Raw genomic sequence first — 72,089 nt, forward strand, 5'->3', positions numbered from 1 at the left:
TGACAGAGCAGAGAGGAGACGACAGCCAGTGAACTCAGCTGGGTTTTTATCACCAGTGACACTTTTCTAAACAAACAGACGTCTCTATTGAAGAAGTTTGACACATTAAAGCGTCGTAAACTTAATGAATGAGGTGGCTTCGCTTTCTTGTGAGAAGTTTTGTTTGTCTGGGAAAGAAGTGAGATGACACTTTCCTTGATTGAGCACAGTTGACAAAAAAAACTGATGGATAATTCAGTTTTGTGATTTGTTTTTGCAGGAGAAGCACAATTTAAATATCAGTTAAAAGTTTTTTTATACCTCTGAAATAAATCTGGAACTTTTCCAATAAATAACTTGGACAAATTCTTCTGTGGATCTATGATCTAAGTTTTTAAGGAACAGGAAGGAATCTTCCTACATAAAGGATCTTTGTCAGCGAGGAGTACAGTACATGGAATTCACATCGTCGCCTCTCATCTGATTCAGTTTCTTTGACCTGTCCCATTTAACCCTCCACCTGATCTTAGCCTCAGACTCTGTCGTCTACACGAGGATTCATCACCACATCGCAGGGTCAGGGGCCAGGGGCTGATAGAGAGGCAGAGGAGCAAGAAATCAGACGGCGAGGACTGACCTGAGGACAGCCGACGGGGAGGTGAAAGGTCGGACAGGCGGGCTGGATTATTGATACGGCCTGTCAGCTGGTATCCTGAGGGACCTGCAGAGGCAGAGGAGAGAGAAAGAGGCGAGGACGCCGGCGGAGACGGGGATCAAGAGGACAAGTGTCAGACGCCATCATGGGCTGCAACATGTGTGTGGTCAAACGTCCAGAGGAGCAGTACAGGATCATGTTCCAGGTAAGAAATCTCAGGATGCTCTTCTGACGAACTGAATGTAGGAAAAGATAAACCATTAAAAGGGCTATAGTTCAACATCTTGGCAAATTGGCCCATTGCTATAATCCCTATAGTCATAGCAGTAGGTTCGTTACCTTTAAATGTTGGTGCAAGCTATTTTTAGAACGGAGGAGCAGAGCCGTGAGCTGCTCAGAGCTACGCTACAGAGGCTCATGGGATTTCTTAGTTTCCCTCATCAGCTATGAGACAGAGTTGTTTTCGAGGTAAATGTAGAGACTGCTTGCCGAAAAACTGTCACTGTCGGCATCGCGCATCTGTGGTTTTGCATGAATTTGCCTCGAAAACAACTCTGTCTCGCAACGTTCCGTTATTATCTCATAGCGTGGTGAATGTGCAGGTCACAACTTGTCCACCAGAGCCTTTTGGAGTTGTTGGATTGTGTATTTGATGAGTTTGATGAGGGAAACCAAGAAATCCCATTAGCCTCCGTAGCGTAGCTCTGAGCAGCTCACGGCTCTGCTCCGCCGTTCCAAAAACAGCTTGCACTGACAATTAAAGGTAATGAACCTACTGCTATGACTATAGCGATTATGGCAATGGGCCAATTTGCCAAAATGTTGAACTATCCCTTTAAGTAAAAAACACAGAGGACAAACGTAGTTAATATAGTTTTAACTGCTGTTGTTTTGGTGGGAGAAATGTAGGTTCAGCTGAGATTGTGTGTGTGTGTGTGTGTGTGTGTGTGTGTGTGTGTGTGTGTGTGTGTGTGTGTGTGTGTGTGTGTGTGTGTGTGTGTGTGTGTGTGTAGAGGAAACTCCAGTGCCATTCATCACTGCTGGTTGGTCTACTTACTCTCTGTAAAGGTCATGGTGTTACTCTGCTGGTTTTTTTTTTAATCCTATGGAGGCTGAAAGTCACAGAGGACTCCGGCTCACACCTCTATGCTTGTTCATGGAAATCAGTGGAATTCAGTGTCTGTGTGTGTGTGTGCATGGTAGATCAGGTTTCCATAAAACAGCTACATTATATTTGCTGTTGTAAGCCATGCCCCCCCCCCTTCTAAAACAACACCTGAAATAACAGATGAACTCAGATTTTTCAGAGGAACTGTCTGTGGTTCTGAATTCTGGTTTGTGCTTTGAGCTGTCCAGGGTGCTGAACTCTGGTCTGACTGCATTGTTACTCACTACACAGTGACTTTTGCACTAAACCACTTTGGTTTGTTCAGTCCTTTCTAATTTTGGGCCAAAAAAAAAAAAAAGATACATTATCTTAGAAAGCTGGGTAACAGAAAGTTGGGTTGGTAGCTCAGTGTTTTGTTTTTCTTATGGTGAAATTATTCATTAACAGGCAGTTTGTTGGTGTTGATATCATGATGATGTCATGAGTAAAGATAAAGTGATTCCCAGCCCCTGAGTAACTGTGCGGCTGCCTTTGAGGCAAAGATGTGACAGTGGCATGACTTGTTAGAAATCACTGTGTCTGTTTGGTAAGGCTCCAGTACAGTAATGAGTTAATGTATAGTGAAATATCCTGGTTTGTGTTAAAGTAACATCTTTGCTGAGTTCAGGAAACCTCTGTCCTCCGTGTCTGTGAAAGGCAGCGGAGCCACAAGGCTCCCATGAGTGTGACCGTGCGAATCTAAGCAGTGAATTCTGAGCAGGGTGTGGAGAAGCAGCGTAGATCCATGTTTATGGAGGAGCAGCAGGCCTGAGCTCCCCCTCCCCCTCTCACACACACACACACACACACACACACACACACACACACACACACTGCTGTCTTGAAAACAGAGGCTTTAGCTCTGCAAGCAGGTGGGACACGGATCTTGGCCCTTCATCGCATAAAAGTAACATTTTTTAAGATGCACATGTCGTATCAGAGTAAAACAGCTGCAGGTGTTTCCTGCTTCACTGATGCAGCCGAAGGTTTGTTACACTGTTGATTGTTCTTATTTAGTCTTTACCTGAGTTGTGCTGCTGATACACACGTCTGTTGTTCCTAGTGTTCTGGTGTTGTATTTCAGCAAATTCATTGTTTTATTTGGTAGCAGTGGCCCTTTAAGAAAGAAAGGAAGTGGGTCACAGGAAGTTACTTTGTCGTTTGTTGCATGTCCTTTCGTTCAATGATATGGCATTATTTGCTGTTTAAGAGTTGTTGTAAATTTGAAGATTTTTGTGGATATTTTGTGCGTAGCTAATTACCTAGCTAGCTATCTAGCTAATTCGCAGATTCGTAGGAGGAGGTGGAAACTATCGCTAGAGACCAAATGAATAAAATGTACCAGGCTGTAAATATGTTTTTTAAGCTGTAAAGTCGGCTATTTTAACATGGCGGTCAATGGAGAGTTGCTCCCTTCTGGAGCCAGCCCCCAGAGGCCGGACGGGAACTGCAGCTTTTTGAACGCGGAAATGGTCTTCACTTGTAGAACTCACAACTCCCCCCTTGATTTTACCTCATACTGGTCCTTTCTCTCAGACGCCATACACACAGATGGCTACCTCTCCCCTAGCAACAGTTATGCAGTTATCGCCTCATTATGCCAAACTGTCTCACTACCACACACACACGCACACACAATGCCCCCTGTTCACCTTGGCTCTGCATGAGAGGATGTCACTATCAGAGTGCGTGTGTGTGTGTGTGTGTGTGTGTGTGTGTGTGTGTGTGTGTGTGTGATTGCTTATCATCTTCTTCAAATCTCATGAGGTCATCAGAATCCATTACAGACCTCATTAATCACACACACACATACACACACACACACATACACCACACACTCACACACACATTGCTGGGCTAATTTTAGACCTGGTATTGTGTATTACTTACAAAATCAATGGAGAAATGTCATTGGATGCGGACGGATGTGGGTTTGTGTGTTTGATCATTTGAAATGAGTTGAAGGAGCATCTGTGTGTGTGTGTGTGTGTGTGTGTGTGTGTGTGTGTGTGTGTGTGTGTGTGTCACGATTCAGAAACTCACAGGTTTTGTGTTACATTTTATTAGGTGGACACAGTAGTGAGTGTGTTTATGTCAATGATCTGTTTTCAGCATTTGTGGTGCACCTAGATTGAGAGGGATGTAGACAGTCCATAATAAGACATCTGTAATGTTTGCTGTTTGTATCAAATCATCTGATGATGAATACAGACATTCACTTAACACACAGAAGGTCTCTTTCATGTACAGATGGATTAAAAAAAATGTTATTACACTGTAGAGATCATTCAGTAAGTTCTGTCAGCCAGTTGTCCCACGCTGGTTCGGCACGTTTGAACGCCTCTCCGGTGGCTTCAGGCTGAGTGAAGCTAAACGGCTGCGGGGAAGCAAAGAAAACCTCAGTGTGTGAAGAGAAAATCAAACGTCAGGAATCAAACCGAGCAAATCAAAGAGAGCTGTGTGTGTGTGTGTGTGTGTGTGTGTGTGTGTGTGTGTGTGTGTGTGTGTGTGTGTGTGTGTGTGTGTGTGTGTGTGTGTGTGTGTCCCGCAGGGTTTACTGGAGCCATACAAGTATAGGCGTGTGTGTGTGTATGTGTGTGTTGAAGCTGGCAGGTGTAGAGATTTATTTCATTTCATTCGATTTCCTCGCTGCTTGGGCCTGTCTGGACTCACACACACACAAACGTACACACACATACACACACATGGCCCCCACACAGGGACACACCTTGTCCTTCTGAACACAAATGTTACATGTCTTCTGTCCATCGATCCTCTTCTCTCTTTCTGTCTGTGATTTTCTCCTCCTTCCTCTCCACTCTCTTCCCTCTCTTCTTGCTGTTTCTTGTTGATTGGGAAACCCACCATTCTCTTATTCTGTCTCTAATCTCACTCTTGTTCCAGGGACATATCCATCTTTCCACCTCTTCATTGTTCTTTCTCCTCTTCCTCTTCCTCATCCCCTCCCCCCTCCAATCTTCATTCTTCCTCTCACCTGGTCTCTCTCTTATTAACGCCGCCTCTCTCTCTCTCCCTATCTCTTTTTAATCTCCCACCACCTCCACTGTCTCTTCTCTCTTTATTCTGCCAGTCTCTCCATCCTTTCACCTCCCCCTCTCTTTCTGTAGTCCATTTTACATTGAGATTTTCTGACACATTTTATATATTTTTTCATCAAAATTTTATTTTACTCTGCTGACTCGGAGCCTTTTTCCTTTGATGTAATGATGATGTAATGGAGGTAAACAAATCTACTTGTTGGAGAAAGTGATAAAAACACTTAACGGTGCGTTCACACCAAACGCGATGGACGCGATGTCATCGCCCGTAACGCGAGTATCGCGCCGCTTGACACATTTGTCACATTTTTCATCATCGCTTCATCGCACTATGATGCAACCCACCTCCCGCTATTTTCTTTCTCTCGTCAACCATGGCTGAGTATGGAAATATTAATAAATATAAATACTTAGGCATTATCCTTTTTATTACGATCGTGGTAAAAGTACGACGTTGTGTCGTAAAGCTCCGGGAAACGGCCATGGATGTATATTATTGATCTGAGGAAAACACACACAGCCCCGGGTTTTTTTTTTTTTTTTTTTTACACAGCCACAGTTCCTCTCTGGAGGAGGGTCTGGTGAGCGAGACCTCAGCCTACAATATAGAACGTCTCTGCTACAGCCACAGTAATCTTCTCCACCATGTTTTGAAATGTGTGTCTGGCGTAACTATGGTAGCTGTGTCGGTGACGTGGATGAATATCAACACTGATTGGATGTCACGGCACAGCGTCACGCAATGTCGCTTGAAAAGTTCAAATTTTTACAGTTATCACTCCTCTGTTGGAACTGTAAGGCTGTTACAAACCACAAGCTTTTGGTTAAAGGTCCAGTGTGTAAAATGGGGGTAAAACCGTGACAACGCTCAGATTCTAGATTACAGCGCTCACTCACCCCGTCAGCAAAGTGACGGTAGCCTCAGAGGCCAAAAAAACTTGTTTACCACGACTGGGACGACTGGGAGTATTTCAGGGGCATGGAGCGCTGAGGTGAAGATCTAAACCATTTTATGATATTTCTGCTGTTTCCTCCTTCTTGTTCTTCATTGGTTTATTTATGAACGCAAAATTGCAGAACACACTCTCTGACTGGCTGGATTTTCCGTTCGGGCTGCCGTACAAACATGGCGGCGCAAGATGGCGACACTCTCTAAAGAAAGACCCTCGCTATATGTATATATACAAGAATAATTATACTGTAAGGCTACGAAAACCAAACAACTTTCATTTTATAGCAATTATATACTTATATATTCATGGGTAGTATAGTCAGATTTTGCCAATAAACCTTGCCAATTATTACACACTGGACCTATAACAGAAAATGTTTTTATCTATTTATTTGTTCATTTTTGGGGTCATGACATTTGAACTGCCTTTGCATAAATGCAGTTCCAGTATGAATGATCAAATATATCTTAACCCGGTGAATCTGAGTTTACAGGTTCCACATTCAGAAAAAATGTAATAAAATCAAGGAAGGGAAAATTACATTGCAAGATATCATAGTATAAAGAGACAAACAATCAGGAGAGCCAGTATTGAAACCTGCTCTAAATAGTGTTTCAGGTTTTTCACATCACTCAGAGTGATAAAAGCAGCAGCAACAGTCAGCAGTCTTCAGTGTGATCTGGGTTTATTCAGAAATTGAATATACTGTAGGAATTCACACCTACAACAATAATTTGTGCAAAACTGGTTTAACAGCTAGATATGTACTGTAGTAATGGTTAGAAGTGGTTTCCTAGGTGGTTTGCTAGGATGACTGTGTGGTGATGACAGCTCATGGTTTGTTCAGCACTGACTGAAGCTTCATTTGAAACATTCCTCAATCCTCAAAAACCTCTGACATTAAATATGTTGAGATGTCTAAAGCTGGTTTATAAAGAAACTGGAGGTTTCTTTATAAACCAATATAAAGTATAATATTTATAAACCAGTATAAAGTATAATATGTGAGTGTATAAACAGACATGAATCAAAAGGAGCTTTTAGCCTCCTCCAGTCCTTCCTGCCTCTCCTCTGTTGTCCTCTCTTTCTTTCATTCTCTCCATTCTCTCGGTTTCTGTCCATTGTCCTCTCTGTTTCTCTTTCTCTCTTCCCTCCCCAGTCGCCCACAACACCCTCCAGTCCCACTCCGTCTCCATCTCCTCACTTTAACGTCAGATATGTGTCAATGGGATGCTGTTGCCGCGGTAACCAGGATCATTAGAGAAGCTGTATTTATGCTTTCTTGCACTGGAGCTGGCAGATCTGCCGTAATGAATGATCGCACGTACACACACACACACACACACACACACACACACACACACACACACACACACACACACACACACACACACACACACACACACACACACACACACACACACACACACACACACACACACACACTCGCACATACACACACACGGACATGAGCAGCTGCTTTAGTAAACGACTTAACTTTGTTGCTGGAATGGCTACAGAGAGGGAGAGAGACGCGACACGCATCATTAACTGAAGTATTTGTTCACTGCAGGGTGAAGCATCAAAACAATTTAGAAAACTAAAGCTCATGCATAAAACTAGAGCTGCTACTAATAACTAGGCAACACAGACACCAGACAGTTGTAAACCTCATCGTGTCTGTGTCATTAGCAAAGCTTAGCTAATGCAACATGAAGAGGAAAACTGCTGTATTGGCTCCAAACCCAGTCATTCAGAAGCTGCAACAGCAAGTATGTTTGTAAGAAACGTAACTGATTGGACAATATTTTATTAAAGGGATAGTTCAACATTTTGGCAAATTGGCCCATTGCCATAATCGCTATAGTCATAGCAGTAGGTTCGTTAACTTTAATTGTCGGTGTAAGCTATTTTTAGAACGGCGGAGCGAAGCAGCAGGCTGCTCAGAGCTACGCTACGGAGGCTAAGGGAATTTCTTGGTTTCCCTCATCAAACTCATCAAATACACAACCCAACAACTCCAAAAGGCTGTCGTGGACAAGTTGTGAGCTGCACAATCACCACGCTATGAGATAATAACGGAACGTTACGAGACGGAGTCGTTTAAGGTGAGGTAAATTCATGCAAAACCGCTGATGCGTGTTGCGTTCAGGGACAGTTTTTCAGCAAGCAGACTCTGTATTTACCCTGTATTTACCTCGAAAACGGCTCTGTTTTGTAACGTTCCATTATTATCTCATAGCGTGGTGATTGTGCAGGTCACAACTTGTCCACGAAAGCGTTTTGGAGTTTTGGGATTTTGTAGGCTATTTGATGAGTTTGATGAGGGAAACCAAGAAATTCCTTTAGCCTCCGTAGCGTAGCTCTGAGCAGCCTGCTGCTTCGCTCCGCCGTTCTAAAAATAGCTTACACCGACAAATAAAGGTAACGAACCTACTGCTATGACTGCAGCGATTATGGCAATGGGCCAATTTGCCAAAAATGTTGAACTATCCCTTCAACACTATGAGGAAATGTTAATGTACCTATTCATAATAACAACACATGCAAATATGTTGATTTTGAATCAGGAAAATGCTCAAAGACATCAAGAGAGTCCAGAGCAACACAGAGTGACCCTGCATTACACTGAAAAAAATGAATCTGAGGCAAAGTAAATTTAACAAAATTTGAAATTGTGATATTAACAATAACTTTGTATATTCACACAAATAAGTCTAGTTTTGAATCAGTTTGAGTAAACAAATTAGGAAAAGTTTTATGTTTTCACAACAAGAATAATACAGTAATGCAAGCCAATCTTCGTATTTTCATAGTTTTAACCAAAAAACCGTCAATTCAATGTCTTTCAATTCAATATCTTTATTGTCCACAATGTGGAAATTTGTCTTTGGCTTCACCACTTACAATACACATAAAACCACATAAAATACAATACAATAACACACAATAAATAGCATAGCAAAGGAGTAAAATAATCAAAGTTGTTATCTTTACTCTTTTCCATTCAACAAAATGCAAATGTAATTTTCAGCGAATCGCCTTGTTGTTTCCACATCCTTACGGGTAGAAAACCGGCATGAGAACAATAGTGACGGACGAGAGTTTTGCTATTTTTCACGTCACTATATCATAGTTTAGACTAATCTGATGTTTGTAAAGTCTATAAAACCTATGATTGGACACTCATTACTATTTCTGTTTGCACATTTTTGTAATTAGTCATGGTTATAGTAAATTGGCAGGGCTAACCGTTACCTGTTTAACTTTAATAATTCAGTGGGTTCCAATTTCATGGCGCAACGCAGGGTGGCACAGCGCGGCACGGCCGGCGCAGTCGTAATTTTGTCCGGCGCAGCACATTTGGTAATTTGGTAGACTGAGGCGTGCCGAGATGGGTGTGGCAGCGCAGCAGGGGGAGGTGTTGACAGATTCAGCTTAGCGCAGTGACAATTTCGTGCCAAAAAGCTCCAGCTCCAACCTGGTCTACTCTCGGCGCAAGGCGAAGTGCAGACGGCGCAGTGGTAGATTGGCTGACCGACGCACACGTCACCAAAACCTCGCAGGCAGGTTTTGTCTCATTTCTCATTCATTTTCAACACAGAAGAAAATAAAGTAATTCATATGAAAACTAACTTTGATAAATCTTAACAACAAAATGAACTTACTGAGATTTTTTTTTCATGTACAAAAACAAAAGAGTAGTTTCAACAATTATTAATCTCGCTTGATCTCAAATTGTGCAAAAAGTTGGGTCGATTTTTAAAAGCCCTTATTTTAATTTCATTATTACTTATTTTTCATTGTATTAAACTGTTTTCTGGTTCAGGTTCAGGATGGGTCCTGGTCTGGATTCATACAGAACCAAAGTCCACAGTGACTTCAGACACTACCTGTTTGTTAATATGTAACCTAATACATCAACACCACCGACATCCACTCCAAGTGATTGATGTTTAACATATGTTCCCTCTCAATATGATCCAGCCAGATGTTATGTCTTGCTTAATGGCACTCAACTGATGATAATGATGAAAATCAAGCCAAAGCACAAACATAGGGGGATATGAATAACATTAATCATTAGAAAACTGCTTTACTAAAAATGCAACAAAAAACAAATTAAATGTGGTCAGTTATGTTTTAATGATGATTAAGAGAATTTTGCATGCTGCATGTTGAACCACCTGCAGGGGAGAGATCTGATGTGCAACCGTTTGGCAGCCTGTGATCACACCATGCACTGAGCAGATGGACACTGTTGATTGTCAAGCAATGCTTCCAACACTCAAGTCCCCGTAACCTCAGCCATAAAATGGAAAGAGCCAGAGCAGCTGTTCTCCCCTCCGTTCTGTCCTTATGCTAAGATAAGCTAAGCTTTCCCCATACTGACCACAGGTCTGTACTGAACAAGCTCCTCCTCGAAAGAGCAAATAACACTGAATGATGATAATAATAATGGCTTACATTTATATAACGCTTTTCCCAACACCCAAAGTGCTTTACAGAAACCACGCCTTAATTTCTGAAGATGTTCAGCTAAATCCTTAAAGGGATAGTTCACCCTAAATTCAAATTTCACTCATTACCTATCTACTCCCCCTCATGTGGACTAAGGGCTGGGAGAAGTTTCAGAGTCCTCCGTGGCTTCTCTGAGTTACAGCGGGGCTCCGTGCAGCACTGCATGTCCATATGACGGTTGCGAACGGAGCTCACTTTTCTTCGTCCAAAAAGACACACCAAAAAACATCCAAATACCTCCATAGTGCTCGACTGTAATGTCCCTCTTGTATTGAAGCCCCAACATGAGGAATTGTTCCGAAAAAAATTAAAAAGGTCTATGTTTTAAGCTTGTTTGTAGTGGAAGCTCCCAGTGTTGCTCTGCCGGAATCTCGCATGAACTGGGTGTCAATGCAAATTGCGCGAGATTTGGACAGACCAGGAAGAGCAGTGCTGGGAGCTTCCCTACAAACAAGCTTATATACTTATTTAATTTTTTTCGGAACAATTTCTCATGTTGGGGCTTCAATACAAGAGGGACATTACAGACGAGCAGTATGGAGGTATTTGGATGTTTTTTGGTGTGTCTTTTTGGACGAAGAAAAGTGAGCTCCATTCGCTACCGTCATATGGACATGCAGTGCTGCACGGAGCCCCGCTGTAACTCAGAGAAACCACAGAGGACTCTGAAACTTCTCCCAGCCCTTAGTCGACATGAGGGTGAGTAGATAATGAGAATGAGAGATGAAATTAAAATTTTGAGTGAACTATCCCTTTAATTTCTGAAGATGTTCAGCTAAATCCTTACCTTGAGCTAACTGCCAGCAGCAAAACAAACAAAACAAAGAACTTGTGGGAAAATTGGGAAAATGTCATCGTTTTGTAATCATTGAAACTTTGAATGTATTCAAATGTAGCCTCAGGTCAGACAGAAAAACGACCCACTGAAATACACCAGAGAAAGATGTGTGCTGATGTTACTACTTGTGTGTTAAGCACCGTAGTCTCTTAAACCCATAACCGTGTTCCTGAAGAGCTCGACCCACAGACGAGGAAAGAACAAATATATTTCTTCCATTACGATAGTCAAACACGCGGTTGGCATGTTAGTCTTTAAGGACTCGTCTGATCTGAGAGTCGTCAGAACCGCTCCAGTCTTAATGAGCTGCCGGCTCATTAGGCCGTCAGCAGCAGAGAGACTCAGGAGAGACAATCAGCTCGTCTGTATTCAGCCGTGGAGCTCAGCTCAGCGCCGGGTGGTAACGCGCTGCACATGCTGCATCCACAGGAGGCCGGAGTGGAGCGCACTGAACTCTGAGTCCAGGGTCAAAGACACGAGGAAACTTGAGCAGATAGACGGCAAAATATAATTCCAGCCAGTTTTAATTAACTGATCACATGATCAAAAGAAAATCACTGAGCTGGGATTGAAAAAAAATTGGAAAACATCAGCCCTGGGCTGTGGGGTACTGTCATCTGCATTTTTATGATTTAATAAAGCAACATATTATTGGGGAAAAAATATTAACAAGTTTTATTGACGATTTTTTTTATTTATTAAAAAAAAAAAAAAACTCTCAAAGTGAAACACTAAAATCTTCTTCTTCTTCTTCTTCTTCTTCTTCTTCTTCTTCTTCTTCTTCTTCTTCTTCTTCTTCCTGTTTTTTTTTTTTTTTTTTTTTTTCCCAAATTGCAATGAATTCATCCTTGAGTCCAAACTTGATTCAGTTTCATCAAGTTGCTACCCAGAAATTGTGTCAGCAATTATTTCTTTTCTTCCATTCATTTATTGTGAATGGTGTGATGGTTTTGTGATGTTTTGTACATGATGGGATGAATTATTTACATCGAGTTCAATAGCCTCAGCTAGAATAACTGCGTAGAATAACTGTGTATATGTAAATACTTATTCAGTAAATGTATTTACAGTATATGTACTTGTATATGTATAGAGGGGGGGGAATGTGTCCACAGACATGATCTTCAACTAAACATTTGCATAAGAATGAGCAAATGCTGTCAGACTCCATTACCTCTGCTCGGCTCAGATCATCAGGCGGCCCCCAGGAGGGAGATGAAGACGTGTATCAGCGTCGCGTTTGTGGTGCAGTTATGAATTTTAAAAACACAAGACGGAGGTAATCTGTGTGTTAGTGTTCTGATCTGTTCATGCATTTAAACTTTAAAGCCAACGCAGCCACGTCTCCACGTCTGTGTGCTATGACATTTGGTTCAAACATGTGATGGGATTCAAGGGACAGAACTCCATTTGGTGATTTTGGAGGTCAAAGGTCAAGGTCATGGTGACCTAATATCTTTCTTCACATTTAGCACAAATGTTCACTGGGACTCAGGGATGAAAAGATTGGATTTTGGTGGTCAAATGTCAACACTGTGACATCAGAAAACAGTATTTAACCATAACTCAAGGTTTCACAGAGCAATTATGGCAAAATGTCCTGAAAGTAGAGGTGGCGGCAGGAGGAGCGCAACCTTTAGAACATCAAGCACCGGAATGAAATGCAATTGAACAAATAAAGCACACAAATAAGATGACAAAACTGAAGCTCTGGAAAGAAAACAAAATTCAAAGTGTGGGAAAATGGAAGCGTAGAAAACCAAACAAACAGGAGTTAAACAGAACCCAGAATTAACAGAACAGACAAAGGAAATTAGCAGGAGAGTCAGGTGTGATTAGACACAGGTGAAACATGTAAGGGCGTGTCAAACAATTATGATAGAGGGAAACTGGACATTTAAAGGGATACGCCAACATTTTTTTTTCTGTATCTTGCCTCACTCCCGAGTCCATGACAAGCAGATAGACACCATCCTTTCGACTGTGCGTGCAGTAACAAGTGAGATCGAGCCATATCGCCCGTAATTAGCTTAGCTCAAACGCTGGAAGTGCATAGGTAGTGTTAGCCTGCCTCCTACCCGAGCCGAAATCAGCAGTCAGAAGCTGATTTCATTTTAGCTCTAAACTCTGTAAATATATCACTTTATCGACATTTCAAACATTCTTAGGTGAGAAAGTAGCCGTTTAGATCAGCAGTGTGTCGTTAATTTGTCTAAATACCAGCTGTTTATAATTTTGTTAGGACGAATTCGGCGCTACTCAAGCTAGCCGTTGTGACCAACGCACTTCCGGTTACTTTCACAAAATGAAACACCTGTTGCCCTTTACATACAGAAAACCATGACGATAGAATTTGTGCTTTTACTTTGAAACAGGAAGCTAACCTACCCTCGATGTATCTAGCTTGAACCAAAAAAAATCGTCTTTGCTTGAACCCTCCATTTTGACCGATCTCGTCCCGTTACCGGCATTTGACCGCTCAAGATGCCTTACCGGAGAGTTTTGTCAACTCTGAGACAAAGATCGGCCCGCCGGTTTCCATTTAGAGTGGCTGAAGAGTTTCTATGATGACTTAGGTGGAGGCAGGCTAACACTACCCATACACTTCCAGTGTTTGAGCTAAGCTAATTACGGGCGATACGGCTCTATCCCTTGTTACTGCACGCACAGTCGAAAGGATGGTGTCTATCTGCTTGTCATGGACTCGGGAGTGAGGCAAGACACGAAAAAAAAAGGTTGGCATATCTCTTTAATGACAACAAGTAAAACACCCTGAGACAGATTTTTTAATTATTTCTGGTCTAATAGTACAGTCAAACTTGGTGACTAACGCAATTAATTTGAAGACAGAGAATTTCTGAAAAACAGGAATTAACAAGCACCATATTTTTCATTATTCCTCCCTTCAGGAGATAAATCTAATATTCTAAAATGAATTCATGGACAACAGTTAATATTCTGCGTTTAACTGCTCATTATAGCACAGACACAGACGTGATGCAGGGCAGTAAACACTGATCTGGAGCTGCCGGCTCCCTTGTGAGTGTATAAATGTAAAGTTAATGAAAATAATGATTTTTATGTTCTGAAGCTATAACAGCAGTGATACATGTTTATGCGCAGGCAGTTCAGGAACAAGCCGTGTGGATTTACATAATAAGCACATGATGGAGAAGAAACCATGGAATAAATGGGGCCTGTGATATGAGTCTGTGTGCAGCTCGTACAGCAGGGAGCTAATAACACAGTTTAAATGATTTACAGCTTTATATTTACACAGTTTGTTTGCTTCTTCTAAAAATGAAAAGGTAATCAGTTGTGTGTTGAAAAGGCCAGAAATAACTCGAGCTGAATGTGTGGAGTTGAATCTGAATGGTGCAGCTGCCTCATAGACAAACTGTTCAAAATACATGTCTTTAGAGTCATTGTGGATACCTGAACAAACCTTTTCTCCTCTTCCTGAATAAAACAGAAGTAAACAGAATTAAATGTATGTTGTTTCAACCTGGTTCCATGTCAGTTCATGTCCAAATTCACAAAATATATTATACTGTATTAATTATGCACGTGCAGAAGTGGTCATGAGTGGGACATGAACAAGGGTTTGACTGCTTTGTTGTGACATCACAAAGTTACCGATGGCTTGTTTCAATGCTCAGTTGTTGAATACACGATGTGTGTATTTCTTTTCTTTTTTTTTAAGTATATTTTTCGGCTTTTTGCCTTTATTTGAAAGTGATGACAGTAGAGATAGACAGGAAATGGGGAGGCAGAGAGGGGGAATGACACGCAGGAAAGGTCTGCCCGACGCAGGATTCGAACCGGGGACGCCTGCGGCGAGGACTGTAGCCTCGACATGGGGCGGCCGCTCTACCCACTGCGCCACGCACCGCCCCCGATGTGTGTATTTCTCTGTGGACTGAGGTTCTGATACTTTCAGAGTATTAATATAGAACAGGGATGGGCAAACTTTTTTAATGAATGAATGAATGAATTTTTTTAATGAATGAAAATAATCCGTCACCCTAATTGATTTAAATTGTCTTCTATTGTTGAATTCACAGCCTTGGTAAACTTGGTTATTAAAAAAAGTAGCATGTAACACTAGCGCACCGCTTTTCATTGAAATAATGTTACAAAAAAAAACAACTGATTTACAGCTTGTTGTTTATAAAGCTGCTGTTCTGTACTAATTTATGTGCGTGAGCTGTCTGTCAGTGAATACAGATTGTTGCAAAGCATTTCCCTCCTCCTGTGATTTTAGCTATGATTGGAAAAATATGAATGACGTCATCAGCGAATAGTTGACGTCAACTCGACTTTCATAACATTAGAGTTGACTTTAAAAAATCTGAAGTCATGCAACCCCTACTTTGTACCAATATTTGACGGGTCGGATTAAAAGAACCTAGCTGCTTTATAATCACAGTACACATGGACATCTACCTTTATACTGTATCAAGCTTTAATACAAATATCTACTTTTATACCGTATGTAGCTTTAACACAAACTTCTACCTTCTACCTTCATACCATACGGAGCTTTAATACAAATATCTACTTTTATACCGTATATAGCTTTAACACAAACATCTAACTTCTACCTTTATACCATACGGAGCTATACAAATATCTACCTTTATACTATTTGGAGCTTTAATACATCTACCTTTATACTGTATGGAGCTTTAAAGCAGAAAACAAAGCAGATGAGATCATTTGTAAGAACTTACAGTTTGAGCCACAGCCAGTTATAGATTCATGTGAGAAACAGAGAGATATTACAGATATTTTTGTGGCGTAAACAAGTAACAACTCACATCTCATGAACAACCTGAACACCATCAAAACATAACCAAGTGGTTTTAGGTGACTAAACATACCATTTGTAGTTTTAGGAGCAGATCTCTGTCTGAAGATGAGTTGTTTGACTGTTGGTTTAGAGCTGCATCAGGAAACCAGGAAGGTTTACTGTGGATTAAATGTTGGTTTGACTGATTGTTGGCTGGGGGAGGGGTGATGGGATACGGGGGCTACAATCAGGCATTGTGGTGGTGGTGGTGGGATTCATCATGTTTGACTTTAATGTCCATGTTCAATAAAAACACTGTACATAAGTCATTATGTGAATATCTATTTATATATTCAAGAAACTGTTAAGAAGAGTTCAGATTTAATGTCCTGACACATTTGTCCTCTCACTGTTTCCTCCAGGTTTGGGTTTAGTGGGTTTTTTCTTATGCAAACTATGGACATTTACAATGAAATATCTATATATGTACTTGTTGCAGTCATAATTATGATTATTCGTGTTACATTAAATTGCATCTTTTTTTGTCCCATTATCAACACCGCTCAATAGCATAATGTTCTCAAAGAGGCCTTTATATGTTGGTGAGGAAATTACTGCAAATACACTGGGAATCTGTGTCAGAGTGAGACCTCTTTAATCTCAGTAGCATTTTTTATTCTTAAAGGGACAATGAGGAGTCTCATATTAATGTGGATGAATCTATGTTACCCACACTTGGTCCATTTTCAATAAATATATAGTTTTGTCTTTATCGTTATTTTGTTATTATTATTTAAAGGGACAACGAGGAGTTTTGGAAAAGCGAAGCGTTTTCACACTACATTTATGAGCCTCCGCGCGCACCGTAAAATTCTTTTGACCGGCGCAAGACAGACTCATGTTTTCATTCATCAAGAATTAAAGTCAGAGGTTCAAAGTGGTTCACATACCGTCGTAGTTCTGACCATAAACGGCGATTCAGCTGCGTTATTCTCATGACTCGTTGCGAAACCGAAAGTAAAAAACGCTGGTCGGCTCGACCAGCATCTCCGCCACCACTAATAATAACAAAATAACGATAGAGACAGAACGATATATTTATCGAAAATGGGCCCATTAACAAGTGTGGGTAGCGGAGATTCATCCACATTAACGTGAGACTTTTTTATAACCGAATAGAAACTCCTCGTTGTCCCTTTAATGGTCGACTCGCTGCCCTGCGGGTCATGAGAATAACGTTGCAGAATCGCCGTTTATGGTCGGAACTACGACGGTATCTGATCGTCTTCGAACCTCCGACTTTCATTCTTGATCAATGAAAACATTCTTGGCAAATGTTTTTGCTTTTGTCCGTCTTGCGTCTGTCCAAGAATTTCACCGTGCGCTCGGAGGCTCATGGGAAATGTAGTGTGAAAACACTTTGCTTTCCAAAACTCCTCGTTGTCCCTTTAATATATAAAATTTTCCTTTTTTTTTCTCAATATTTCAGACAGACAGTAGACAAGCCCATACTGTCTATCCCCTGACACTGAATACGCAGCATGAGGCAGGGGTTAGACGGTACCCTCTCTCCTCCACAGTGAGCCGCCTCCTGTCTCTCTGTAGTCTTCAGTAATCATCAGGTCTGTTCCCTGCTTCAATCCTCAGCTTGACTTCCATTAAACTGAGAGTCCAGAGGATTGATGGAGGTGAGAGGTGAGAGGAGAGAGAGAGACACACACAGACTCAAAGTAGAAATCTCTTTGGAATGGCCGAGACTGTCCTCTTCTCTGCTTTCCACTTTCATCCGCATCTGATGCTTTACATTTTCACCTCTATCTCCTCCTAGCTTTTATCCATTGTTTTCAACCTCATCTCTTCTTTCTTCTTGTGACCGCTCCCTGTCTCCTCCTTCAGCTCTCCCCCTCCCTCCCTTGGGCATGATTATAGCATCGCTGCTCTCCCCTCAGCATGCTGGGAATGAAAAATGGATCCTTCGTTCCATCTCTTTCTCCTTAATGTGTGTGTGTGTGTGTGTGTTCAGGGACCGGAGGGAGTGGGTGGGTGAAAGAGATGAATGTCAGGGAAAAGTGTGTTGATATAGAACTGTGCGTTGATGTAGAACTTCTTCTCTGTGTGTGTGTGTACGTGTGTGTGTATGTGTGTGTTGATAGATGTGGTGGAAGTGCGTGTTGATGGAATCGGTAAATAGTTAATGAGCAGGGAGGAGAAGCGTGTTGGGGCCCCAGGAGGTGGAGATATCGATGGAGGCTCCGATGCTCTGAACACATGGCAACAACGAAACAGTACAATAAAACTAATCACCATCAGCTCCATATGTTCACGTTCACGTGTGTCAGTGATGGGAGCGGTTAAAAGCTGCAGCTTCAATGAAAAACCCCCGGTGGAGCTGAGAGCTGGAGGCACCACCTTCTGTTTCTGTCCATCAGTCTCACCCTGAGCTGGAGATGGCAACATCCTCCTGTTGGTCCACACTGAACCATCTCAACAACAAGTGGATGTGTTGCCGTTCATTTTGTGGCAGACGTTGATGATCCTCAGAGGATGAACCTGAACAACTAAAGTGACGTTACAGGTTACATCAAGAGCCAGCGTTATTGGACTAGTGTCTCCATTAGTATGTGTGGAGTCACGAGTCAGAGCATCCAACCTTCATGAATGACGGAAGAAAGAAAGAAAGAAACAAAAGAAACAAAGAAGGAAACAAACAAAAGAAAGAATGAAAGAAAGAAAGATAAGAAAGAAAGAAAAAAAGACTGTTACAATTGAGTCAGAGCATCTAACCTACATAAATTACGAAAGAAAGAAAGAAAAAAACAAACAAAAGAAAGGAAGAAAGAACGAGAAAAAGAAAGAAACAAAAGAAAGAACGAGAAAAGGAAAGAAACAAAAGGAAGAAAGAAAGAAAGAAGGCCGTTACAACTGAGTCAGAGCATCCAACCTACATGAATGACGAAAGAAATAAAGAAAGATAAGAAAAGAAAGAAAAAAAGACCGTTACAATTGAGTCAGAGCATCCAACCTACATAAATGACGAAAGAAAGAAAGAAATAAATAAAAGAAAGGAAGAAAGAACGAGAAAAAGAAAGAAACAAAAGAAAGAACGAGAAAAAGAAAGAAACAGAAGGAAGAAAGAAAGAAGACCATTACAACTGAGTCAGAGCATCCAACCTACATGAATGACGAAAGAAAGAAAGAAAGAAAGAAAGAAAGAAAGAAAGAAAGAGAGATAAGAAAAGAAAGTAAGAAGACCGTTACAATTGAGTCAGAGCATCCAACCTACATGAATGACGAAAGAAAGAAAGAAACAAAAGAAAGGAAGAAAGAACGAGAAAATGAAAGAAAACAAACAAACAAACAAAAGAAAGAAAGAAACAAACAAAAGAAAGAAAGAAAGAAAAAAAGAAAAAAAGAAAAAAAGAAAGAAAGAAAGAAAGAAAAAAAGAAAGAAAGAAAGAAAGAAAGAAAGACTGTTACAACTGGTTACGACTGCCCCCATCAGGGCATTATTTTAGGCTCAGGTTGGGTAATGGTGATGGTCATAAAAGAAAATGTTTCCTGGTTCATTGACTGATTTAATTTCATCCTGTTCTCTCTGTGGATCAGAGCTCAGGTTGTTCCTCCTCCGAGTCCAGGAGCATAATGAGGGCGGGGTGTGATGACTCTGGTTGAACAATCAATACTCCTCCAGTAATGAGGGGTAATGAAGTCTCAGCTCAAACGCCCATAATTTTAAACCCAAGGCAAACTGTTACCTAACCTGCATCATCACATATAAACAGCTGGCTGTGCTATGTAGGAGCTGTTGAGGCCTTCCAGTTAAAACATACAATAATCCGCTCATACTGGAATAAAACACAGAAGGCCCTTGACTCCCATTATTTCAAATATTTGTTTTATCTCTTTATCTCAAGGGGATAATGCTTAAGATAATAACAAGGGAAAGCAATTTTTGTTATCCTGAGATAACAAGATAATTATCCTGTTACTTCAAGCCTGTTTTCTCTTTATATTTACTCTAGTAATTAAATCACATGTGCCAAGCCAGGATGCAAATGTCAGGTTCTTGTGCTGTGAACAGAAAATGTCACAGCTGCACATTGATCAGCGCATTGGAAAATATTTTAATTAAATGTTATCTCAGGAAAACAAGCTTTCTTATCCAGAGATAACAGGATAAAAAAAACATTTTAGCGAGCATGGCCTTTATCAGCTTCCGTACGATTCGCCCCGTACCGTCAAACACAAAGCTCCAAGAGGTGAGAGCCTGACACCAGCTCCGTAGTGTGAGCGATATCAGCATTACGTCCAACAAAAGAGGACAGTCAGCTCTTCTCTGCTGCTCGGTTATTAATTTCACACTTCACTTAGCTGTGATTTCTGTCGGGCTAATGTGACGGAGCTCTGTTGGGACGCTTATTGTTACCGTCCCCACGTATACACGCCAGTATAATGAGCCAGAGCGCAGCGGGGAGCTGGGAATGCTGTAATTATCACGCACTGGAAAAAACACACACACACACACATGCACAGACAATCCACACAAACACAATGATACTGGTATAGTGAATATTAAAACCAGTGCCAACCATTACTCCATCTATCTGCCATCCCATTATCTGCTCACAGATGCGCACAGTTAAATCCACAGCCGCTAACAGAGTGAGCATCAAGGTTATTAGCATCAATTAAACCTGAGTCAGAGATGGCTGTAAAACACCACATCAAGTGTGATTAAAAACAGAATAAAAGAGATCAAATGGAACCAATTCAGTTTTTTTTATGTTGTGTAACGTGTGTTGTTTCCTGTATTTACTGAAGTGTTACTTATTTACATGCAGAAAATGCGTCATGTCAAGGGTTATCGAAAGTGTCTGTGTTTTTCCTCTGTTCTTTGTGGAGTTACATTTCTACAGCAAAGACTCATGTAGCGTATACATAATATTCACATGTACATTTAGAAAAAAATATACATGAAACCAATTATAAATTTGAATGATTCCATGTATTGATACATATCCAGTCCCTATTTCCAGTGAGCTCTGTAGACACATTTAATAAAATTAAGTGGAGAAAGAAAAAACTATATATCAATCCCCAATCCTATCAGTATGTCTTGGTATAATATACAGTCTATCTATCTTATTATCTTATCTTATCTTATCTATCTTTCAGATTTTAATAAATGAATACATAACCTTAACATATATGGTGACAACAGGTTAAACCATCTTTAACCATCTTAATCTATTTATTTATATATTTTTTGGGCTTTTTTGGCCTTTAATGGATAGGACAGTTGAGAGTGAGACAGGAAATGGGAGGCAGAGAGGAATGGAATGACACGCAGGATAAGGCCATGCGACGAGGGATTCGAACCGGGGTCGCCTGCAGTGAGGACTATAGCCTCAACACATGGGGCGGGTGCTACCAACTGAGCTAAACACCGCCCCTTCAAGGATTCATGTTGATGACAATGCATTTGCACAGTAACACCGTGCTGTGGTTTAAAGGTGTGCTAAACTTGAAGTTAATTTGAAGTCTGGCCCAGAAAAACATCTGATTGGCTCAGCTGTTTCTCAACCAGGGAGAAGAGATGAACCAAACCAGAGCAGCCGAGGAACGAGAGCATGTGGGCAGAAGTTCAGAACAACCAAGTGAAGCAGTTCTCCATAAACTCAACAATACACCCTGCCAGTCGCCCTGCACAGGCCATGTAATGCATAACAATCACCTCTGAAACAAAGGCAGGGAGGGGAGGGGGTGTTGTTCAACAGAGTGTGTGTTTGTGTGCATCTATTCAAGTATTCATGAGGATGTGTGAGCGTGTGTGTATATGTGTGTGTGTGTGTGTGTGTGTGTGTGTGTGTGTGTGTGTGTGTCTTACCTTGAAATGGCAGGTTCAGAGGCCACCTGTCTTCAGGCATTTGACGAGTGTGTGTCTGCAGACGTTAACCTGTTTGAAAAGCTAGTAACAAAGGCACACACACACACACACACACACACACACACACACACACACACACACACACACACACACACACACACACACACACACACACACACACACACACACACACACACACAGTAGTTTTATCATGGCAGTACAGACGCATGTTCAGTAGAAACACTCTCACAAGTAATTACCTCCATGTTCATTTCTGAGCAGGTGTTTCCTTCACACCGGCCCCAGAGTGATGCCTGCACTCACTCTGTTCTGCTTACAGCTATATTACTTATGCTAATGTGTGCCGCCGGTGGCTCGTTGCATGTGAGCTCGTTACGAGCTGTTGATTGAGGTGGGAGTGAACCAGGGGGGCAGAGACTTCCCTGTGAATTGGCATCTGTTCTTCCCTACACTGTGTGCCCTTGAGCAAACCTCTCAGACATGCCCGTAACAGTAAGGAGAACTACAAGGAAGCGCTAATTATGTTTCTGACCACAGTTTGGACTTGGGCAACTACTTCTGACATGTTGGCCCTGTTTCCATCTAGCAGAAACAGTCACAGAGCAAGCGAGCGAGTGAGCTCTGAAATCTAGAATCAGAACGCTAGATGACAGTTTTACCCCCATTTTACACACTGGACCTTTAAGCTGCTAAATGCTCCACTATGTTCACCCTCTGGGAAACAGGGACGGACTGGCCATAGGGCAATATGGGTAAATGCCACTAAGGCCACGTAATGACGTGTAAAGATGCAGCCGTGCTGATGTGGCTACATTAAAAAAAAAAAAAAGGTTGGTCGCAGCCAACTCTAAAAGACAGAACACACAGTAAGAAATGGTGGTAAGGGCAGCGTGCCCTATGATAAAGATCTCTAGTCCATTCTGGGTTTGAATCCTGCTATTGGAGATCTATAGCCTGGCTAACACCAGACCTCATCTCAATGTAGATTGAGATTCGGTCTGGAAACCACCCGTTCATTTTTTCGTATTTGAGGCGTGGTTTATAAAAGCCCAGAGCTGTTTATATTGGGCGCTACGAATCTCTATCAAATGCGTCTGTATAGGTATCAATCATACCCGATGACATATGTAGAGCGACAGACATCCAATGAGGAAAAAATGTTGCTCTTTTTTCAAAATAAACTTGCAGTCTAAACTACTTAAAACACTTTCTAACGCTGCATCAAAAGGTAAAGCGTCTGCCACCATGTTGGATCGACAAGCTATCAGCAAAGTAGCCTCGGTGTGTTGTCATCGTCTTGCTGCCTCACTCTGCAGTACGACGAGATATAGAAGATCTTTGTACCTTCAGCCATGAGGCTTTTTAATTCTTCTGCAATGAGCTGGCAGACAAATTAATTTCCCTTTGGGGATTATAAATTCGTATTCGTATTCTACTGCTTTTCCCAACACTACTCAGGACCTTGAGGGGTACAGTCCAAAAAACACACTCACTAGTCCCACGAGTCTTTTGCTTCGATGTCAACAAGCTGTTAGGAAAGGAAAGGAAGCGGTTCAATGATTTGGTTGTACCAGACTGTTGTGGTGAAGAAGGAGCTGAGCTGGAAGGCAAAGCTCTTCATTTACCAGTCGTTCTAACACTCATATGGCCATGAGCTTTGGGCAGTGACCAGAAGAATTAGATCTCAGACACAAACTGCTGAAATGACTTCCCTTTGCATTGTGGCTGCTGCAATGCTGCAGCCTTGGAGGTGAATTGAGGAGCGGCTGCTCCTCTGTCTGGTTAGAGCATCTGGTTAGGACGCCATGTGTCTTTCTAGGATTGTATATCCCATGAGGCATGGTGGCTCGACTCGAGAATATTGCTGGAGAGAGGTACGTCTGGAAAAAACGGCTTAACCTGCTGCCAATGTGACCACGCATCAAATTAGCAGAAGTGGGTGGATGGTCCAGACATGAGGCTCCATGAAATCTGGCTGCCTGCTTCAGCTGGACACACTGAAATGTGTGTTTTTTATTTATTTATTTTTTTGGCATTGTGCCTTCAAATATTTTTTCGTCGTGTTTTTCTTTCAATCTAATGTCAATTTTACTTTTTAAAATTGGGTTCAGTATGTTGCCAATAAATAGAAGTGGAAAGTGAAAACCTCTGTGGGGTGTCCATCTTCTGGGCTTTTAAAAATGCCATCTCTGCTGAGACAAACTGCAAAGGGCAAACTAGGCACCGTACACCGGGATTGTGAACGGAACGTGCTGTATTAAAGGGATAGTAGCATTTTTTTAAAGTGGGGTTGTATGATCTACAAATAGCCCCTTGTGAACAGACCCAAAGAAACGGCCTATTTTCACGGCCTAAAAGAGGTTTTACCTGAAAAAAAAATACACGGTTTCATTGTTCGCTATAATATAATTTTTTCCAGCCCTTCAAAGTGCAGGAAAAACGCTGTTTTTATTTGGACAATGGAACTGTGTATTTTTTTTCAGGTAAAACCTCTTTTAGGCCGCGAAAATAGGCCGTTTCTTTGGGTCTGTTCACAACACTGTATGTTGTAAATCTCTGGGCAGGGCTATGGGCTGGCGTTGCTAACGGGAGGAGTGCAGAGAGTCTTCTACTGCAATTAAAGTACTTAGGGGCTATTTGTAGATCATACAACCCCACTTTTAAAAAAAATGCTACTATCCCTTTAACCATGCTTTTTGTCAAACAGATATTCTCCTCTGTGATTTCACTCCAACCTCAGTAACACCATCCGTCTCTGTCTCTCTCTGTCTCTCATTAGCAGAAAGGCTGGAGTAACTCCCTGCGGCCGATGGACAGACATGGCAATGTAAAGGTAAGACACATGTGGAAGTCATTCAGCGATGACTGACTTCTCTCCTCCTCCTCCTCCTTCTCCTCCTCACTCTCCTGACTCTCCTGTCCTACATCCCTCCCCCCCCCCCCCCCCCCCCCCCCCCCATCAGTCATCTCTAACAAGGTCCCACTCTCGTACAGTTAATGATCGATGGAGAACATTTCCTCCCACACCGTCTCCTTCTCGCACTTTAAGCTCTGATTTATGTGAGGACGGTTTGATAAGTGTTGGCAGAAACATTCAGATTCTTTTTCATTTATTCACATTCACATCACTTTGATCACTTTGATCAAAGCCGATCACACTTTATCATATGAGCAAAAATAAAACACTCCAGCGTTTTCAGCCTGAACACAAACTTTTTTTTTTTAAAGTGCTGTGGTGAAACTGCCTCAGAAATTTGATCTATGTGTATTCACAGAAATCTAGTCTAATTTATCATAATCAATAATCCTGCATTTCAACCAAAACACATCTCCTTTGGGATGTTAATGAAGCAGGAGCTGATTTTTATGTGACAGCAGTTTCTTTCCAGCAAGCTTGCTTAAAAAAATGATAAGTGTTTCTATGGCAACGGTATTTTTCCTTGGCTCCTCTCCTGGCAGCACATAACTTTTTCTTTTTTTTTGAGGTAGTCTTATTAACAAATTTCCATATGAGCGTATAAAACATATAGAAAACAAAACAAAAAACCAATAACCCAAACCCCAGCCTGACAAACACACACCTGCACACACACACACACACACTCAGATTTATGAATGATGGTTCATATGATAAAAATATACAATTTCCAGGTTTTTTCTGTGTTATCTGTTTTGAGTACACGCTTGTCTGCCTTACCCTGTGTATTGTGGGGGACTTGTACTTTTTCCTACGTGCTATATAATGTTTCCTCTGGCATTTTGAATTTATGTTGGGTGAATGGTTGTATGTGGTCGGTGGACTGTAAAAACTGAAGTGACTTTTGACAAATTAAGTCATCTTTATCTGTATCTGTAACCCAATTAGAAATGGGTGTGCAAAAAACAAGAACAAAAAAAAAGTCCAAATGGTGACAAGGACCTGTAAAGTAAATGCAGACTGGAAAATGTGTTTCCCTGCATTCTCCATCTGTGCAGAGAGCTGTGTGTCGGACAAGACAAAAGAATTAGTTTCTTGTGACAGGTGAATCCCTGGTAAACAAACACACCTCAGCACTGAGGATTGTGGATAGAAAGATACACATGTATAGTTTAGAAAGACTGCCAGTGTAACTCTGTGTTTGTGTTTTCTAGTCCTCACTCTCAGGTTTGTTCTGTCGTTTCAGTTTGTTTTTGTTATTTCGGGGTAGACCTGGCAGATCTGGAAATAGAGGATTCCTTCTGTTCGTATCTCTGTTATTTGTCTTATTTAGCAGCTTCCCAGACCTAATTAACAAACCTGTGTTGAACCTCAAAGCGTGACAGAAACAAGCTGGGAGAAGTTGATTTATTACCTGAAACCAGAGGCACCACAGGTGTTCTGAATTATGCAGCCACCTCAATTCATTATGAGTCGACCTTGGACCTTTTTTTTTTTTTTTTCCATCAGTTTTCACCTTTAGTTTTTAAATCGTATTCCTCAGATGCTCGATTTTTAAATTCTGGTTTGATTTATTAATCATCACTTTTATCATTCACATGAATTATTTCTGATGCTTTCAGTCCTCATTCGTCAGTGCTTTGGGCTGCAGCTGCAATATTGGGCCTCATATTCATTGTTAAAACACCTTGCAATGTCATTCTCCAGCGATGAAGATGTTGGATATACTTTGCACTGTTGAGCAGATTGTTCATGCTCATGTTCCCCAGAGATAAAATCCAAATGTGCACAAGAAATAGCCAAATCCTGTTGAAGAGGCACCTGTTCTCTCAGGCCTTCGCTTGCTAATTTGTTGTCCTGTCCTTTCTTGTGTTATTGTCCTGTCTTGTGTTATTGTTAAGCGTCCTTGGGTGTCTTGAAAGGCGCTATATATATCGAAATAATAATAATTATTATTATTTGATGAACAATTCACTGAATCTTCATAACCCAGATAATGAATTTTGACATTTTCTGCACCAGAGATCTTATAATGTCAATGTCAATTTTATTTATATAGCACATTTCACATGGCGAGCATGAACTCAATGTCCTCTATGCAAAAACTCAAAATCTTACCAAGAATATTTGTCTTATTTCTAGTCAAAATGTAATTTCTAGTCAAAACAAATCTCATTAAAATAAGTAAATTTCATATACATAAATAGTTATACATAAAAAAGTAGCTTGTTTTCAGACACTTTTTACTTCTTTCAAGCATATTTTCACTTGAAATAAGTAGAAAAATCTGACAGTGGAGCAAGTTTTTCTTTCTTATTACAAGCACAAAAAACTTCCTTTCACTGGCAGATTTTTCTACTTATTTCAAGTGAAAATTATCTAAAAATAAGTTAATTTTTTAAGGTGCTGGGTTTTTGGGGCTGGGCTTATTTAATGTGGAAAGAGATTAGTTTTGACTAGAAATGAGACATTTTGGCAAGAAATAAGACAAATATTCTTGGAAAGATTTTGAGTTTTTGAAGTATAGGATAAAATCAAGATACAGTACATGTAAAGTGCATATCAAAAAGCCAATATGTAAAAATAACAAACAAAAAACTGATTAAAAGCCTGTGAGAACAGATATGTTTTTAGACTAGATTTAAAGGAGGATATTGTTGGAGACAAGCGGAGATGCTAATGTAAGAAGCATGTCATACACTGACAGCTATAAACCCTGAGGGGATAAAAGCTGTCAGATACAGCAGGTGTGTTGTTGATACACACCTGAGGAGTTGAGGAACAGCCAAGTCACTGCACACAACAGGTTCCTATTATGAGAACACAGTGAACAGCCAACCAGCTTGTGCCCCAGTGCAATTTCATCAAAATTACAACACGTCGCACAAACGCTGCCGGCGGTCACTAAAAGCATCTGGTGGATAAAGATGGTGCACTGAGGGAGGGACAAGTCACTGCACACACTCCGACCCATTTCAATCCATCCATTATCGATCTTATCTTATCTTATCTTATCTTATCTTATCTTATCTTATCTTATCTTATTTTATCTCCTTTTCAGGTCAAAGGACGGAGACACTCTCAGCTCCCACTAGACAGACCGCAAAACTCCCAGGAGCCTTTGCACCAACCTGGTCCAGTCCGCAAGAGTCACAGGAGGAAAGGTAAACCACATCCCACCACCCGACAGATACAGTACATGAGTAGATGTTTTATTTTTCAGGCGCTGCTTTCACTTTACACTGGCGTCTCTGAAGTTCTGAGATGGGAATCCTGTTTTTGATTGTCATCTTTTAGTCTCCTTATCTCTTTCTTCATTACATCTCCTCTAATCGTTTCATGTGTTTTCTCCCCAGCCGAGTGTGCGCCCTTTTCCTTGTCACAGTTTCCCATCTTTCATGTTTTTCCCTCTTCCCACCTCCCCACTCTTCTTCTCATCTTTTTCCCATCACCCTCTGAGTACAAAATCTTTTTAGATCATCACTTGACTTTTGCCGTCTTTTCTGATGTTACTGGAGCGTTTTATCACTTTGCTTTATCTGTTAGGCATCACCTGTCTCCTTTCCTAACTCAAATATTTCATCCTTCGTTTATTCAAGGAAATGGTTGCTGTGATAAAAATACACACATGCGCCATCTTCATCTTTACATATTCCATAATCTACAGTAGGTTATAGCCATTTTCTACAGCGTTGATTTAATCAAGCTCAACTGTTCATAATGGTCTGAATGTGATGTCATACACAGAAAGATTAAGGCACTTAAAACTGCCAACTCTCGTCTATAGGAGGTAGAGGTGACATGATTGAGGTGTACAAACTCGTCCAAAATATCTACGATTCCACAGTGGAGCCTGTTGCCAGCTTCAGTATGAACTAAGAGGGAACTCCTTGAAACTCAAACAAAAATGTGTCGTTCTGACAAAAGAAGAACATTTTTTACACTTAGGGCTGTAGGAGTATGGAATGAACTTCCACAGGATGTAGTGCAGGCCCCGTCAGTGAACTCTTTTAAAAGACTAGATCATTTCTGGTCAAATAAGGACTTTTTAGATATTTACAGTATAAAGCAGGGTCATGATTTTTGCAGACTTGAATTTTTTTATTGTTTGTTTTTTATTTTGAGGTGATGTGGGAGATTATTTTTGGATTATTTTGTTATATGTATTTAAAGGGATACGCCAACATTTTTTTTCGTGTCTTGCCTCCCTCCCGAGTCCATGACCAGCAGATAGACACCATCCTTTCGACTGTGCGTGCAGTAACAAGGGAGATAGAGCCGTATCGCCTGTAATTAACTTAGCTCAAACACTGGAAGTGTATAGGTAGTGTTAGCCTGCCTCCTACCCAAGCTGAAATCAGTAGTCAGAAGCTGGTTTCATTTTAGCTCTAAATTCTGTAAATATACTATCACTTTATCAACATTTCAAACATTTTTAGGCGAGAAAGTAACCGTTCGGATGAATTCGGCGCTACTCAAGCTGGCTGTTATGACCAACGCACTTCCGGTTACTTTCACAAAATAAAACACCCGTTGCCCTTTACATAGGCTACAGAAAACCATGACTATAGAATTTGTGCTTTTACTTTGAAATAGGAAGCTAACCTACCCTCGATGTCGGCCCGCCAGTTTCCGTTTAGAGTTGCTGAAGAGTTTCTCTGATGACTTTAGGTGGAGGCAGGCTAATACTTCCTATACACTTCCAGCGTTTGAGCTAAGCTAATTACGGGCGATACGGGCTCTCCCTTGTTACTGCACGCACAGTCAAAAGGATGGTGGCTATCTGCTTGTCATGGACTCGGGAGTGAGGCAAGACACGAAAAAAAAAAAAATGTTGGCGTATCCCTTTAAGTGATATTATGTATGTATTATTGAAGTTGTGTGTATTTGTGTTTGTTTTTTGTATGTTGTCATTATTTTGAGTCTGATGTAGAGGATATCCTGTATTAGATGTATATTTTCATAAAATTTCATAAAGATCTGAAAACTATGTCAGCATCATCCTAGAACCTGCAGGCCAACAGGAGCTTTTCTAATTTAGTAGTGTGAAATTCTATTGTGCTTTTTCTTAATGCAAAATTGGAAAAAGCTGAAGTCCATCAGAGCAGGGTGGAGACTGCAGTCAAACAATCGGAGTCTGATCGCAAAAGACTCTGACTTCTTTAACTTTCTGATCTTAACAGACTGCTGCAGACATGACATGATTTTTGTCGGGTTTTTTAAACCAACTAAGCCACTGGGATTTACCCTTAAACACCTGGATGAAGCCCCTTGACTCATTTCTGCCTTTCGTTCATCTCCTCCCCTTAGGTACATTAGTGTGCAGCAGCAACGGGACCTGCAGCACCTCCATCTCTTCTGTTGCCATGGTGGCCATCCCTGACTGCGTCGACAATGCCACGCAGACAGACATCAGCTTTCAGAGCATCATGACGCTGGGGAGGAACAGAGGGCACCACCACCACCACGGCCGGGGAGGCTGCTCCTCCCCTCCACCTCCTCCCGCTTCTCCTCCCCTTCCTCACCTCATGGGACCGTATGGGATCAATGAATTGTAAGTCTGCTTTTAAATCGACCAATCGATCAATTGATCAATCAACCAACCAACCAACCAATTAATCGAGGATTATTTATAGTGTATAGTCCTTTATAGCCCAAAAGGTGACTTAAGTGCTTTACAATAAAATCGGCTCGGCTTGGCCGTTCCAAAAATAGCTTGCACCGACAAATAAAGGTAACAAACCTACTGCTATGACTATAGGGATTAGGGTTAGGGTTCCCTTTAAAGCATCTACAAAGGACTTTCATTTTGGTTTGATTTTGACCCCTGTGGACAAAAGATAGTGTTTTGCCGGAATGAAGACTACACTTGCCATGAGCTCTTGCGCGTATTGTCATAAAGAAACTTACCGTATCTGGCTTGCGCGTGCCGTCTCCAGTCTAGTGCCGTAAATCATCCAGTGGACCGACCTGACCACTGCCCCCCAAAGAGTTGTTTTCGAGGTACATTCATGGAAAACCACTGATGAGCGTTCCCGTCGGGAGCAGTTTTTTGGCAAGCAGTCTCTGCATTTGCCTCGAAAACAACTCTGTCTCGTAACGTTCCGTTATTATCTCATAGCGTGGTGAATGTGCAGGTCACAACTTGTCCACCAGAGCGTTTTGGAGTTGTTGGATTGTGAATTTTTTGAGTTTGACAAGGGAAACCAAGAAATTCCATTAGCCTCCATAGTGTAGCTCTGAGCAGCTCACGGCTCTGCTCCGCCGCTCTAAAAACAGCTTGCAACGACAATTAAAGGTAAGAAACCTACTGTACTGCTATGATTATGGGATTATGGCAATGGGCCAATTTGCAAAAATGTTCAACTATCCCTTTAAAATGTAAGAAGTTGAATGACAACCACCACTTAATGTCAGCAATAGCATTAATTACACCTCTTTGTGCCTCAGTTCCCCCGAAGCAAAACATTATTGATGTGTGGGGTGATGGATTTGTTTGTCTCCTCCCTTCAGCTGTGTGTTTGAGTACAATGACCCCAACGACTACTTTGACGTCTCCAATCATGAGGTGGACAGGCAGGATGACCTGGAGTACGAGGTGAGCACTTCCTGACATATTTCCATAAATAAATGCCTCGGTGCCCGTCTCGGCAGTTCACACATATGCTCACCCACCTGTCACTGTCAAGTGGTCACGCCCTCCATTATGCAGAACTTTAACAGATGAGTTATATAAAGATTCAGCCCATGTACAGTTGTCAGGAAGGAAGATGTACAGAGAGCAGGATGAGCGTTGAAGGAAAACAGGTTTATAAAGACACGGTATATCTGGAAAATGCACAGAAAATGTTACTGAAACAAACAGAGCTCTACAAGGTGTCATGTAAGGTGGAGATCAGAATGAGTGATGTCACGCTGCGTTTAACTTCAGTTTATAAGTGTCTAATAGACGACTGTTTTTTAGCTGAATGGCCCGATTTCTTTCCCCGCTCCGTCGGTTCACTGCTGTTTCTGGAGCCAAGCAGCAGTTTGGTCATTAAAGAAGTCAGTAAAGTGGAAATGCTCTTGCTCTTTCTGACTTCCTGTTCCTCCCCCCACTTCATGATTATTTCCTCTCTACTCCTGTCTCTCCCTCTTCCCCTTTCCTCAGCCTCCACCATCATTATATTCCCATAAATTACTTCCTCTTTCTCTCTCTGGAGTTACTGTACATCCTTCAACTCATTCCTCTTCTCTCTACTCCTTCCCTCTGTTGACACCACCATCCAAAAACCAGATGTATATCACAGTATGTTGTTCAATGGTTTGTGGCATTGGATAGTCTCAGTTGTTTTTTTTCAATGGTCCAAACTGATAGATCTTTGATGTATTGGTCCGATAGTGTCATCTAATAAGATCATAACAGACATAATGAGAATTCTCTGAGACTAACTGTAAGTCTGCAGTGCTTTTGCGTCATTTTCTGGTATTGCTGCAGGCAGCCACAGCAGAAAAAAGAACCTGGTACCAGGATTTATCCACAACTTCTACCCAATGGAAAACCAATAAAGGCAAGAGGAGTCAAGCTGACCTGGTACCATCCAAAGGAACAGTCATGTTTCAGTCTAAGATGGTCTTTAGTGATCTATCAGTTGGTCCATCAGCTTTCAGAAGGTGGTTAAAAATCAAACTGCCTCAGACTGCTTCTATCCACATTAACGGCTCGGCCACAGCAACATTTAAATGTTTGCTACAAAATAATCCACTGCAGTGGGATTACTGTTGTCAGTGGATTTGCTTGGGGGCACAATTTTCATCCGTGTAAATCTTCTGCGTCAGCTCCGACTTTCATGAGATCTGACAATGGCTACATCCCCCCCGGCAACCAAGAGCAAAACAGTCTTGGCAGGGCTGACCTTTGAGAGCGAGAGAAAGACAAACTAAAGACCAGGGCCCGTATTCCTAAAGATTCTAAGAATCCTCTCAGAGAGCTCCTAACTTAACCTGAAAATTCCTAGCAAGGAGTTTTAGCTTAGGAGTGATTCCAGAACACTCTCAGAGAACTCTGAGCAAGGAGTGGACAGAAACTCCTATCTTAGTGAGGAGGTGTGGTTGACCCCAGTTGCTAGGTATGAGTCATCATTTCAAACACTGTGATTGGTTGATCCTAAAAGTTAGATAAAGAGCACCCGCCCCATTTGTTGAGGCTATAGTCCTCACTGCAGGCGACCCGGTTCGAATCCCTTGTGGAGCAGTCCTATCCTGCATGTCTTTCTGCCTCCCATTTCCTGTCTCTCTCTCAACTGTTCTGTCAATTAAAGGCCAAAATGCCCCAAAAATATACTTTAAAAAAAAGCTAGATAAAAAAATATACTTTTGGTGATAATGGGCAAAGGATGGACCCTCAAATCGATAAATTTAACCATAAAATCCAATCTTATGAAGACTGTGTAATTGTAAAAATTATTTCACATAAAAGAAAATATCTGTTAAATGAATAGTAAGCTATACTTTAAAATTATCCTACAAAATGTGTGAAAACTTGCACAGTATTCACATAGTGAAACTTAGATTTATTTGCTTATATTAATTACCATGCTGGTAATTTTTGCACTTTCAACTTTCCAACTCAATTTGGTATTAACAAGGGTAAAATGGCTCAGCTTTCATCAGTGTCTGTGATTGCTGACCGGCCTATAAGAAGCAGTGTTGGTTGGCTTTGAACTCTACCACAAACCAGTGAACAGCTATGGAGAAGAAAAGAACAAGGAAACCCAACTGGACAGAGGAACAGGAACAATCTGTAGCGTTTCATTAATTCACTGTCATCCAGTGTTTGGAGAATATCTCTCCTGCCTCTTCTGTCCACCATTTTGTCCTCTGCTTAGGGAACTCCTAAGCCACTTAAAAGTCCTCTTCCCTACTCTTAACAGATCCCACCTTAGGAGCTCTCTTAAGAGCTAGGATTCTTTAGGAATAGCTTTTATCTTTACTAGGATCTACTCTTAACTTTTAGGAGAAATTCTAAGAAAACATCATGATTCTAAGAATTTTCTTAGAATTTGGCCACTAGGAGCAACTCTTTGCACTAAGAATCTTTAGGAATACGGCCCCAGCTCTGCCCATTATCATCCAACCAATCACTCTCCCTTCTCCCCTTCCTCCAGGAAGTGGAGCTGTACAAGTCCAGTCAGCAGGAGAAGTTGGGTCTCACAGTTTGCTACAGGACGGACGATGAAGAGGATCTGGGGATCTATGTTGGAGAGGTAACTTGTTACTCTTTCATTATTTCTCTTTCGTTTCATTTCTTTTCATTTATTTAGTGCATCCATCAATTAATCACTTTGTTTATACGATGAGGGAACCATGAGTCCTGTCCTGTTGTCTGATGTTCTGGAGGACAAGACGAACTAGATGAACTGACCAACTAACAAACTCATTAACTAACCATTCATCACCTCATCTTTAAATCAATCAATCAAACTTTGTATGTAGATCATTATTCATACAGGAAGCAGCTCAAAGTTCTTTACATGATAAAGAATAATAAAAACAGACAGGGGATTTACACACACAGACATACCAACATGCATCCCCAAAATGAAAACACTGAGATACTAAAGAGTGGATAAAAACTTAAAATAGGTTAATAGAATAACATGAAATAAAATAAAATAAACAAAGAGATAAAATAAAATATATGAATATTAGATTGCCTTTATTGTCATTGAAAGAATTAAACGAAATTTGCATTGCTGTCCCGCTGTGGTACCATACAACATATCATATAAGACAAGATAAATATAAAACATGAAACACATAAAAACATATCACATGAGACAAGATAAGTGTAAAAACATATAAAAACATAAAGCACATGAAAGGATATTGCACATTGACGGCGAGGGGATTGCACAACCCATTGTTGCCTATCTGTCCTTTAGGCTGCTGTTCAGCTCTTATATGTAGCCTATTTATATGTGTAATTAAAAATGGAGAAACTGCATAAAATCAACGTTTAGATCTAATAAAACAATAAATAGTGCTATAAATAAAAAAATACAGGTCTTAATTTTGCTTTTAAAAATATCCACGTTCTCTGCTGTCCTCAGGTCTTCAGGCAGGTTGTCCCATAGACATGTGCAGTAATGATAAAAAGAGGCCTTGCCATACGTTTTAGTTAAAACCTTTGGAATGATTAAAAGGCTGCTCTCTGAGACCCGAGAGTTCTAGAAGGTTTGTATGTTAAAAGCAGATAAATAATTCGGACCACGTCTGTAAAGAGCTTTAAAAACCATTAAAAGTATCTTAAAAATCAATTATGAAGCAGACAGGTAGCCAGTGCAGAGACTTCAAAATTGGTATAATGTGTGCTCTCTCTCTGGTCCTCGTTAGAACACATTAATCTCAATACTATTTATTCAGTGTCATGGTTTGTGTCTCTTGTTATAATTTGAAGTTCAGTGTCCTGTCTTCCTGTGCTCTCCCTCTTGTGATTGGCTCATGTGTCTCCCTTGTGTATTTTATCTTTATCCTTTAATTCCACTTTCCCTCTCTCTCCATCTCACTTCAGGTCAATCCAAACAGCATCGCAGCCAAGAATGGACGAATCAGAGAGGGAGACCGAATATTACAGGTACACATTGACAGGTTTAGCCTCCGCTCTGGTCATTCAAAAGACATTTAAACTATTCCCAGAGAAATTGGTACCGAAATTGTTAGAGAAAAAGTTCTTATTCTACAGTTCAATTAGCTGAGGTGAAGTTAATTACAGCTACTGTAGATACAGTTAATTAGTTTAGTTTTTCACAATCTAGGGGACAGGTTCTTCCAAAGGGTTACCAGATAAATCTGTGAGGTCATGATGATAAATGGTAAATGAAAGACAAAAAAAAGCACATTCACAAATTTGTATTTTCGGGTCAAAATGTTGGGGAAAAAAGTTTCTTAAATGATTTTTTTTTTTAAATATATAATCTTTGTATATAACCTGGAAAGTAACACTTCGTAACTGAAGTTGTGAAATAAAGGCAAAGTCATGTAAAGTTAACTAAAAATTGAGTAAAAAGTATAAGCCAAGCCAACAGACATTTGCCTCCAACTTTCCCACTTTCTCGCTGACAGATTGTCTTAACTTTCTTATTTCTCCCCATAGCCTCACCTTCAGGACAAACACAGTTTTTCTATTTGACGACAATTGATTCATTAACTCAGAGAGTCTAATGAAAAACCTCTGTGTTCATTAATAATGAATGTTGACCTCCAGGTAACTGAAAATACAAACTTGTCCTCTGACGGATGGACTGGTGACATGAGGGTTGGAAATAGATTCAAATCAAACTATGTAAATTTATACCTGAAACCCCAGGGACAGTCCTCTCCAATCAGAGAGAGTTGTCAGCAGCCCAGTTACTGCCGTCCTAAAAATAGACGGAGCGAGTGAGGGATAGAGGGAGGGAGGGAGGGAGGGAGGGAAGGCATGTCACCCAGTGCTCCCACCACACTGTTCAGCTTGTTGACTGTAGAGACTGTTGATAGAATTCAGTCACTGTCATATGTTGGTGTAAGTCAAGATGTTTCCTCTCACATGAGGTAAGCATGTCTGTCTTTAAAGGTTAATGAGGTACCAAACAGCACTACTGTGCCCAATCACATGTCATCACTCTCTGGCAAAACATAAATCAACCTCATCATTTTAAACCATCTCTTCTGGTACCCCTGCAGTGTTAGTGTTGAAGTGGAGACCAACCAAGCAACAGCCCCCAGGGCAGATAAGTGATCGGTCATGTGCTGGAAGTTGCAGCTCCTCTGTTGACCACTTGAGGTCGACTCTCATGTTAAAGGTGTACAGAAATGGCCGTTTGTCCTGTTTGTCGCGCCGAGTTGTCACGAGCTGCAACACGAGTTTACCCGAGTAAGGAAAACGAATTTGATTGGTCGTTATCGAGCGGGCGGGATATTCAAAGCTTGGGGCGAGCCCGAGCTCCGTGTGTGTGTGCGTGTCTCAGACGTTTGAATGACGGATTACGGATCCAATATCAGTGGCTGGTGAATCGTGTACAGGCTGACGTATAATCCGTGCACCTGCGTTATCCAATGCGAAAAAAAAACTACACTAAAATACACACTTTCATCCCGGATTTACTCAAAAATAGAATTTTGCACAAAGTTTGGCCTACATCGTCTGATAGATGAGTTATTACACTAATTTTATGACCCAGAGTGGGCTTAAATTCAATTTTCTTTTCTGTACACCTTTAAAATGACCAACTTTGATAGAAAATAGAAGCGTCTGCCCATGTTCTCAAACTAGCTAGCAGGTCCTGAACCGAAGTTGCCATGGTGACTGGCAGAATTTGAAGTTTGAGGAGGTACGTAAAAACAATCGAGAAATTGATTTTAATTGGATGCAAAGTTAGTTTTTATTACTTACAGCTCCCCGGCTCAGCAATTGGATGTAAAATCATTCTGCATAAAGAAGCTGCAGATACTTATATTCTCTAGAAAATGGTTTAGTTAAAGACATGTAGTCACCTCCTTCTTTGTTTCTTTATTAGATATAACTACATATATATAACTATTTGATTTGGTCAGGACAAGTAGTTTTTTCAATAAATAAAGCAAAAGCATCAAAAAAGTATCAAGCATAGCAGGATTTGGCATCAGTGGGTGTTTTTTTTTCTTTTTTTCTATACTTTATTGCGAAATACAAGACAAACAACACAGTGGACATACATCAATGTATACAGAAAGTGTGAACAAGGTGTGTGTGATGGAGGTCCGCGGGTATAGTCATGGTCACAAGGTACCAGTAAGGAGAAGGGACAGCGTGTGGCGGTTAGCAGTACTCAAGTTAAACTCATTCACCTATAAAAGACATGCTAACCCACTTGCCAAGTGGTCATTGACCTCTTGGCGAAACGGTTAGCATCATTCGAAACCCACTCAGGGCAGGCCAGAACCACATCGGTCACGTGTGTGCGTGTGTGTGTATGTGTGTATGTGTGTATGTGTGTAATTCAAATATGGTGGATAGCAGTAATAAAGAAAGAAATTAATGAAGAATAATAATAGTATTATCAGTCATAATGATAACAATATAAATGGTATTAAAGATAACAGTTGTGATGCCATTTGCTAGACAGCAATAATAACATAACTCACAATAGTGATAATAACAGTAATAATTCTGAAGATAAGAAAGAAAAATAAGAACAAAGGATGAAAGAAGGATGTGGGAGCAGAGGATGGGTGCTTAAATGAAATTGAAGCAAAAAAAATGAAATAAATAAATCAATAAAATGAATGAATGAAGCTGTGAGAACAGAAAAAATGAAGAAAGAAAGAGAGAAAGAAAGAAAAATATATATAATAAAAAATAATAAATAACAAAATGGGGCCATTTTGTGAGATGTCACGCTGACGAGATGCATCAGGTGGGAGTTTTTTCTACATCTGCTTGAATCGGTGTGATTATTTCCAGGACCCTGACACATGTTGCGCTGACAGTGAAAAATTCTCATGAATAAATTTATCTCCCTGACATTTCCTCACTCGTTATCCTTCTGTCCCTGCAACTGACAACCTCGTGAAAACACTGTCAGGGGAAAAAGGGAAAAGTTGCAATGTGATATGAAAAGACCAGTAAGCACCTGGCATCACCATGGTTACACAGCAGCGGACCAGTGATGTCAGCAGCGGTTCCCATGACAGCGCCACAGACCTGAAAAGCCTTCTGGCCCGATGTGGAGTCTCCCTGCAAGTTTGGGGGAATTACCTGTCAAAACAGCCACAATATACCAGTGACATGCCCCATATATGTCATATACAGTAGTTCAAAATGTTTTATTCTGCCTATAGAAAAACTTCAAAACCATGCTCTATATTTGTATTTTACCAGAAAATACAAATGAATGGAGCCCATTGTCTTCCTGGAAGGAAGGAAAATACTAAATCCCATTTCTATTCTGTTAAATTAAAGGGGAATTGCCGTTTTTTTACAATCTGGACCTTATTTTTAGCATAAAATACGATCATTTACTCACCCAGATAACTCTGGTGTCATTACAAGTCGTTCCGACGAAATTAGATCCAACCGAGAGCCGCGTATATCCATATAATGTGAGTCTACAGGGCAGCGGAATGCAGCCTCTAAATAACACATTATCCGCCACGAAACTCGTTCATTTCACCAATATTTTGTTATGATACGCTAGTGCTATTCCCCTCTGAGTCCGGAGTTAGCTGTTATCAACATCCGGGGTCTGTAGGTTGACCTACTGACCTCTGACCTGGATGATGTCATCTCCGAGCGCGGTGCGGCTCATTCTGTTAATAATGATTACGCTTCGGCATTCGGGTCCATTTTTAGCTCAACTAGCCAGAGCTTTAGTGAGTCCAGGTTGTGGAGAGGAAGCCTGTGGAAGCTGAACTTCATCCAGCTGCTCATTTTGTTCTGACAAGTCAGAAACACACAGAAAGAAACCATAGTATTAGCGGTAGCAACAAGTGGCGCTGCACAGCGCTCAGAGATGATATCATCCAGGTCAGAGGTCAGTAGGTCAACCTACAGACAGCTAACCCCGGATTTAGAGGAGAATAGCACTAGCGTATCATAACAAAATATTGGTGAAATGAACGAGTTTTGCAGCAGATAATGTGTTATTTAGAGGCTGCATTCCTCGCATTATACGGATACGCGACTCTTGGCTGGATCTAATTTTGTCGAAACGACTTGTAATGACATCAAAGTTATCTGGGTGAGTAAATGATCGTATTTTATGCTAGAAATAAGGTCCAGATGGTAAAAAATGGAAATATCCTTTAATGAACAATGTGACTTTTGCTAAGAAATGGTCAGAAACAAATCTTGTTCTCCTTCTCATCCCATCTAGATTAATGGAGTGGATATTCAGAACAGAGAGGAAGCGGTGGCGATTCTGACCAGAGAGGACAGCATCAACTTCTCCCTTCTGCTCGCCAGGCCAGACATAGAGGTGACACAACATGACACCACACAATCACTGACTTAATTCAATGCAGAGGATTTATGAAGCACAGGAATTTCAACAAAAGTTTTACTGGGTGGGACTTTCTGCTACCGTGCTAAACTAGTCATTGGTCATTATGTAAATGAGTGTTAAAATAAGGCGCGGAGTTCCCCAAGGCTCTATTGTAAGTCCTCTTTTTTTTCAACATCTACACATTCCCATGAGCTCAGATTATGAAAAAAAACAACAACAACAACCTTTTATGATTGACCTGAAATATCTCAGCCTCTCTGATCCTGCTTTTCAGGTCTTCTTCATTTTCCTTCAATCCATAATTGGAGGTCTCTCAGTTTCTCTCCTGTTTCATCACTCAGCCCACTGCAGCCTAGTTTACTAACCCACTTTCTCGTCACATCACTGCGGCTGCTGCAGGTGGCCGACAAGAGAGCAGAGATTCATAAAAGCTACAGTTTATTTCTCTGTGTGGTCACAGTCGTTTCTTCCAGCAGAGACATCACGTGTTCGCACTCTCCTCTGTCTGTCTGTCACAGACGTGTGTGGAAAACTAACAGCTGAATTGGAGGGAAATTTCATGTCTTGCTTCAAATACTGACAGATTTTTGAGAACTGATAATCTTTCCACAAACACCTAAGCCCAAAGTTAATTCCACTAATCTTATGCCCTGCCCTTCACTCAATGTATTTGACTTAGAAACAAAACTAAAGGAGAATGGTGGTTCACTTATTTGTTATACAGTATATTGGATAAAGAAAGATAGATAGATAGATAGATAGATAGATAGATAGATAGATAGATAGATAGATAGATAGATAGATAGATAGATAGATAGATAGATAGATAGATAGATAGATAGATAGATAGATAGATAGATAGATAGATATTCCCTTCTTCGGACTAAATATCTGACTAACATATAACCATGCAGCATTAAATCCTCTGCCCTCACTCACAATCAGCCTTTTTCCTTCACATCATAAACGCTTTTTTACTGGACTCCACTGTGCATAATATTAATGGTTGTGAGTTGTATCACACACACACACACACACCCACACAGCCATGATGAATGTTTGTCGAATGAAAGCAGCTCCCAGAGTGTGTCCACATGTGCTGACAGAGGAGGAACTGCAGCATAGCATATTCATACATGTCAGTTAAAACACACTCCTTCATACATGTGCATGAGGGAGTGTGTTTGTATGTGTGCGTACGCGCATGAATGAGCTGTCAGTCAGCCAGTCAGCCAGTGTGTTTAGACAGCTCTGACACCTCAGACTGTCAGATCTAGTTGTAATGAGAGAACAGGAGATGATGGATGTTTTATCGAGTAAGCAAATAACAAATGAGGGACGTGACAGAACACACACACACACCCACAGAAAAAGGGACTGGTACCATCCACACCCACAACGATCAAAATATTGTCAAAAATAAAGACAGAGTTTTGTTGACTAAGAGCTGTGAGAATTTTCAGAGTTAGCCGTGCCTTCTCTGAGTTACGGGGGGGTCCGCCCAGCAGTATTTGTCCATATATGGTTGTCAATGGATACCAACTTTCTTCGTCCAAAAAGACACACCAAACAAATACCTCCATACTGCTCGTCTGTAATGTCCGTCTTGTATTGATGCCTCGACATGAGAAATTGTTCCGCCGGTCAAATCACGCGAGATTTGCACTGACACAGGAAGAGCAGTGAACTGAGACACTGGGAGCTTCCGCTACAAACAAGCTTAAAATATAGACTTATTTAATTTTTTTCAGAACAATTTCTCATGTCGGGGCTTCAATACAAGAGGGACATTACACACGAGCTGTGTGGAGGTATTTGGATGTTTTTTGGTGTGTCTTTTTGGACGAAGAAAGTTGGTATCCATTGACAACCATTATATGGACAAATACTGCTGCACAGACCCCCCCGTAACTCAGAGAAGGCATGGAGGACTCATGGAGAATTCTCACAGCTCTTTGTTGACATGAGGGTGAGTAGATAATGAGTGAAATTTTAATTTTGGGTGAACTATGCCTTTAATATGGAAAGTTTCATTCTTTGTGGGACAAATACGACTGTATAAAACATGCAGGAACAGTGTATAGGACTATATTTTAGTGATTTTTTTTTTAGTAAGAGGGCGGACTAAGGTCACATATAGATCAGCATCTGTCAACTACTGCCCAGACAGTCATGAACAGAGGTGCATGTTAGGCAATACAGGTAACTGCTCAGGGCCCCAGGTGGCTATAGGGGGCCCCCTGAGGGCTGACAAACTGTTCCTCAAAATGCAGCTCCCTCTCCCTTAAACAAGTGATGGACAGTTTGCAATGACTTATCAGCAGGGGGTGTCTAGGGGGGGTGGGAGGATGTAGGGATGAATGGGTGGAGGAGAAGAGAATCTATCTTGTGTGCTCCATTTTTTTCTGCCAAGGTCAACCACACAGACGAGACATAAATCTTTAAAAACAGGTCACTTTTCTATAATTTGATTCTCAAACAGTGGCTGATTTATCAAACAAGCTAGTGCATTAGTTGGGAACCATTTCATTTTCTGCAGTGGATTAATCCATATGTGTTGCTCTGGGGAGAATCTGGGGCAGCAGGACCATGTGTGGTGACAACACAGTTTATTTACAGGTTGTGGCGCAAATATCACCAAACGTATTGATTGACTCTAAAATCAATCTTTTTTTGAAGCTGTGAGGTCGACAACACGCCGTCATTTCAAGAGAAGAGTACGAGAGTGCAAGCACACACACACACACACAGACATGGACAATGGGACATCTGCATCCTGTGTTGTCCAATACAATGTTAACAGCATTATTCCAGTGTCCTGAAGGAATTGCGAAAGAAGGTTTAAACAAGAAATCATTCTGCAGTGTCAATAAAACATTAAACAACAAGGCTGCTGGAGCTGCTCACAGTACACAATCCCATTAAAACACAAAGCAGCTGTTCTACTTCACTGCACTGATAGCACTGGAGAATTTTAACTTTTAAATCTCTACACTCACTGATGTGTGCAGCTCCCATTACTGTAGCTCCTCAGCTCTTATCTGCTCCACCTCAGTGTAGACACAGATAAGATGTTCTGTAGAGCAGTCACTGCCACTATGTTGCACCACATAATTAAAGGAGCATTATCGCAAATCCAAATTCTTAATTCGGCCACTAGATGGAGCCAGGCGGAGCATATCAGATATAAACAAGCGGGCAGCTATCAGAGAGAGAGAGGAGCCTCGTTTAGTCCTCCCCTTCTCCCCCTCCTCCTCCCCCCCCCCCCTCCTCCTCCTCCTCCTCCTCCCTCACCAGGCTGAATGAACGTGCAATCGCGGGAAAGGAAAAAGAAAACTCGCTAGTGGAAGCGGCAGCTCTACTCGCGCACAACCACAACAACGGCAACAACAGCAATTGCAACTTCCTCCTACAAATGTATGATCGTTGGTGTGACGTGCAGACCGCAGTGGGACGATTCAGTGACTGTAAGCAGCCTGACACTGCTACATTACAATTTACTGTTGCATTTTTCCGGTTCGGAGGTCGGATTTGCGAGTTCCGGGTGCAATTGAACGCAGCAAGCGCCGGGCCAGCTTGGATCATAACAAAGACAAATGCTGCATTTGCCCCACGGACACTATACTGTTGGCGATTTTTTTTTGTAAATTTAGTTATGGCTCCCCCCGACCCATCTTTTGCATATTTCAGTTTGTTTTATGCTATTACTGCTGTATTTGCGATAATGCTCCTTTAAGATTCATGATGTTTATTGTCAGATGTTGGAAAACCATGGGATGAAATTCTTACTTGCAGCAAATACAAGTACATGGTGCACCTTCAGTGATTCACTTAAAGAAAGGCAGTATCTATATACAGGCTACACACAACAATACAACAATATAATACAAACAGGTCATATATGAATAGGCAATCTCATCCATCATAACATTAAATACATGTCGAGGATGAACACAGGTGTTAATAAAGCAACAATAGGCAGATTGTCATTGTGGCACAACAAAAACACAAACAACAACTCATGTTAAAGCCCCAGTGTGTAACTTATTTGGCTTTTTATTAGCAAAAATCAAATATGTCTTTCATAAATACGTATTTCACTGAAGTCGAATCACACCTGCATACAAATGAAAGCTTTCTCGTACCTTAGAATGAGTTGTTACAAGTCGTTACAAATACATAAGTGGGCGACGCACCGAACCGAGGCGGCCATGTTGCATCGCCATTTTTTACGTTGAGTGGCAGCGTGACCGTAGGTAACCACGGAAACTCAGCGGAGCTGTCGGCTCGGGGAGAAAGTTTTCCAGGTAGCGTCTGTTAAAACTGTCACCACTGTGTAGTGTGAGGAAGGACGGAGGCACTGATGTTGCATTCAGGTGCAGTCAGGCACCTGAATGACGCCGTCGGCAAACCAACCGGATGTCATTTTACTCGACGAGAGAAAGACGGTAAAACGTGGGTCAGGTAAACAATACGACATCACCATGACAACATATTGTCACACCTGTATTGTTTTGCCTTAAAGATCCAGAAGGACTCTCTCTGAAGCAGTTTTTTAACAATATCACCCCCTGTTGACATGAGAGACCAACAAGAAAAATAAGAGTAAACTCAACCACTGGTCACTAGCATTGCCGTGACCATGACTATGCTGACAGTGCAGCTAGCAATAGCAACATTTGCATCACATGTATAAAATGCAGTTAACTGTAAGTTAGCTAATGTTAGCAAGCTGCTTAGTTGTTTCCAATGAAAAGAGATGTGTCATTTTGATATTAGCCGCATTTTCACTGCGAGAGTTCCGGGTAAAGAGAGAGAGAGGAGGGAGGCTCTTGTCATTGTTGTTTGTCCGCCAGTATAAACGCTTTCTAATAAGACTGGGTTGTAAAAATGTTGTTTCGATCGTCACGTAATCTCGCAATCGCGTGTCCACTTATCATACATCTTTTACTCTCTTATTCTCTTTTTTCGGGGCCATGTAGATTGTAGACGCTTTTTTAATAATGCTTGGTTTTAAAAATGCCACTTCTTTCAAGGCTTTTTCTTGGCGCCACATCCCGTTCTGAGTACGACCAGGGACTCGCTTGGCTTCCGTTCAAGTTCCGGGAGATGGTCCTTCTTGGGGGGGGGGGGGGGGGGGGGGGCTGACTGAATTCTGAGTCAGGCTGCAGTCTTCAGTGGCTTCCAGGGTTTTCTGAGCCTGCCGGGAAAGAATTTCAGCCCACACAAAAGACACTGACAGAGCCTGTCAGGACCATAGAAAATTTAAACATTATGAATGTTTTGACAGTCCACTGGTTAACCACTTTATAGCTAGTGTGTCTGTGCTCTGCTTTCATCCATTTCTTTGTTTGAGGCCTTTTTGGACAAAAATGTGATTTGAGTCTATTCTAGAAGGTCACCCGACCTCTGCAAAATGTACAATCCCTGGGATGTGGAGGGGTCCAACAGTTTGAGAGAAAGACTTACACATGTAGCCTACATGCACTAACACACATGCATGCAGCACCCAACCAGCTACCAAACCAAAGAACAACATCTTAGTAAAACTGTCACTTACACAACCTTCACATTCGTGTAAATGTTTTGCACTTTGTAGAATGACAACCCTGCTGATCCAGAGGAGGAAATGGAGTTGACTCTTGAGGGAGGAGGCTTCCACTCAAACCCTCGAGCCTCAACCTGCTCCCTCAACTCGCCTCACATCTCAGGCTACTACCACCTCCATCGGGGAGGGGGAGGAGGAGGAGGAGGTGGGGGAAGCCTGCCCTGCCCGAGAGGAGGAGGAGGAGGAGGAGAAGGAGGAGAAGGTGCAGGGGGTGATGTGGAAGTAGAAGAGGAGGAAGATGAAGAGGGAGAAGAAGAAGGAGGAGAAAGAGGACAGAAAGAGGACAGAGACCCACCCGTCCCCCTCCCTCCTTTGCTCAGCCTGGCTCCATTACTGTCCAACAGTCAGGAGCTGGACAGCGGCGTGGGCCGGACCGACGACAGCACCCGCTATGAGGAGCTCTCGGAACAAGACCTGCTGGGGGACCAGACCAGCGCCTGTAACACCAACACCACCAACACACCGGGCAGCACCAGGAAGTTCAGACCAGGACCCAGCCCCAGGTAGGACCAGAGATCACATATCAAAGCCAAGAATGTCAGGGCTGTGGAGAAACTTACTGTTAAATTGTCTTTAGTTGATTTCATTCAGATTAATATCTACTGCTCTCAGTTCAAAGGGATACGCCAACATTTTTTTTCGTGTCTTGCCTCACTCCAGAGTCCATGACAAGCAGATAGACACCATCCTTTCAACTGTGCGTGCAGTAACAAGGGAGATAGAGCCGTATCGCCCGTAATTAGCTTAATTCAAACGCTGGAAGTGTATAGGTAGTGTTAGCCTGCCTCCTACCCGAGCCGAAATCAGCAGTCAGAAGCTGATTTAATTTTAGCTCTGAACTCCGTAAATACATCACTTTATCGACATTTCAAACATTTTTAGGCGAGAAAGTAGCCGTTTAGATCAGCAGTGTGTCGTTAATTTGTCTAAATACCAGCTGTTTACAATTTTGTTCGGACGAATTCGGCGCTACTCAAGCTAGCCGTTGTGACCAACGCACTTCCGGTTACTTTCACAAAATAAAACCCCTGTTGCCCTTTACATACAGAAAACCATGACGATAGAATTTGTGCTATTATTTGAAATAGGAAGCTAACCTACCCTCGATGTAGCTAGCTTGAACCAAAATAAACTGTCTTTGCTTGAACCCTCCGTTTTGACCGATATGGTCCCGTTTTTTTGATCCCTTTAAGTGCACCACATAAAACCTCTTCTCGTCTCCCCAGGCCCAGTCCCAGACCCAGCCCCGGACTCGGCCCAAGCACCAGACCAATCCCCAGCCCTGGGAATGGACGAGGAGACACCACCCCTCCTTTCCTCCACCTGCGAGACCTCCAGCTCAGCTCAGACTCTCTGCCCGGCCTTGACTGGACACCTGGAGGGGGGGCAGGAGGACCAACATACAGCCCCCACCACCATCATCACCACATGGTAGATCGCAGGCCTGTCACTATCAGCATTTCCCACAATATACTGTATATGAGATGTTTTAAAGACCCCCAACTAGGAAATAATGAGCTCCAACCTGGACAGAAGAGGGAACTCTGTACTGTAGTACTTAAGATCTTTGGTAATGTTGACAGGAATAAAAATGTAGAGTAGAACCTACCTTACTCTTTTAACAGCTGAGGAACCCTCAGCTTTTGCTTCTCCCGCTTTCCCTTTCGGCCATGTGTAAATTGACATGCCCGAAATAAACAAAAAAACAAAAAAATTGACCCTCAGCTCCCATATTTTACTATTTATTTGAAGTTGATCCATAAGAAGATATAAACCATCTGATGTTTATTATCTGCTCTCTCCAGTCAGTGAGCCAATCAGCACAGAGGAGACTCTCTGGGACTCTCTTTTGTCTGTGTGATCCAAAAAAATATAGGCGATCTCAGATAAACACTCAAAGAGGCTATGGTTGGATGGTGGGTCCAGGTGGGCGGGGCTTGGGGCATAGTTGAGAGTGATGAGTGTTTCTTTTTACAGAAGTCCTTACAGCTGCTCTTAAGTGTCAGTCTCTGAGTCCAGGCTGTGATTTCATTTTGGACTGCAGCTTTAATACTCTCACACTATTTAAGATACAACATTGTGGTACATGATATACAACTGTATACTGTGCTGTAACTTTTATGACTCAGATGGACTTCCAGGTGGGTGTATGTGTGCACTTCTGTGCTTCAGCTCATGAGATAAACCTTTGAGCTACTATGAAGTGATGCACTTCAGACAAACTGTCAGTCGTCTCATAGCAACAAGAGCTGTTATCAATGTTTCCATTGTGTTGGCGGCTGCTGGGCAAAAAGAGAACAGCTGCATCTGCTGTCAGGGCCAGAGATCTGGATTTAAAATGATCAGTTCTCAAACATGCCAATGCATTAATATAGTCTGAAGGCACCAACAAGCAAGTGGCCTCAGGCTCCCAGAGGCCATGAGTAACTCTTCTCTTTTACTTGCAAGTGTAAATGTGTAGTTTTAATGTCTTAAAGGGATAGTTCAACATTTTGGCAAATTGGCCCATTGCCATAATCCCTATAGTCTTAGAAGTAGGTTTGTTACCTTTATTTGTCAGTGCAAGCTATTTTAAGAACGGCGGAGTAGAGCCGTGAGCTACTCAGAGCTACGCTACCGAGGCTAATGGAATTTCTTGGTTTCCCTCATCAAACTCATCAAATACACAATCCAACAACTCCAAAACACTCTGGTGGACAAGTTGTCCGCTCTGAGCAGCTCGCGACTCTGCTTGGCTGTTCTAAAAATAGCTTGCAACGACAATTAAAGGTAACGAACCTACTGCTATGACCTATTTGCCAAAATGTTGAACTATCCCTCCCGTTTGACTTTATATCAAGATTAAGTTATTATGACCCATGGAAGCTTTGCTGTAGCCTCATGTTAGTTTCTGGTTGCTAACTGAGCGTTATCCTACAGCACTACCACCACCATCATCACCAACCACCTCTGACGATGATGATGATGATGCCGGGCCTGACGGAGGAGGAGTGCCAGCGATACCAGGAGCTGCTGGAGATAAAATGCCAGTATGAGAGGCGCATGGAGAAGGAGCAGAGAGAGGCGGCGGCGGCAAACAATGATGAAGCAGACGACAAAGAGCGAGAGGAGAGAAGGGAAACGGAGAAGGAGGGAGAAGAGGAAGCATCTTCCTCTTCGGCGTTGGACGTGAACTGCAACGAGACTTTCAGCGAGCACGAGATGGCGCTCATTGACGAGGAGCTACGCCACCTGGAGTTCAAGTGTCGCAACATCCTCCGCGCCCAGAAGATGCAGCAGCTCAGAGAGAGATGCCTCAAAGCCTGGATGATGGAGGAGGAGACGGTGACAGCCGGAGCCGGGCGACCCGCCACTTCTGATGCAGGTAACCATGACAACAGCTGACAAAGGAACATGTTACAGACAGAAAGCCTGACATCTAGTCCGTCTAGTATCAATGAAATGTGAATTACAACCTGATGGTACAATTTTAAGTAAAGAAACATTCCACTTTAAAGGGATAGTTCAACATTTTGGCAAATTGGCCCATTGCCATAATCCCTATAGTTTTAGGAGTAGGTTCGTTACCTTTAATTGGCAGTGCAAGCTATTTTAAGAACGGCGGAGCAGAGCGGCGAGCTGCTCAGAGCTACGCGACTGAGGCTAATGGGATTTCTTGGTTTCCCTCATCAAATTCATCAAATACATTCATAGCGTAGTGAATGTGCAGGTCACAACTTGTCCACCAGAGCGTTTTGGAGTTGTTGGATTGTGTATTTGATGAGTTTGATGAGGGAAACCAAGAAATTCCATGAGCCTCTGTACCGTAGCTCTGAGCAGCTCGCGTTAAAGGTAACGAACCTACTCCTAAAACTATAGGGATTATGGCAATGAGCCAATTTGCCAAAATGTTGAACTATCCCTTTAAGTCATGACTGAGATGAAGAGTTTTCAAGATGAGATTGACCGGTAACCACGGGGAACAATCGTATAGTATTATCACATTTATCAACTTAATTCACTGTATTTATGTATCATTTAGGTTCATTTCAACCTCGCTAAAATTAAGCTGGTACAATGTTAAAACAAAGGTAAAGCCAGCAGGGACATGAGGATTCTAGTTACTGTGTTGGTGTTTAACATTTCTAAGCTTAAAAATGAAAAATATTATTAGAAACGATAAGAATCTTTCTTATAGGTATGGATAATGACAATGACGACAACGACGACCCTCACCATCACGAGTTGTCGGCCATCAATGAGCTCCCAGAGCGGGAACGATCAGACGACAAAGACAGCACCAGCGCTTACAACACTGGTGGGGAGAGCTGTCGGAGCACGCCATTGGTCAGCACCGAGCAGATCCCGCCTCTCCATGAAGAAGAAGATGATGGAGGCAGGCCGATGATGTCTCCGCCTCCTCTCCTCCCCCTCGGGCTCCTCCCCCCTTTGAACTCCCCCCTCACCCCGCGGCGTCACAGGCGGGACAGAGAGAGGCGGCACTCCAACCTCAGCTACTCTTTCTCCCCCAGCACTTACAGGAAATATGAAGCAGCCAATGGCATGGCAGCAAATGGCTCAAGCTCCACCCCCTCTACACCTTCCAAGTTCAGGTCTCTCTTATGTTTTTTTTTTTTTTAACTACAATTAAAGGGATAGTTCACCCAAAATTCAAATTGCACTCATTATCTACTCACCCTCATGTGGACTAAGGGCTGGGAGAAGTTTCAGAGTCCTCCGTGGCTTCTCTGAGTTACAGGTGGTCTCGGCGTAGCAGTGCATGTCCATTATAATGGTTGCAAATGGATACCAACTGTCTTCGTAACAAAAAGACACACCAAAAAACATCCAAATACCTCCATGCTGCTCGTATGTAATGTCCGTCTTGTATTGAAGCCCCGAAATGCGAAATTGTCCAGAAAAAAATTATATAAGTCTGTATTTCAAGCTTGTTTGTAGCGGAAGCTCCTCTTCCCAGTTCGTCCAAATTTGACGAACCGGAAAGAGGAGCTTCGAGAAGCTTCCGCTACAAAACAAACTTGAAATATAGACTTATTTAATTTTTTTGGGACAATTTTGCATTTCAGGGCTTCAATACAAGACGGACATTACATACGAGCAGCATGGAGGTTTTTGGATGTTTTTTGGTGTGTCTTTTTGTTACGAAGACAGTTGGTATCCATTTGCAACCGTTATATTGACATGCACTGCTACGCCGAGACCCCCTGTAACTCAGAGAAGCCACGGAGGACTCTGAAACTTCTCCCAGCCCTTAGTCGACATGAGGGTTAGTAGATAATGTGTGAAATTTGAGTGACACAATGTTTTAACTTTATATATGTTTTTGTGTTACATTGAAATCATACTGGATTTTGTTGCCATCATCAGATCTCTGACCAGAGAGGCGGGGTCATCTTCTGGAAGGGGTGTGGCTGATGGAGGGCGGGGCTCAAGAGCAGGTACATGAAACTTTTGATCAGAAGTCACCAGTTACCTGTAAAACTATCTTCAAAAACGTGAGATGTGGTACTTGTTCTCATCAGGCATTCAGTGATACCACCATAATCCTTTAGGACCATATGCTACAAGTTTACAGGTGGCTCCCTAAATTGAAATCAATAATCTCTCACCAAAGGAAAATGTACAATATTTACACTTCTTTTTTCTTAATCCTTTGTATTTCATTGTAAGAATTTTAAAAATCAAAATACATGAATGAACAAAAAAAAACCTTGTGATAAATTAAAAAACGGACCCATAAAAACCTAGACAAATGACCAACCTCAATGTTGACACATTGTAGCCTACATAAACCAATATTATAAGGCCAGTGCTACACATAAAATTCCTCTAAGCTGATTTCCTACTGACCTACTTTTTTGGAAGTTATAGTTGGAAAACTGCAGACAACCACACAACAACTCCCAACATCCTACCTTTCACAGGCCAATATTGATACCCAGCATAAACAGCTTCGCTCTCTTGAGACTTCTGTGATTATCACTAAAGCTGGAATTGGCAGTCAACTCAAACACAATCTGCCAAAGGTCCCATTATTCCAGTAAATGCTTGACAATGACTGGCTCTCATCCTAGAACACGGGGTGGAGCAGATTCACCTCTGTCCTGCTCATCCTGATCTGTTGTTAACATTTCTAACAGCAGTTTCCCACCATGTTAGTTGAACCACTTGGCAGAGGTGACTGTGATATGTCTCTCACAAACAAACACACACACACACACACACATGATGCTTGCTTACTATACAGTATATACTGAGAATCATGAGTATGAACACACACATACTGTATATGTTGTCATATGTAATCATGTATAGGCTATTGCTACCAACGGCATGCGCCAGATTGACCAAAGAATATTTGCTACATTGCTATGGAGATGTTCTGTAGCTACAATGCTACATGTAGCACTATGCGAATAAACCTGCTAGCTGTTTCAAAGGAATTCTAAATCGAAAGCAACTGGACTTAGTTATTTGTCTAGGAAGACGTTTCACCTCTCATCCAAGAGGCTTCATCAGTTCATGTTCACATCTGACCAGGCTGGGACTGGTCCAAGCCTCTTGGATGAGAGGTGATAACGTCTTCCTAGACAAATAACCAAGTCCAGTTGCTTTCGATTTAGAATTCCTTTGAGATACTATGACCTGGACAAATGAGAATATGCACAGGCTTCCTGCTAGCTGTTATTTGTCATCATGCAGTAGCCCATTGGTATAGTTACCATCAGTCAAATATGACCAATTTAAAAGTGTAACCACTTGTAGCACTATGTACCAACTGTCTAAGAAATGTGTCCTGAAACACATGCATCACACACAGCGAGAAGATGCATCATACGACGAAACATGAAGATGTTTCAGGATATTTCATCTCATTAGTGGTTAGCTCTGCATGTCAAATTACCCAATGTGAGGGCAAATGAGAGGGGTCAACACATAGTGACTAGACATAGGATACACTAAGTTTTTGTAAGACTGAAAAGACGAATAAGCAAAATAATCAGTACAAACAAAATAGTTTCACTTTGATCAGTTATTTTTGACCATATACTACTGTATTGATTACCATTGCAGGTGGAGCCACCAGCAGGCATGGAGGTGGAAGTGCAGAGTCCAGCCCCTACTTCACCAGGCGACACCACGCCCACAACAAACCATTAGAGCGCTACCAGAGCTGTATGACGCTGCCGTCCGAGGGCCTGGTGGACCCTCTGGACCGGGTGAGAGACAGAGGACGGACGGAGGCCGAGGAAAGAGGCATGGGCACGGGCAGCAGCGGCCCAGCCAGCCCCAGGAGTGTGAACAGCGCCCCCTGTGGTCTGGAGGACCACCGTACAAGGGCCTCAAGGTTAGGACTGGCCCTACCGCTTGGGTTGACGCACTCATCACGAACAGCGTCACCACAACGCATGGAGTGGAAGGTAAATACTGTGATGGTATCTGTAATGGAAAGACGTGTGATGTGAAATGTTCAGACATGTTTATTCTATATCATGTGGCCTCATAGTATCAGTCACTGTGATATCCTGTAGGTTAGCAGCTTCAGGTACAGAATCAAAACCACCAACACAAACACAAGTCTTGAGCACAGCAAGATAGATATCTGAGAGCAATATCCAGCTCAACAATCCATGAAGCTAAATTAAAGCAGAAGTAAGCGGAATGTTTGTGTTAATATAAGTCTTAAATAGTTCTATCTTCCGACAGCAATCACTTATATAGAGTGTTTGGTCTGAAACACGGGTCTGTCAGTCACTCTGCTCTGCTGTATGCAGAGGAGAAAACTTTCCTTGTATCCTACAACCTTTATCCAATGAGGAGAGAGAACAGCATAAAGGGGCGGTCCTCTCTGTGTGTGCAGCCAAGAGATGCGCGTGAATGTGGTGACGTAGGGACAAGGTCGGGGACTGCTAACTCCATCGGCTGACAGGAAGTTAGCCAAAACCACCGGACCGCTTACTCCTGCTTTAAGCTCAGTGGGCTTAAAGGAAACATACCGACCTTCCTCTTTGTGTCCAGGTAAAGATCCGCAGTGATGGAACCCGCTACGTAGCCAAGCGACCGGTCAGGGACCGTCTGCTGAAGGCCAGAGCCATGAAGATCAGGGAGGAGCGCAGCGGCATGACGACCGACGATGACGCAGCCAGCGAGATGAAACAGGTACTGTGGAGTCTTCACCAAAAAAACCAAGATGGCAGTAGGGCTGCAACGAGTAGCATATTTTACTATCCGAATGTTCGGGGTCACTATTCATGGGTGTATCCGAGTAGGTTGCCGCCCAAGCCGAGCGAGTACTCGAGTACTCGGATATCGGCTACAGCCCTAGATGGCAGTCATTACAGGGTTCAAGAAAATGACAGAAATATTTAACACTCTTGGAGAAGTCCTGGGTGGGACAATGGATCCCTTTTCGGGGTCCCTCGAAAAACTGACATGCCTATCACTTCAAAACGAGTCATAGCCTTCACAACCTTAGGACGCTTATCCTTCTTAAATGGACACGTATATCCTTCTCTATGCATAACAGATGGATACATGAGATCCTATATTGTGTTAAACTTGAGAAGATCAGATCCCGTTGGGGTTCCTTAAATCCTTTAACAAAACTTGGCAACCTTTTATAGATTATATCGAATCTTTCAGCATTAATGAAGAATCTGAAGAATTTTATCGATTAATTGAGCAGAACCCACCCAATCCCCATCAAGTGTGTATGTATGTAACATCATGTCCGGGGACCTGTATTCATCTAGTTCTGACATACCAACTGTAAAATGACAACACTATGGTTCTTCTTTCTTCTTTTTTTTTGTACTTTTGTTGTTGTCGTTGTTGTTCCCTGATTGTCTGCTTGTTTTTTTTTTTTTTTTCAGTCAGTTTGTTTTCAATTATTGTTTATTATCTTATTAATTTGTATTATTTCATTTCCTTGAGAAAAAAACAAAATCCACGCACTACTAGCATAACATACGAACCCGTCCCATTTCACCTGTGAAAGTTTAATGAAAAAAAAAAAAGACAGGGACAAACTGCTCATTAAACCACACCCTGTTGTCCAACCAGGGCCGATACTGGAGCAAAGAGGAGAGGAAGCAACAGCTGCTGAGGGCCAGAGAGTACAGACGGAGAAGAGAGTTCATGATGCAGAGCCGCCTGGACTACCTCAAAGGAGACAGGTACAGTTACAATAATCTACACAACATCAAACTGGTGTTTGCATGTTCTTCCTGTCTCAGTGTAAATCTCACCAAGTCTTACCTTTTGGTTCTATTTTCAGAGATGCTTCATCTTTAGCAGGGAACACCGAAGACCAGAGCACGCAGCTCCGCCCCCGACAGGATTCCCCCAGCAAGAACATCTTATTACTGAGCCAGAAGAAGATCATGAAGAAGAGGAACCGGCGAATCCTCGACAACTGGATCACTATTCAGGAGCTCCTGGCTCACGGCTCGAGGTCTCCAGATGGAAAGAAGATATACAACCCTCTGCTTTCTGTGACCACGGTGTGATCTGAGCACAGAGGGGGAGGAAGAGGAGAGAAGACCTCGTGAAGGAACTGACTATAGAATAGAAAACCTATATGAGAATATGGAGAAATGTTTGAAACGTTCTGGTTTGTGGCAAAGATCGGACTTTCTTTGCAAGTGGAAAGATGAATGAGAGAAACAGGAGAAGCGAAGGAAACTGAGAGGATGGAGTGTACGGAAAAAGAAGCCTGCAATGTCAGAAAATATATATGAAAAGGCAGAGATATAAAACAGAAATCAGGTTAGAAAATATGAAAGTGGAGCTTTACTCTACAGCAGGAACTAGACTGGACCCTGTGGACAAACAAACATCTTTGATATAGGGACAAAACTTTATATGAACCTCGCTCATCCGTGACGTCCCTTCATACTTAAGAAAGACACATTTGAGGAGGGGAACAGTTTGTTCTGGTCTCGGCCCCATTCATAAAAATGCTCCATGATTGACTGACAAGTGGAGACACTGTTCTCTTTCACTTTGTATTCACATGGGGGGGGGGGGGGCTGACTGAGGGGAAGGACTTGAATGTTTCAGCCTGAGCACAGGTAGACTCAGACTGCAGACATGGTTTGTTGCTGGCTACCTTCCAGCTTACACAGACGGTGGTAACCAGCCTGCTCGTGGCTGCCCTCCTCTGGCTCAAGCTCCTGATTACCTGTGGTGTGATTTGTATTGTAGTAAGCATCAAGTACAGACACGGAAATACTCAGAGGAACATTCTGAGGGAATATCACTTTGTTTACATACTGTATGAAGAGAAACGTATCAGACTTGTGCTTCATGTCTGAGAATCTTAAGTGATGTTGTTCTCTGAGGTCGATAAAAGTATGGATTCATGTTGGTGACACAGACTTAAATGATCATAAAGTATTATTGATACACACAGCTGAAGATTCAAGTGTTCAATCACTGTATTAAAAGGAAAAGTCTCCTTTTTCTATCAGACTCATTGATCTGTGATTCTCACTGTTTCATTTGATTGATGACGAAGACTCACCTGCCTTTAAATTTACAGGTGCATCGTTTGTAAACCTATTTCCCAGAATGCCTTTTGAGACTCCTGAGGGTAAAAGGAGACGGTCAATGACTGTATATAAAGATGGACGACATGACAGAGGCAAAATACCTTGACTGCCCACTGGTGGCTGGCTGCAGTAATAGGTCATAAACCCGCCCCCCTCCATACAAACAGATAAGACCTGGACCAAACTTAGAATATCAAAGAACACATCATAAAGCCTAATATTTTCAAGAATTTTAATTTTTTTAATCATGTTAATGTTCGTTCAATTCGTCATTTTCAGACACATGAATGGTTGTGCTTTTGATACCATGGATCCTCCCTTGATCGCCACTGTGCTGACTCTTGTCCAGGATATTTTGGCTACATTTTTGTACAGTATAGGAGAAAAAGGGGACGTGCCGTCCATCTTTATATACAGTGACGGGACCAGTATTATTACTTTTTTCCATTGCTAATTTTATGTCCATTAAATTGTGTTGCTCAGCAGCAAGATGGTTCATAGCCGGGTCGGGGCCTCAGGCTGTGACTGTGACCATGATGTGCAAAATTAAATATTAATACTGAGTCTAATGAAGTGCATGAATTACGTATTGAACATTGTTGATTATTGGACATAATTCTTGAATTTAAAGTGATGTAGTGTACAAAGCCTCGTGCAGACATTTTTAGTAGTGAAATATGTGAAAATCTGAGTTAATTGAATTAAATAAAGTGAAATGAGATGTAGTGGTTCTTCCTGCGTCTTTCTGTCAATCACATCACACGCAGTGGATGTAGTACACATGCTGGCCTTTTTTGTAGTTCATTGTTGCTATTGTCATATTATTAACCTTTTTCAAAATATTTGTCTCCCTAATAAAAATTCTTCATCCTATTTCTAAATGTGGATCCGGCATAGAGGGGTGTATTTTTCTACCATGGTCATTCTTTGTACAACATCAGATGGCGCCAACATCGGGACTTTTCAGATCCCACAAAGATTTAAAGTTGTTGTTTAATAATTAAATTTAGCTGTTTTTGTTACAACCTACATAGCGACAGAACCTAATGATGTGACACAAGAATCATATATGGATCCAGAGAAATATCTTAGCTAAAATCTGATTGACTTGACTTCAGATTTCCGTGGATGTTACCTGCAGGAGAAAAGTCAACCAACAGTAGCTCTGAACATCACATGCTATTTGCAATAGTAACATTGTTGTAGCCTATATTTAGTATTAGGGACCCTACCTCAGGCCCTTTGAACTCAGGACAATCCTTTTCTCTTTAGTTTCATGGTCAGGCCCTAGAAATAGAAAATCATCAATGTGTTTGTTGATCTAGCAGTTGTAAAGAATACAGCGGCCTCTAGGGGGCGCTAACAGGACTGTGACTGACGCAATCATCACACTAAAGGGTGGTAGTGATTTGAGGACAGCACTGAATCTGTCATCATCGCATGTCCGGTCAGAAAAAACAGCACAGACAGACAGAGGGAGAGCTGGGTTTAGATCAAAACAAGGGGTTAGGGTTATGGTCAGCTGGGTAGAATAAAAGGCAAGGCAAGGCAATTTTATTTGTATAGCCCATTTTTACAAACAGTTTGTGTCAAAGGGCATTACATGGCATCACAACAACATCCTCTGCCCTTAGACCCTCACATCCACTGAGGAAAAACTCCATGGAAAACCCTTTAAAAGTAGGGGAATCATCAGGAAAGAGGTCATAAAGAAGAGATTAAAAACACTGAACAGAACAAGAAAGAGAAAGAAACACAGTGAGTAAGAAAAGTCTTCTTCATGTCAAAGAATGGGAAATTTACAGAAAAGGACAGAGAATGGTTAATGAAAATCAGCCATGAAGAGAATCAAATAAAGGCCTCAAACCACAAGATAATAAGAAAAGAAAGAAAGAAAGAAAGAAAGAAAGAAAGAAAGAAAGAAAGAAAGAAAGAAAGAAAGAAAGAAAGAAAGAAAGAAAGAAAGAAAGAAAGAAAGAAAGAAAGAAAGAAAGTGTGGTATATTGATGTGTTGATGAAAAGAAGGGATCACCGCTGACACGTCTTTACTTGTATTTAAAAAGAAGTTTATTAACAAGTAGAAGAACAGTGTACAAAAAATGCCGAATCCTGAAGCATCCCTGGTGCCAAAGTGAGATCTTCCCCCCTATGGCTCAACACCATGATCATATATACTTTCTAACTCCAAAACTCCACCTTCTCCCAACATAAGGATATAGCTTACCATAATAGGCATTAAGTGTTCAACATTAACATGAACAATCCATGTATCTGTTAATCTAAACAATTCCTGTAAGTGTTTAACATGCGCAGTTCATGTCTTGCGTCTATGAACATGAGACAGGATCTAGCCTATAGAGTTTTACGACCTTGCATTCATACTCCGGACGAGTCTAACATAAACTTAAGTAAGGCTCTCACAGGAAAAATGTGAACAACAGGAAAGATATTCTCCTAGGGTACATTTCACAAGAGCCACTTATTATCTAATCTATTACTGTTACTAAACACCTAATGCAACATCTTTATATATCTATAAATGTATGTGCGTCTTTCTCTCTTATAACATCTACCTTCGATTTGTTTACTTCTAAGCAAAACATATCCATAAAGCAGAGTAGCCTACCAATTCACACTTTCCTTCAATTCCCAAAAAAGGGCACACATACAAAGAATAAACATAATACATGATGTTAAAGCTAAAATTTCAGGTGAATAATACACTACAAAAGAAAGAAAGAAAGAAAGAAAGAAAGAAAGAAAGAAAGAAAGAAAGAAAGAAAGAAAGAATGATCTTGCAGAGCAGAGCAGCTTCTGTCTCCATGGTGATGAGACTAATCAATCACAGCTGACACTCCCTGAACAGACTCTCATCCAACAGAGCGATGGACAAACCAGACTGAGCCTGTCCAACAGTGGAGACAGAGGAGGGGACGGTGGGGGTCTGGTACCTGTGGGTGGTCCTGAGTCTGTCACAGTCTGTCTCATTCAGGTGGCCTGATTCATACCACACTGTTCTGCTCCTTATTGTCCATTTAATTTGGTGACTCCCCATTGCCTTGTGCAGCTCTGCTATTGGCAGCTTCAGTCCATCATTACACTGCAGAAGTCTGAGATTTGCTTATCAGTTGGTGAGAAAGCCATGGAGACAGAGCCTCTGAGAGAAGACAACTGTAGTAAAATAATATAATCTGGGTTGCAGCAGCAGAGAAATGTATAGGACAGATAATGAATAGCAGGTAGCAAAAGCAGTATTTGTAATGTGAATTAATGTGAATTGGGACCAATTTTTTTGTGTAAAACTGTGTTTTATCTATTTGTATACTGGTATATTGTTTGTATGTTATGACTTGCCTTAGGACAACGGATGTGAATTAGCAACTATGCTAACTCTGGCATATTTACATTGATGCTCTGCCTGACATGTTGATTAATATGCAATGCCCTAAACAAACAAATAAATAAATAAATAAATAAATAAGACAAAATAATAAATAAGAAGAAATATAAATATACGCTGTGTTTTTGAAGCAGTTATCTGTTTTCTTTCTACGAACTGGATTGGTGACTGAGGTTGCTGTGTGTGCTTCTTATGCAACAAACAGGAGTTGAGAAGACACGGCTGTCATGAGTCTCTGGGACGGTGCTCCACCCATGTGTGCCGGCGCTGAAACCTTGAGGGCAGGAACAGCCTTGACCTGGACCAGAGCTACATTTGTCGTCTGACCTCTGGGCCATGTCTTTTATAATTACACAGTAGAACGGAAAAAAACATTCTGTACTTTGTCTGTTCTTTGTTGGCTTGTAGACCAAAGGGAACTCATACTTTCATTCTCTAAAGCTCACTGACAGTCTTTTTCCTTTGACTGTGATGACAACTGGAGAGCTGAGAGAAGATTCAAAAAGGCAAAGCTCTTAAGGCAAAGAACAGGCTTTTGATAATAAATTCAAACTCCCTCTGATTCTCATGTTAAACTCCACATGTAGGGGAGAACGGGGTAAGATGAGACACAGGGTTAGTTGATACACCCCTTGTTTCTAGGAAACTATGAGAAAAATTGAGCATGTGACCAAATCTTTAGGAGGAAGGCTTTCATGGAGTCTGTGAAAGTAAGAACCACATGGGTAAAGGGGTTTAAAGGGACAACGAGGAGTTTTGGAAGCGAAAAGCTTTGTCATGTAAACAGGGCCTTAATGAAAAAGAAATTCCTGAAATATATGCAGATGTGTTAGTTAGCAACAAAACTAGTAGTCTTGATGTAGTGATCCTGAATATGAAAAGTGGCTCATCTGACCCCACTCTCCCCTACATCACATTAGTTACTCCTGCTATAGCCCAATAAAATGATGAGAATAAACATTTGATGAAAATATATTATTGTGACGGCTAACTTGATTCATTTGTCTATTTACTTAAAATGCTGAACTAAAACTACTGTTATTAAAAGGCAGGAAAAAATGGACTGAATTAAACTTCAATAGAATCCTTAAGATATCTGAAACCTTTGACCCTCCGCCCCCCCTCCCGCACTCCACCAGCCTCCCTATATCCACAGAATTAGCTTTAAAATAAAATAAAATAAAATAAAATCTGAAAAAAACTGAATTTGTCTGATTTACACGTATCTAATGCAAATCTATGCGTTTGATGTGATATGCAGCCTGCCTGGCTCCATGCAGCAGCCTGGCATCTGGCGTATGGAGTCAGGCTGCATCTGACAGCTCAGTGTGACGTCACGTAGGTTACGGCCGACGGCCTTTATTTCTAAATCCCTCAGTTTATTTTTACACATTAGCGACCAAGCTCATCGTTCATTAGTTCATCTTCATCTTCCTCACGATGGCCTACTGTTCTCCTCGCTGCGCTGTCGGACCTGGGTCTCTTAGTGATGTGCAGATTGATACTGAAATATCGATACTTCTCATACCAGGTCTGTATGCTCTAGAATCGATACTCAAATGAAAATATCGATACTTTTGATACTTCAGTCATTTGTGGTTATGCATATCATTAACATGGAAAGTAACTAAACTATTCAGATCTTGTCTAAATGACACGCGGTTGGTAGGCTAGGAACTACTTTTTCTTCCACCTAAGTGCGTAACGTGTAAGCACAGCGGCATGCTGCTCACAAAGTCAGTCGGTGTAGAGTCAATGGCGGAGCGGAAAGGAGTTAGGTGTGGAGCTATTTCAGTGCCACAAACAGTGAAGATGAAGTCTGGAATATCTGTGGGAAAATGATGAATAATATTCTAAATGCATGAATTAAAAAAATATATATGTTTGTTTATAATTTTCTTATTTAATTCATGGTATTATTTAACTTATGTTCTTTTTTTAGTGTTTGAAACACTATTTTCGGCTATATTCTAAACGAGGCCACTACCTCAATATAGTTCAGAGTTTAAAATAAATATGTTACTCTGAAGTCTTGCATCCTTAGGAAGCTATGACTTGAAATACAGTAGCCTACTTTTTTTTTATTTTATTAGATTTACCAGGCACATTAGGTGCATTTGCACAAAGTATCGGTATCGGATCGGTATCGCCGATACCAGCCTGAATTTTACTCAGTATCGGATCGGAAAGGAAATTTGTGGTATCGAACATCACTATCTCTGTCACCATTGCGCTGTAGCGCTTCACTCCCACCATTTCAGTAGAAAACGCTGTAGTACCTCCTCCAGGCCTGTGTGTGGCGCTGTAGCGCTGCCACACAGAAACACCAACAACAGAGAAGAAGACAGAAAGCTTCCCCGCAGTATTCAAACTCCAGACATTACAAGTGGATTAAATGTTGACTGGGAGTCGTGTCAGTGCAAATATGACGATCGATAATGATTTAACGGGCGAGATTCAGCTGCAGTGTCCGAGGGACCGAGTTAGTCAGACGCTGTTGTTAAGTAACGTCCATAGACTGTTGCTAGGCTACACAGCGGTGTGTCTCGGTACAGGTAGAGCGGTGGGGATATGACATCATCGTTTCAGAAAAGATCCGTTTTGGGTGTTTTCGGACCACAGATGTGCAATGCTTCATAAAAGAAACGTCCAGGTGCTTCAGCTGGCCTTTGAGAGAGACTGGACAACGGAAATGTCCAACCCAGTGGAAAGACGCTGTTCACACTCGCCGCATACAACTCTTCTAAAGGTAACGCTAAGCCTCATTTAATGCATTTTGCCCGCCGTTGCATTGTTTATATAACTTAAAGCTGAGTGTGGTTTTGTCCTGTCTGAATGTATGTTGCATCTGGCTGTGTGGTCTAGTAGCTTCAGTTGTTTCAGTGATGCGCAATGGCTGCGTGTGTGTGTGTGAGTGAAAGAGGGAGTGGGGGGGGGGGGGGGGGGGGGGGGACCTTACACATCCTGCGCTGGGTTCAGCAGCAGTCCTCTTACACTGTCTCAGAATAGAAAAAATTAAATAAGATCCCATTTCCCTCACTGTCAGTAAGTGGGGAAAAAAAGGGATTGTTTCTACTCCTCCTTTTATCCACAGGAGGGCAGAGTGCACCACTATCTGAATATGGCTCGGAGCATGCACAGTGTTTTTCAGATGATTTTCAAATATTTCCATGAACTCTTAACAATAGGCAGTGTCAGAGAGTCATCGCTGACATGTAGGCTATGTTGCCAAGAAATGTATTTTAATCTGAAAACTCCTTCTGCCAGAGGCTACAGGAAGTCAAAGGGCATCACACATTTAGCAGGTCACAGAGGATAAGGTATCCGGTTCTATTTCATCCCTCCTGACCGCCAGAGGCGGTGCTTCAAGCACTGGATATTTCCGTCTTGCGCATGCACGGTCGAGTAGCTATACCAACAAAGTCACCTGTGACCCTCACGTGACCCGAGGTGATAAGTTCCGGTGTCACCTGAGGATCGACTCCTTTTCATCTTCTCGCTTGCACGTGAGGTCGTAGTCTGTGGAGCACCGCATCTTTTTTCCTCATCCCCGGTAGCCTCGCGTCCTGGTAGGTCGGAGCTGCGGACTGGTCGTTCGCCCTCCAGAGGCTGGGACTGTGTTGATGTCGTTGGTGCTCTGAAGAGACAAGGTAGAAGGAATTTAATTCTGAATTACGCAGCGGAGCTGTAGATTTTGGTTGGCCGCTTACGGCGTTGGCATCGCAGCTCCGTATTAGCTGTCGCTTTCAGTTATCTTTTTCTCCTCTTTTTTTTTCTCGCCTCCCGGTTAACACGGGTAGCGGCGTTTACGCTCTCGCCCGTTTGCCGTGGTTTTGCTTGTTTAGCCGTTATCGTTGTCGCAGTTTTTACTGTCGTTTTGAGTTAGACCGGCCGCAGTGGTCCCGCTCACGCCGTGTCCGTTATTGGTTGTTGGGGCTAGCAGCAGCGTTTCCGCTCAGGCTAGCGGCAGAGGCTCCCGGTGAAGGCTGCGTGTCCGCACCCTCTCCCGGTAGGGTCGCCCCTGTAGCGCCGAGATGGCGCATGTGTGTGCGGATTGCATGGCTCCTCTGGAATTGGAGGACGGCCATGACCGCTGCCCCCCCTGTCTTGGCGTGGACCATTTGAAGGAGGCCCTATCGGAGGATCCCTGCATGAACTGCAGATGCATACCGTGGGCGCTGCGTGTGGCCAGGCTGAAGGAGGTGGAGCGGCAGCCAGGTGAGGATTCGCTGGTGCGGGATGCGCTCCCGGCCGCGCAGCCCAGCGGGGTTAAGCGCCCAGCCGATGGCCGCAAGAGGCCGGCAAAGAAGAGGGCCACGGGGGGCAGGCTCACAGCCCAGGTGCAGCACCTGTCAGCGGAGCTGCATCAGGTCAAGGAGATGCTGATGGCGCTCCAGCCGGCCCGTGCACTGGAGCCGCCGGTGGAGCAGGGGTTTGCGGAGGAAGACGCGATCTCCATCGCGGCATCGGCGAACCTGTTTGGAGACCCGTACGAGGATGCGCCGTCCCCAGCATCAGAGCCGGGTTCGCTGGTCTCCTCTCGGGACTCATCTCGGGAGACGGAGGATACCTCCATGGGGGCCATTGTTAAAGGGGCCCTGGCACGCCTCCAACTGGACGTGCCGCAGGAGAGCCCAGCTGTCGCCAGTGCATTTTTCAGACGACAGCAGGCTCCGTCCACGTTTGCGGTCCCTCCATCTGCGGACTACGTCAAGGAGCTGCATGCCTGCTGGAGGGACTCAAAGGCACTGTCCCACGCCACCTCGGACGCCCGAGCACTCGCGGCCATGCAGGATGCAGCTAAGTATGGGCTGGGGCGAATGCCGGCGGTGGAGCCAGCCATCGCGTCCCTCATTGTGGCTCCGGAAGAGACGCTCCGCCAGGACGCCAGGTGTCCGCGGCCCCAGTGTCGGGTCACGGACGACCTGCTGGTCAAAACCTACGAGGCCGGAGCGCGGATGGGTCGTATTGGGAATTCCCTTTCGCACATTATGCTGGCGCTCTCCACGTCCCTCCAACAGGGGACTCCCGACGCCCTCATGTCAAACTTTAGCGATGCGTCGCTACACGCCTTCGCCCTAATGACCAGAGAGCTCGGGCGAATGATGTCCACCTTGGTCCAGGCCCGTCGCCAGGTCAGGCTGGCACAGTCCCCGTTAACGGACACATGTAGGAGGGTTCTCCGGTCAGTGCCTGTGGAGCCGGGGGAGCTGTTTGGGCCGGCGGCCATGGAGGCCCTGGAGCGGACGGCACAGGCAGGGCAGACCCGGCAGCAGCTGGCGGGGCTGCATCGGAGCGCAGCAGCCTCAGGCAGGCCGAGACCAGCTACGCCAGCCCACCACCATCGCCCTCGTCCTTCGGCGAGCTCGGGCAACCGCCAGCCAGACCCGCGGCAGCCATTTCGAGCCTTTCGTGTCCCTGAGGGCCCGCCCCCGGGACCACACAGGGGCTTCAGGTCCGGCCCCCGTCCTCCTAGGGGTGGGGGCCGCAACAAACGTTGACTCCCCAGGGCCGGCGGTCGGCTGCTTCTCCCGGCGGCAGCTCAATTACTGGGCTGCGTGCACGCCGGACCCCTGGGTAATCGCCACCCTTACCCAGGGGTACAAGTTGCAGTTCGGCCGCCGGCCTCCAACCAACGGCCGGGTCCGCTGGACCATCATCCGGGACCCGGCCAAGGCCTCTGCCCTTGGCCAGGAGGTTTCCACCCTCCTGGCCAAGGGCGCAATCGTACGGGTGGATCCAGATCAACAGCCGGGGGGTTTTTATTCCAACTATTTCCTGGTGCCCAAGAAGGATGGGGGGTTTCGGCCGATCCTCGACCTTCGGCTGCTCAACAGGTATCTCAAGGTCCTACCTTTCCGCATGGTCACCGCGGCAGAGGTGGTCAGGGTGATGGCCCTCGGGGAGTGGTGTACGCTGGTGGACCTCAGGGACGCGTACTTCCACGTGCCCATCGCACCTCAGCACCAACAGTTCCTGAGGTTCGCCTTCCAAGGGCAGCACTATCAGTTTCGAGTGCTGCCCTTCGGACTGTCCCTCTCCCCGAGGGTCTTCTCCAGGTGTGTGGCTGCAGCCCTCGCACCGCTCCAGGCGGAGGGGCTGAAAATACTACCGTACTTAGACGACTGGCTGCTGTGCGCACCATCTCGGCAACAGGCGGTACGGTGGACAGACCAGCTGCTGGACCACGTGGCCCGTCTGGGGCTGCGGGTAAACGTGAAGAAGAGCCGGCTGGAGCCCTCACAGTCTGTCGTCTACCTCGGGATGGAGCTCAACACCATCAGCATGAGAGCCCGTCTATCCTCCCAAAGGGTAAGCAGCATTTTGAACTCTCTCCTATCTTTCAGGAAGGGCAGGGTGGTCACTTACCTTCAGGTGTTGCAGCTGGTGGGCAAACTGACATCAGCCGCGGCAGTAGTCCCGCTGGGCCTGCTGAAGCTGCGCCCCCTTCAGAGGTGGATGAACACCTTACACCTCGACGCCAGGCGCCACAGGCTAAGGAAAGTCAGGGTGTCGGGGGCTTGTGTCCGAGCCCTGGCGCCATGGACCCAAGCGACTTTCTTGTCTGTAGGGGTGCCGATGGGATCCATCCCGTCCCGCAGGGAGGTCGTGACGGTCGATGCTTGTCCCAGGGGCTGGGGGGCGGTCTGGCAGAGGAGAACCGCACAGGGGCGGTGGTCTCCCCGGGACAGCGCCCTCCACATCAATGTGTTGGAACTGCGGGCCATAAGGATGGCCCTGGAGCATTTTGGGTCCTCCCTGAGGGGGAGACATGTTTTGGTTCGTTCGGACAACACGTCGGCAGTGGCACAGGTGAATCACCAGGGGGGAACCAGGTCGGCACGGTTGCTGCAGGAGGCAACGGAGCTGTTGACATGGGCGGCTCCCCGCCTGGCTGGGCTGAGAGCCATGTACCTGCCGGGGGAACAGAACCCCGTGGCAGACTTCCTTTCCCGCCACAAGCCCCCGCCGGGCGAGTGGCGGCTTCATCCAGAGGTGGTGAACGAGGTGTGGAGGCACTTCGGTCAGGCAGAGGTGGACCTCTTTGCCTCCGAGGAGTCGACTCACTGTCTCCAATGGTTCTCCTGGACGGAGGGGTCCAGCCCTCTCGGACAGGACGCCCTGGCTCACGATTGGCCGAGGAGTCTGCTGTATGCCTTCCCCCCGCTTCCGCTGATTTGGCCAACATTGTTGAGGGTCCTTCGGCAGGGTCACCGGCTGCTGCTGGTGGCCCCCTGCTGGCCGGGGAGGACTTGGTTTCCACTGCTGCGCAGGCTCTGCTGCAGCTCGCCATGGCGCCTCCCCGACAGGAAGGATCTCCTGTCTCAGCTGGGGGGTCAGATCTGGCACCGAGAACCGGCCCGTCTGAACCTGTGGGTGTGGCCTCTGCAGGGCCCGACCCACACCTGCTAGGATGCAGTGACTCTGTTCGGAGGACGATTCTGAACGCCAGAGCTCCGTCCACTAGAGTCCAGTATGAGTGCCGGTGGCAGATGTTCTCCAGGTGGTGCGCGGACAGGCAGGTGGATCCGCTGTGCTGTTCAGTGACGGTTATTTTGGAGTTTTTACAATGTCTGTTTGACAGGGGACGCTCCCCCTCCACCCTGAAGGTGTTCGTGGCAGCTATTTCGAGCAGACACATTCAGGTGGATGGTGGCACAGTGGGGTCCCACAGGTTGGTCTCGAGGTTCCTCAGGGGGGCCCTGAGGATGCGACCGCCCTCGGTTAGGAGGGCCCCGTTGTGGGATTTGCCCCTGGTGTTAGAGGCTTTGTGTCGGTCTCCCTTCGAGCCCCTGGCCCAGGTGGACCTCAAGTGGCTGTCGATGAAGGTGGCTTTTCTCCTTGCAGTGGTCTCTGCGAAGCGTGTGGGGGAACTGCACGCTTTGTCGGTGAGTGAGAGTTGCCTGAGGTGGACTCCAGATGGTTCAGGAGTGACGTTGTGGCCGAACCCGGCGTTCCTCCCCAAAGTGCTGACAGCCGCCTACGTGAACCAGCCCATTCACTTGATGCGCTTTGACGCGGCGGAGGGTGGGTCTCCGCTTCTGTGCCCGGTGCGAGCTCTGCGGGCCTACATCGACGCCACCGCCAGTCTGAGACAGGGCGAGCAGCTGTTTGTGTGTCATGGTGGTCCGAGGAGGGGCGGGGCCCTGTCGAAGCAGCGACTGTCCCACTGGATCGTTGACGCCATTGATCACAGTTACAGGTCTAGTGCACGCCAGCCGCCGGTGGGGCTGCGGGCCCACTCCACGAGGGGTGTGGCAGCATCATGGGCCGCCCTGCGAGGGGTGCCCCTGGGTGAGATCTGTGCTGCGGCTTCCTGGTCGGCCCCCAGCACCTTTGCCCGGTTCTATCGGGTCAACGTGGCGGCCCCCTCTCCTTTGGGGGCGGTTTTGCAGTCCGCATCATCTGCGCCGGGCTCCTGAGGTGAGTTGCGGCGTTCCTCGTGACTCTGTTGGTATGGGTCATCCAGTGCTTGAAGCACCGCCTCTGGCGGTCAGGAGGGATGAAATAGAACGAAAGTTACGGAGGTAACTACGGTTCTATGAATCCCGGATGACCGCCAGAGCACCTGGTCACTCGGAATCTTGGTGTGTTCGCGAGAAGATTTCAGCGGAGTCGATCCTCAGGTGACACCGGAACTTATCACCTCGGGTCACGTGAGGGTCACAGGTGACTTTGTTGGTATAGCTACTCGACCGTGCATGCGCAAGACGGAAATATCCAGTGCTTGAAGCACCGCCTCTGGCGGTCATCCGGGATTCATAGAACCGTAGTTACCTCCGTAACTTTCGTTTGATATGTTTAACTCATCAGTTTACTCCAGGGAGAAAAAAAGCGAAGAGGATGCAAATTATTCTGTTTTGTTTCCCACATTTACACTATCATTGGATGGAACATAAACTTCAATGCCAAATTGATTAATGTTTTTGCTCTGATGCGATTGTGCTCCCTCCAAGCCAGGACCGAAAGGCTGAAAAAGAGCTTTTTCCCACAGGCAGTGAGGATCATGAACATGCTATGATTTTAAGGACTCTTATGGGCTTCCTTATTTATTTATTTTATTACTGAGAGCGATGTTTTTACAGTTGTTTTATCTTACAGTAAATGTATGTGTGTGTGTGTGTGTGTGTGTGTGTGTGTGTGTGTGCGTGCGCGTGCGTGTGTGTGTGTGTGTGTGAGTGAGGGTATGACATTTTCTATTTACTCTTGTGTTTCATTGGTACAGTTGAGAGCTTGGTTTTTTGCATTTCACTGCACTGTTTTTTAACCTTGGTTTTAGCTTTGCACATGACCAATAAATCTATCTATCTATCTATCTATCTATCTATCTATCTATCTATCTATCTATCTATCTATCTATCTATCTATCTATCTATCTATCTATCTATCTATCTATCTAAACATGAGATTTGCTTGACTTCACTTTAATTTATCAATACACAAGTGCCAGTAGTTGGGTGAGGCCAACCCCATAATGTCCAGTCACACTAGCAGTTACAGTAATAAAGTGGAGCTCATCGTAATCTTGACTTTTACCCTTTAGCTACCAATATCAGTTCATCCCTCAGTCCTGGTGACTTTTCGACTACAGTAAATTCAAAGGAACTCTCACAAGGTGCTATAGAGATGTTTTGGTTACAAACCTTATAAACCTCAACCACTAAAATCTAACGTGTTCACCGCCCTTGGGAATATTTGTGCCAAATTCAAAGAGATTCTATCCGAGGCATTACTGAGATATCATGTCTAAGTATGGGACAGACAACCTCAAAACTATCTCCTCTGACCGTCACTAGTGCAGATGGAGTCATGACTGCACTCCCCAGTTTTGACCATCCTAAACGAAGCCCTCACAGTAATTTATTACAGTAATAATATTAATCAAACTCGCCAAAAGACTAATAAACAATGTGGTGCCATCTTGGCCCTTCTTAAGAATGGCTTGAGTTCTGTTTCTCCTTCCCTCACCATCTCATGATTGTACACTACGTAAAAAGCATTTTTCTTTATGTTTTTCTGCCTCCTGTTCTTTGTTTTCTACTTTCATCATCTCCCTCAGGTCTTTTTTTATTGACATGCAATATGTCACATCATGTTTTACACATGTGCTCTACATGGTAACATATTACCACATGTGGAAAATGGGTTCACATGGGAATTCACATGTGATTCATGTAAAATTGGGCCAAAACCACATGTTTCCCTTGTGCAAATAACATGAATCCCATGTGCAAAATCTTAAAAGTCGGTTCTCAATGGAACAAAAAAATAGTTGGGTCTTCCCTGCAAATCGTGACATCATCAGTGGGTGTGTCGTAATTCTTATCTTTGAACTTGATGGCCGAGGCTGGGTTCTGGCAACATCAGACCAAATAATTAATATACTTAAAAAGATCACAAGGCCTGCCTGACAAGAGTCCTTCATGAGGGGGAAGCCCAGGAAAATGTCATTAACACTGTATCTGTATGACACGGTGCTGTCCAGTTGAAGATATCATGAAAAAAACGTATTTTTTCCGTTATCAAACATGTTCCTTCCTCAAACTGAGGTCGCTCTTCTTAGAACAGGACGTCTGTGTGAGACAAGTCACACAAATGCTGATTATACCTTATGAGATAAAGCTGAATCCATTTGACTGCAGTTTTTAGGTCAAATCCAAGTGAAAGTTAAAGGGATAGTTCAACATTTTGGCAAATTGGCCCATTGCCATAATCGCTATAGTCATAGCAGTAGGTTCGTTACCTTTATTTGTCGGTGTAAGCTATTTTTAGAACGGAGGAGCGGAGCGGCAGGCTGTTCAGAGCTACACTATGGAGGCTAATGGAATTTCTTGGTTTCCCTCATCAAACTCATCAAATACAAAATCCCAAAACTCCAAAACGCTTTCGTGGACAAGTTGTGACCTGCACAATCACCACGCTATGAGATAATAATGAAACGTTACGAAACAGAGCCGTTTTCGAGGTAAATACAGAGACTGCTTGCTGAAAAACTGTCCCTGAACGCAACGCGCATCAGCGGTTTTGCATGAATTTACCTCTAAAACAGCCCCGTCTCGTAACGTTCTATTATTATCTCATAGCGTGGTGATTGTGCAGCTCACAACTTGTCCACGAAAGCGTTTTGGAGTTTTGGGATTTTGTATTTGATGAGTTTGATGAGGGAAACCAAGAAATTCCATTAGCCTCCATAGTGTAGCTCTGAGCAGCTCGCCGCTCCGCTCCTCCGTTCTAAAAATAGCTTACACCGACAAATAAAGGTAACGAACCTACTGCTATGATGACTATAGGGATTATGGCAATGGGCCAATTTGCCAAAATGTTGAACTATCCCTTTAAAGGGATAGTTCACCCAAAATTGAAATTTCACTCATTATCTACTCACCTTCATGTGGACTAAGGGCTGGGAGAAGTTACAGAGTCCTCCATGGCTTCTCTGAGTTACAGGGGGTCTCGGCGTAGCAGTGCATGTCCATATAACGGTTGCAAATGGATACCAACTGTCTTCGTAACAAAAAGACACACCAAAAAACATCCAAATACCTCCATGCTGCTCGTATGTAATGTCCGTCTTGTATTGAAGCCCCGAAATGCGAAATTGTCCAGAAAAAAATTTAATAAGTCTATATTTCAAGCTTGTTTGTAGCGGAAGCTCCTCTTCCCGGTTCGTACAATTTGGACGAACCAGGGTCTGTCCTCTTCCCAGTTCGTCCAAATTTGAAGAGGAGAGGAGAAGAGGAGCTTCGAGAAGCTTCCGCTACAAAACAAGCTTGAAATATAGACTTATTTAATATTTTTGGGGACAATTTCGCATTTCGGGGCTTCAATACAAGACGGACATTACATACGAGCAGCATGGAGGTATTTGGATGTTTTTTGGTGTGTCTTTTTGTTACGAAGACAGTTGGTATCCATTTGCAACCGTTATATGGACATGCACTGCTACGTCGAGACCCCCTGTATCTCAGAGAAGCCACGGAGGACTCTGAAACTTCTCCCAGCCCTTAGTGGACATGAGGGTGAGTAGATAATGAAATTTCAATTTTGGGTGAACTATCCCTTTAAGATGTGATGGAAACGCTGAGTCATTTGACCGGATGACCAGGCAGAGAGTGGAGGGAGGGACGTTACCCAGGCAGTTGAACAAAGTTTCTCCATCATAATCAATCAACCTAATTCAATGAATATCTCTTGTCTTCCTGTCTCTGGTTGTAAATGTGGCTTCACTGATTACACTGCTGAAGAGAAGGGAAAAACAACAAGCAGTGACACTGAGGTGGCTTGGCTTTCTTTCATGTTTCTGTCAGTCTTTTACATTGTTAGATGAGTCAGGAAATGCACATAGTTTGAGCCTGATGAGGGAGGTTGATTGAGGAAGTCATTTAAAGGTGTACAGAAATGGCCGTTTGTCGCGAGTTGTCACGAGTTGCCGCACGAGTTTACCCGAGTAAGGAAAACGAATTTGATTGGTCGTTATCGAGCGGGTGGGATATTCAAAGCTTGGGGCGAGACCGAGCTCCATGTGTGTGTGTGTGTGTCTCAGACGTTTTATTGACGGATGACGGATCCAATATCAGTGGCTGATGAATCGTGAGCAGGCTGACTTATGCATTATCCATTATCCAATGCGAAAAAAAAACAAACACACACTTTCATCCCAGATTTAATCAAAAATAGAATTTTGCACAAAGTTTGGGCTACATCGTCTGATAGATGAGTTATTATTATACTAATGTTATGACCCACAGTGGGCTCA

General features: G+C 43.2%; 1 protein-coding gene across 1 annotated transcript; it reads left to right on the forward strand.

The window, feature by feature from the left end:
* Positions 1–779: 779 nt before the first annotated feature.
* Positions 780–55,062, forward strand: LOC310988228 (PDZ domain-containing protein 4-like; the record flags this gene model as incomplete). The annotated part of the gene is made up of 17 exons (XM_083974744.1): positions 780–839; positions 24,632–24,685; positions 27,831–27,933; positions 30,080–30,323; positions 31,283–31,367; positions 33,916–34,014; positions 35,322–35,384; positions 39,643–39,744; positions 45,371–45,882; positions 46,606–46,810; positions 48,299–48,743; positions 49,557–49,971; positions 50,747–50,817; positions 52,454–52,800; positions 53,399–53,539; positions 54,443–54,555; positions 54,657–55,062. The coding sequence occupies 17 exons, from the start codon at positions 780–782 to the stop codon at positions 54,886–54,888; spliced, it is 3,291 nt and encodes a 1,096-aa protein (XP_083830870.1). The 3' UTR covers positions 54,889–55,062.
* Between the last annotated feature and the right edge of the window lie 17,027 nt (positions 55,063–72,089).

This window comes from Trachurus trachurus (genome assembly GCF_905171665.1).
Source record: "Trachurus trachurus genome assembly, chromosome: 7".
NCBI classification, from domain to species: Eukaryota; Metazoa; Chordata; class Actinopteri; order Carangiformes; family Carangidae; genus Trachurus; species Trachurus trachurus.